This window comes from Electrona antarctica (genome assembly GCF_951216825.1).
Source record: "Electrona antarctica genome assembly, chromosome: 10".
Taxonomy (NCBI): domain Eukaryota; kingdom Metazoa; phylum Chordata; class Actinopteri; order Myctophiformes; family Myctophidae; genus Electrona; species Electrona antarctica.
Window position 1 is genome coordinate 27,108,553 of NC_136791.1, and position 72,089 is coordinate 27,180,641.

Sequence of the window (72,089 nt, forward strand, 5' to 3'; positions counted from 1 at the left end):
ACAGTTACTTTTCAGGAAATGTGAAATAAATGTATTTTTACATACATGCATGTGTCATATTATCATTTTACCAAAACCAAGTTAAAGTAGAGTTACAACTAAGGTTTTTGACCAGTGAATGTGTGTTGTTTGTCATTGATTGAACAGCTGTGAGCTTGGAAATAAGCTATTATTGGTACACAACATAGTTACGATAATAACAAGACAATACAATAATAGATAAGATAATATAACATAGGCTGGTGAAAACTGGATTAATATTAGCTTGACTAATATTACTAACTAATATTAGCCTAGTTTTTACGTTGTACTTTTTACTATGCAGATACAGAACACAAATTAAAATAATGTTATTTAGATTTTAAACCAGTGGTTACCAAACATTTCTTTGTCTCAAGACCCAAAAGAGAAAGTCTCCCTGGGAACCAAGCTTGTGAAAACAATGAACAATGCGTTGCAATGCGACGCCTTGTGAGCTTGTAGATCTGCTATTTTCCACTGAATTTTTACATAAATATATATTTTTATGAACTTTATGAAATTCTGTTGAAAAAAGTGTTTTTTTTTGTTTTAGTTTTGTAAATTCTAAAAAATGGGCTATTAGTAAATGACCCTTAGAAATTGGTCCATGGTCCCAAAATGGGTCCTGAGTCCTGACCCACCGTTAGGGAACTGGTTTAGGCAGAGTTAAATGAACACCCAGGGTTTCACAGTGTGTCTTGCCTTCCTTCCATTCGCCGTGGTACTCCTCTCCACTGGCGTAGGTGAAAGATCCTCTGGTCAGAGTCATTGTCACCCCTCCTGCACAGTGCACACATACACAGGAAAACATTATAGCAGTACTTGTAACGTACTGTAAATGTTAAGGCAGATTTTTTTTTTAATAAAGTAGATTAGAAGATCAGATTACATTACACGTTGGTGTATTTACAACAAATTATATTTGCTGTAGCTGCTGCATCAATAACTATAAAGGGTAGCATCATATCTTTGCCAGGCAATGTGGAACTCCATATTTGAGTTCATATTCATATTCACAGCGTACATCCATATTTGAGTAAGACTATAGCATATACTGCATAGAGATGATGGGTGATGTTAAAAACATGATGGTGACGGACGCCATCATGTTTTTAACACGTCACACTAGACAAGAAAAGCCTACTGCCTACTTTTTACTTTCACCAATTATTTTTCAAAAACAACGTTCAAACATTTTCTAAAATATGAAGAAAATTACAGAAATGCTTCTTAAATTAGAAAAGAAGAAGAATAATCAAGCCTATTTTAATAATGTTTCAAGTGATTAATACATTTTTTTTTGAACGTTTGTGGTCCAAATTTGAGCTGCAAACATTTGGGAACCGCTGCTATAAACGATGAGTTGAAAACAACATTTTATTTGACAATGTTTTAGGCTTTTAAGCGTAACACTTATGTAAGGGACTGCTACCGAGATGTAATTCTAGCCATGCTGCCTATACTTGAATTATTCATCAAGTTCACAACATGATTAAAACAGTAAAATAACTTGTGAATGGCCCTTGCCTTGCTATATTGTTAAATCTGCAATACAGAACAGTATGGGCTGTCAAGGCCAGAAAGTATTTTTTTGCACGACTCCGTTTGATGCCTCCAGGAAGGGAGGGGCTGGAACTTAGAGTACCGGTATATAGAGACGGCACCCGGAGGAAACCCTGAGGCGAAATGGACATAGTGGCCGAATTTGGTATTGCAGCTCGAGTCAGCGCTGGTCCGTTGACTATCATTGCGCAGTTTCATACATGAACGCGTGCAATGATAGTCAATGGCCAGTGCGTTCATGATTTGGCCCAATCCATCCCAGAATGCACTCTGTTCCTACCCGGAAGGAGGAGTGAAATCGCCTCATGCGCTTTTGAGCAACTTAATGCAAGTGTATGGGAGGAGAAATCCGGTGACGTCTCTATTAATATACTCTAAGAGCTGGAAGGAGCGCCGCGGCATAAGTTGTGATTGGGTGAAACCATAGAGTTATAGAGACGTCACCGGATTTCTCCTCCCATCCACTTGCATTGAGTTGCTCACCCAGCACATGAGGCGATTTCACCCCTTCTTCCGGGTTGGAACAGAGTGCATTCTGGGATGGAATTGGGCCATACGTGAACCAGAGTAATATAGTAAGAGAGTGGCGACACTAGCGTTGACTCCCATTGTAACAATGGAATGCGGAATTGCTCATTCTATCTCAATGGGATAGTTCCAGCCATAGGAGCAATGTTTGGAACTATAGCCCATAGGCACCCGCTTTGCGGCGAGATCAAAGTGTGTCGCTACTCTCCTACTCTACACTCGAACGTGCCGGGCCGAAAACAGGAACGAGTACCGTGCGTGCGTGTGTGTGCGAGCAAGTCATGAACGAGCGCCGTGGTTGTTGTGTATTGGCTCGCGGCGTGAGCCAAGCGCGTTCACGTATGGCCCAGTGCCGCTCGAAGCTGCAATACTACTTTCGGGGAAAGGAGTGCTCCGCTGTGTTCATTGTATAGGGGGGGGGGGGGGGTCGCAACTCGGACGGGGCTGAGTCGGCTCAACTCAAGCGAACTTTACAACGCTTGACACGGCAACTCGCTCGCTTTAGCGTGCTCGATGGTGTCTCTCGTGGCTCAAGTTTGCTTGAGCCACTATATAGCTTGCTATATATAGGCCGATTGGCCGAATGTGGGCGAAAGTCCCTCCCTTCGTGGTGCAGAAAACTGTAGCGTTTTTTTGCCACTCGTTCCCGCATAACTTCCGGGTATGTGATGTCACACGCACATGCCTCTTATAGAATACTAGAGCAGTTGTTTTCAACCAGTGGTCCGGGGACCACCAGTGGTCCTTGAGGGGGTTCCAGGTGGTCCCCAGCATACATGATGGTTGGTATAACCAAATGGACTATTTAACTCTTGAGAGCGTGAAATGAAACCAAATGAACCTGTATGGGTCCATTCGATTTCATTTTACACTCTCAAGAGTTAGAAGAATTATTATTATTACATTTGCCTGCATCTCTCCTAATGGTATACCACATCAACACAGCATGCGGAATTGGGGACAGAAAAATCCAACAATAACAAAATATTATACGTTTTGAGTCTGAGAGGCTAAATCTCATCAAATGGTGGTCCATGGCTCAAATGCCGAATAAATAATGGGCCTTGATATGAAAAGGGTTGAAACTGGACTATACTAGAGTAATTGCTCAGTGACAGGGGTCTCCCCATCCCTCCAGTAAACAGAAAATATCCTCCATTCAGGTGGGTTACTGTCTGGTTTCACCCAATCTGGAAAAATAACCCATTTATGAGCTTTAGCCTAATTTCACAGTGGTTTCGTTCCAATATAGTCTGCTCATTTATTTGTTTCAACACTGTCTCTATCCTGGCTGGATGAAATTAATATCCCCTTTCCTATCCTGAACATGTATTTTCTAAAAGAGCTGCAGAGATGCATGGGATGCCTGCCCATTACTGAACAAATACTACATGTATTAAATGATTATTATTAGCAATTTAACACTTATTAACCAAAGAAGATCTCTTATTTACACCAGCTTTCATTTATTAAAATAAGTTCCGGATTGCAGTTGAATACAATTTATAGGCTAGATATGCAGTGCATGGTGGATTTCTCACTATATCCTTTCCATTGAGAAATGTAGACCCATGGCATGGCGTGTCGCGGGTTGGGTGGGTATAGGACAGATATTGGGTTGACGATGACAAGCAGTAGTACCGCCAGAAGCTCATAAGCGCAAATATCTCCCCTGGTGCGGTGGTCGCTCATCATGCGGGAGACCGGGGAGAGGGAGACCGAGGTGACGAGCTTCGAATCCCGGGCAAGGAAAAACAGAGTTTCATCATATGAGGGGTTGTCAAAAAGGGACAGATCATCTACAAGCTGACGACGCGTTGTTAGCTTGCTTGTAGATCTGTTCATGTTTTTGACATGCGAGTGGCGCCTGGCGCGACACCATATACTACGGTGTATAAACCAGGGATCACCTGCCAGACAGCCGTTACAATGTTGCAGGACGCCGCCTCCTGTTACTGTAACAGAATAGAAGCCTAAATTGAGTGCCAAAAACTGCCAAATATAGAAAAGCACACCTACTGAATTAATATGACAGCTTATTCAAAGCAATACAAGCCCAATTAAGGCTAATTACCTGCGCACTACAACCCCCGCCGTCTCTGGAACATGGAATCCACCTATATAGGTGTATGTCTGCACCTTAGGTCTGCACGAGCTGCGGACGTCAAACACGCACCGGTCCGGCTGTGTGTTACTGTGGTTGTTTTCTCCAATAAAGACCCCATAGCCCGGAAGGATTCTAGAGCTGTCATTGGGAGGTAGGTGGTTGCCGAGCAACCGTTAGCGAATGACAACGGAGCAAAAATGGTACGCTGGCCCGGTAGTAGATAGATGACGTTAGTCACGTTAGTGGTTACACACCAAACACCGACCAATTTTTTTTTATTGTATTAATTAGCCTGTCTGTCTATTTATTTATTTTATTTAACTGAGTCATAATCAAATATAATAATGATTAGGCTGTAAATGTCAGAGACTGATTTATTTTGGGCGTTTCAATAGGCTTATAATTTGTCTGTATCTTCCAACAAGACTTTAACTTTCCTTTTGACATGCCTTTTGGACTGCAGCATATAAATTAGAGTAGACAACAAAATCATGCTCTAGACTAGAGCGTCAACAAGAACATGCTCTAGAGAGCACTGTTTCCCAAATAGTGGGTCAGGACCCATTTGTGGGTCATGGGCCAATTTGTTTGGGTCACGACTAGAGTAAAAATTCCATTTCAGACTTGTGGCGGTTCTGGACAACCGTGGGTCCAAACGACTCGACACCAGGCAGGCGGCCACTGCACTCCCTGTGGGGGTGTGGAACGTGTGTGTCGAATTTGAAGTCGGTGGGGCAAATTAACAGTTCTCGAGTTATGTGACCGGACACTGCACTCCCTGGGTGTGGAACGTGTGTGTGGAATTTGAAGTCGGTGCGGCGAACGGTTCTCAAGTTAAGTGGAGACGTACACACGTGCATAGAGTTCTGTGTCAGGCATGCCCAAATATGGAGTGTCTTGATGTCAGAACAGGCCAGCTCCACATGAAGCCTGGGCAGGGGCCCTGTCCAGAGGCCAGGCAGAGGCCTTTTGTGGCAGTTCTGGACACCCGTGGTTCCGACCAACTCGACACCGGGCACTGCACTGTGGAACGCATGTGTCGAATTTGAAGTCGTGGGACGAATGGTTCTCAAGTTACGTGACCATGCAATGCACTCCCTGGGTGTGGAACGCGTGTGTGGAATTTGAAGTCGGTGCGGCGGCCGGGGAACGGTTCTCGAGTTACGTGGATTACAGACGTACACACGAGTTCTGTGTCAGGCATGCCCAAATATGAAGTGTTGTGATGTCAGAACAGGCCAGCTCCACATGGAGCCTGCATGGGCAGGGGCCCTGTCCAGAGGCCGGGCAGAGGCCATTTGTGGCGGTTCTGGTCAACCGCGGGTCCGACCAACTCGACACCGGTCACTGTGGAACGCATGTGTTGAATCATGTGGATCATCCACATGATTTGAGTAGGCCTATGCGTAGATACATCTATAAGTATCTTCACCCTTTAACAATGCATAATATTATTTGTATTAATAGGCCCAATATAAATCTGCAGTGGTTGACTCTGGAATGTAGGCCTAGTGGATAATAAAGTATAAAAAATGGAAATACTCAAATACATCCATCCATCCATCCATCCATCCATTGTACTTCAGTGTTCAGTAGCAGTGATTATCAAACCTTTTCATGTCAAGGACCCCCACATTTTTATCTATTTTGTCAGTGACCCCCACCACAAAAGATTTGTGTTAACATTCAAGATATTCCAGAATTTTCTTTTTCTGGACCTTTGGGGGTCCCCGGACCCCACTTTGAGAACCAATGCAGTAGAGTAGGCCTACTTTAGTATAATGTGCTGTTCCACTGCATTGCGCCACTTATGACAAACCACAAATAACAGATCTACAAGCTGACAATCTGTCATTTTGTAAATATGCTCTTCTTTTGGCATGTGACACCTTACTATATAGCCTATACCTTTTGTGGTACCACTTAACCACTATCTGTGATTGATTGACTGAATACTTTATTAGCAGTTTGCTGAAATAAAAATCAAAGGGAAGTAAAGTACAGTTTGATACAAGGTCTGCTAAATGTGGTATTAAACCCAAGAAAGCCTATGGCTTGTTTCTATTGGGGTACCACAGCACCTCAAAGGCCCTTAAAACTAGGCTCCAGACTTCCCAAAACAAACTGGTCAGGCTCCTACTTGGCCTCACCCCCCGAACCCACCTCACCCCTGCCCACTTTGACAGGCTGGAATGACTTAGGGTCGACGACAGAGTACAGCATCTTGCAATGGGTCTGGTCCACAAGATTCGATACACCACCAAGATACCCATGTGTACCTGTCTAAATACTTCCTTAATGTCAACGAAGTCTACACCCACAACACCAGAGGGAGTGCAACAAACCATGGGCAACCCAGTCGGCACAAACAAGGGACTCAATTATTTTCGCTCCTATGCCACCAAAATGTGGAACGCCCTACCTACAGTCATTAAGACATGCAAAATTGCGAATCCCTTGACTCCTTCAAAACCGCTCTCAAAGGGCACCTACGGACAGCTGCAATTCGAAACTGGCCCCCGTAAAATCTGAATCACCACCCACCCATTTCTCTCATTATGTTTCTTTTCCCTTTTTACCTCCTTTATGGTGAATTCCTGTTCTGTTCTTTGGCTATATAGAAGTGTATATTTGTACGTCTCTAAATGTTTTGATGAATTGAACAAGGTGGAACCTCTTGTAAACAAGTGTAATGCTTTATTGGGTCGTCCACTCACAGTTAACAGTCTTTGTATTGAGTTGTGCTTGAAATGTACTGTAATTCTGCAAACTGTTAATAAATATTTCAATCAATCAATCAATCAATCAATCAATCAATCAATCAACCAGTCAATCAAAGTAATTGTATTTCATATTCAATTAATCGGAAATGTGGAATGCGAACAAAAATACAAGCCGGGGTAACTAGCTGTGTAACTTATTTTTATTTGTAGGCCTACCTGTAGAAAGCCTGAGGTTTTCATTCAATGCTCAGTAGTAGTCAATTCAAATTTCAATTCATAGTCATATCCCGCGTAGAGCCCGTATCCTGTATCCGGCAATTTGCTCATACACATACGTGCGAACACAAGGACCGTTTCCGTATCCGTTCTAGACCGGATCTGCAACCTGTAATGCGAATCGATGCCGGTCTGCGTCGTAGTAGAGTGTTGCCATGTATGCTAATTATAAGCGACTTTGTGCTTCTTTTTCTGTAAAGTTGCTTGTTATGATTACATCTACAACAAGCTCACAATGTGTCGATGTAGTTTAGGGATAAGGGGTTTAGCATGGATGAAAATAGAGCCCATAGCCTCTCAGACACAAAACTAAAGAATATTTTGTTGTCGTTGGATAAGATTTGGTCCACAATTCCATGCTGCATTGATGTTGGTTTAGGAGAGATAACAGACAAACGTTAGTCAAAATAACAATTATTCTACTCTCATTTGTAGGCTATAGACTTCTTGTGAATTAAGTAATGCAGCTGTTTAACAATAATTATAACTTTTGAGAGCATGTGTCCATTTGCTTTAATTAGTTACTAGTTAGTTAGTTAGTTTAGTTTAGTTTAGTTTTATTTGCACGATAAAAAACAGTGAAAAAAAGGTAACATCAATAAAAGAGAAATATGTGCAGGTGAGAAAAGAAACCCATGGAGGGCTTATATGTGGTTCTCAAAGATAATATACAAATAGTAAGTACAAATACACGTAAGTGCCTAAGTGTACATGCATGTCTGTCTGTGTCTAAGTATGCACAATAAAGCTACATTACGTTAGAATCAAGTGGAGAGGGTTGCTTCAAGAGGCTGGCCCTCAATCTATGTTTAAAATTACAGAGAGAAGATGAGGAGTTGGCAAAGCGTATGTGTGAATTCCAGAGTAAAGAACCTAATGGAGAACTGGCTAAGAGTGGTACGGCTGAAGGGAGGATGAATATTGTCAGATTGTCTAGTATTATAATCATGAACTTGAGAGTTGATCTTAAAATATGCTTTGAAAGGTGTAGGAAGCATATTTGGAAGCATTTATAGATGAAAGAACAGGACTGTACTGTCATAGATAGACAATACATTTAGATCTTTAAACAGAGCAGCAGATGGAGCCAAATAGTGAGAAGAGGTAGCTATTCTTACAAATTTCTTTTGAATAATTAATAATGTTTGTAAATTAGATGGATATGTACTTGCCCAGACAATATTGCAATAAATTAGATATGGATAAATCAAACTGGGCCCATCATTCTTCTGACTATACCAAATTATCTTGAAACTTGTTGTTGTTGGTTACTGTATGTAAGTGTTTTTTCCAAGACAATTTTTCATCTAGGATTCCTATAGGAACTTGGTGGATGAAACTTGTCTAAATGGAACCACCAGGTTTACCCCTGGTGGTAAACAGTATTTTTTGTTTTTACTTACAAAAACTATAACATTTGATTTATTTACATTTAGTGATGACTTATTTGCAAGAAACCCTTGAGATAGCATAGCTATGCCAGAATTAGCTTCCTTAATGAGAGATTAATTCAATTCTTGTGAGTTAAAATCAAATTTGTATCATCAGCAAACAGAATTGTATTGGGGTAAAGGATGAGGATACAGCAGCTGAGCAGCCAGGTCATTGATGATTGGTAAACAAGAAATAATAAGGGTCCAAGAATAGACCCCTGATGGACCCCACAAGACAACTTGACTCAAGAGTTTAAAGTAAACTATATAAGAGTCCAACTCCATTTGGTTACCAACTCTCCATCGTTTAGCTGGGGACCACCTAGGAACCCCCTCAAGGACCACTGGTGGTCCCCGCCGGGACCATTGGTCCGTGGGGTCTGGGGACCCCCAGGACAGGGTCCATGAGGCACATCAGTGAGCTGGATGCAATCCTACCTGGAGGGGAGAGAACAGATGGTGGAGGTGAATGGAACACTGTCCCCCCCCCCTCCCAGTGAGCTGGAAGGAAGCATACTAGGGACTTTACTGTTCCTAATATATGTTAACGACATGACTTCAGCTTGTGACTGCAACTTGTTCCTGTTCGCAGATGACTCGGCACTGCTAGTCTCGGTCAGGAACAAACTGCAAGTTGAAAAGGCCCTCAGCTCTGAACTCGGTAGAATTTGCACCTGGCTCGCTGATAACAAGCTATCTTTACACCTGGGAAAAACTAAATCCATTCTCTTTGGCTCTAATAGTAATCTCAGCAAGGCAAATGGCTTCTTGGTTAGAGTGGGTGACAATGTTATCACACGTAAAGATGAAATTACCTACCTAGGTTCCATCCTGGAGGCTAATCTTTCCGGTGATAAAATGGCCACCAACGTAATCAAAAAAGTCAACCAAAGAACAAGATTCCTTTACAGGATCTCCTCACTGGTCAACAAAAACACCTTGAAGACCTTAACAGGAGCCCTCGTACAAGGTTTCTTTGACTATGCATGCACCTCCTGGTACCACAGCACCTCAAAGGCCCTTAAAACTAGGCTCCAGACTTCCCAAAACAAACTGGTCAGGCTCCTACTTGGCCTCACCCCCCGAACCCACCTCACCCCTGCCCACTTTGACAGGCTAGAATGGCTTAGGGTCGACGACAGAGTACAGCATCTTGCAATGGGTCTGGTCCACAAGATTCGATACACCACCAAGATACCCGATGTACCTGTCTAGATACTTCCTTAATGTTAACGAAGTCCACACCCACAACACCAGAGGGAGTGCAACGAACCATGTACAACCCAGATTCGGCACAAACAAGGGACTAAATTATTTTCGCTCCTATGCCACCAAAATGTGGAACGCCCTACCAACAGTCATTAAGACATGCGAATCCCTTGACTCCTTCAAAACCGCTCTCAAAGGGCACCTACGGATGGCTGCAATTCGAAACTGGCCCCCGTAAAATCTGAATCCCCCCCCACCGCCCCCACCCCCCTTTTTCCCCTCACTGTATATGTTTCTTTTCCCTTTTTACCTCCATTATGATGAATTTCTGTTCTGTTCTTTGTCTATGATAGAAGTGTCTATTTGTACGTCTCTAAATGTTTTGATGAATTGAACATGGTGGACCCTGTTGTAAACAAGTGTAATGCTTAATTGGGTCGTCCACTCACAGTTAACAGCCTTTGTATTGAGTTTGTGCTTGAAATGTACTGTAATTCTGCAAACTGTTAATAAATATTTCAATCAATCAATCAATGATAGTTTGGAACCAAATGGGCCCTTATGGGTCTGTAACCCTAAGAGTGTACAAATGGAACCAAATGGACCCTATATGGTCCACTTGGTTCCATTTGTACACTCTCAGAGTTAAATGAACATTGATTTTACAATACAAATTGCGGTTATTGCGGTCTCAGAGATATAAATGCCATTAAATGGGGGTCCATAGCCTATTGCATATCAAACTGGGGTTCCTTGAAATTTAACAGCTAGGTTGAGAATCACTGCTATAGACGTAAAAATCTTCTCTTATGGTGGTCCCTGACATGGGGTCCACGGGCTAATTAGTGTCAATTTGGGGCCGGCCCGGGGGTCCTTGACATGAAAAAGTTTGGGAACCACTGCCCTATAGAGATTAGACTAGAGACCCATCATGGGTGCTTATTTCTCTCACACAATCTGGCAACACTGATGCGCGTTCGCGCCCCCTCTCTCTTCTCTCTCCGTCGTGAACGCGCCCGTCCGTCCGTCCAGAGAGGAGGAGGAGGAGGACTCGTCGGGGTTAGAAAATGGCGAGTCTGTGTAAAAGGCAGCAATGCACGATCGAGAGGCGCGGCTTTCGGCAGGAACTGGACTCATGGAGGCACAAACTCATCCACTGTGTAGGTGAGGAACGCGCAGCGACGCACGACAACCGTGTGTGTTTTTGAAGGGCCGCGGCGTCCCATTTTGTTTTGTAGCAGGCGTTATAAGCCTCTGTTATAACTGCACTGTGGTGTGTGTGTCTCGGTCTCCTCTCCTCCCTTTCTTCCTTCCTTCCTAGTTCCTTCCTTCCTTCCGCGAGACACTTTTTTGTCCGGTGGTGAAAAGTAACTTAAGTACTTTTACTCAAGTACCGTACGGAAGTATTTTTTAATACCCTGGTTACTGGAGTATTTCAACATTTCTGTTCCTTAGAGGCAAATATTATTAGTTTTTACTTCACTACAATCATAGTAAATGTATTTTAGTTTTACTTTTGGACGGTAGCCTACTGTACTTTTACTCGAGTAGATTTTTAATTCCGGACTCTTTACTTGTAACGGCGAATTTCTAAATTGCAGACAGTATTGATACTTTTACTTGAGTAAAAAAAACTGTTTTTGTCAACCGTTTCCTCTCCTCACGAGCGGTCGGTCTGTGCTGTGAGCCAATTGGTTTAAACAAAGTCTTGTAGTTTGCTTGTAGTTTAATTTAATCATCAATGTAACTGTAATTCCTCATGTTTGGCTGATTTGTGTCGTTCCGTGTAATTTAAAGGGCACCGTGCGCGTGTGTGTTTGTTTTAAAGGGAGTGTGTGTGTGTGTGTGTGTCGTCATCATCAAACAGTGCACGTTGTGTTTATCGTCGGCCAAAATGGCAGATCTACAAGCTCACAAACGAAACGCGTCTGGTCTGTTCCGTTAATATATACTCTAAGGTGCCGTGATCTTGTAGATTTGCTATTTTCGTGCACGCGACACCGTCGCCGCGCAACGACAAATTGCGGACCCCCCCCCCCCCACCATCATCACTGTAGTTTTGGCTGGGATGCGCGTTCGCGTGGGATGTACTGTATTTTGGTTGGGGGTTGGGGGCACTGTGTGTGTGTGTGTGTGTGTGTGTGTGTGTGTGTTAGACAGTGATGGAAGGAGTACTCTCATGATTTACTTAAGTAAAAGTATCAATACTGTGTGTGTGTGTATGTATGTATGTATATATGTGTGTGTGTATGTATATATATATATATATATATATATATATATATATATATATATATATATATATATATATATATATATACACATGCAGAAGTCCCGTATTGACAGTACACAAAGTGCAATAGTATTGGCATAAAAAAGTACCAAAAGTAGTCATTATATACAGAAGGTCCCTTTTCATACGTTTGGAAATGTATAGGAAAATCTTTTGAAAATAACCGATCGCAACGCAACGTGAGATTGCCTTGTAGATTGTCTATTTTCAATTGGCCGAAATACAGTATAGGGCTGAAGTGGTTAATGTATGTTTTTGTAATTATCAAAATCTACGAAGTAAGTCGATTGCTAACAAAGGTTTTCAAATAATTGTAGTGGACTAAAATTATAATATGCTCCTCTGAGATGTAGTGGAGTAGAAGGAAAAGTACTGAGAAATTGTTCAAGTGTATTCCTTCGTTTTGGCATAATAGCCTTGCAAGATGTGGATTATACCAGTGGTTCCCAAACCTTTTCATGTCAAGGACCCCCAAATTGACCCCCACATTGACTAATTAGCACCGCAGACCCCCATTTGAAAAGGTATGCCAGGGACCCCCATAAGAGAAGATTTGTACGGCTCTAGCAGTGATTCTCAACCTGTTTAATTTCAAGGACCCCCCAGTTTGACATGCATTAGTCTAGTACGGACCCCCATTTAATGGCATTTCTATCTCTGGGACCCCCAATTTATATTGTAAAATCAATGTTAATTTAACTCTAAGAGTGTACAAATGGAACTGACGGGTCTGTTTGGTTCCATTTGTACACTCAAGAGTTACAGACCCATAAGGGTCCATTTGGTTCCTAACTATCATTTAGCTGGGGACCCCCTGGAACTCCCTCAAGGACCCCTGGTGGTCCCCGGACCCCACTTTGGGAACCCCTGGAGTATAGAGTTATTTTTTTAGGTTTGGGGGCAAAACGACTGGCTTTTGACTCACCCCCCTCTCCTAGAAAATGATTGTTTTAGTTTCATGCTAAACTATAATACTGGAATTATCTTTTATCTTGGTTGGTTCCTCCTCCTAAACCACAACTTCCCGTGTGTGTGTGTGTGTGTGTGTGTGTGTGTGTGTGTGTGTGTGTGTGTGTGTGTGTGTGTGTGTGTGTGTGTGTGTGTGTGTGTGTGTGTGTGTGTGTGTGTGTGTGTGTGTGTGTGTGTGTGTGTGTGTGTGTGTGTGTGTGTGTGTGTGTGTGTGTGTGTGTGTGTGTGTGTGTGTGTGTGTGTGTGTGTGTTAAAAGTACTTTGGCAATATATACAGTACTAGTGCTTCATAACAGAGAGCTTACAAAGCACCAGTAATCTGTAGGAGGCTGAAACATTTCACTAGTTGCCTCTAATAACAAGCAACAATTGGACCTACTTGCTTAGCGCTGTACAGCGCCGGCGGTATTGGAAATGCGTTTGTGTTTTGCCGAGGGAAACATCTCTAGAATGTGTATTATGTGAGGAGACAGATTGGAATCGCTTTATGATTCATGCTGACTTTTTCATTAACTTCGTTAGACCCGGCCTGGTGTCCCTATTTTGGGCATGTTGTGAGCGGAAATTCTTAAAAAATGGCCTAGGGCTAATAATTAGACCGTTGTTGTATGCCAGCCGTGCGTTGTGACGTGTTGGTGAGCATGTAGATCGGCTATTTTCATCATATGATGGTGTCAGCCTTAAGTTAACGGAGACATGTGCATTCGTTAAATGATTTTATTAATAGACCACCACGAATATAGTGAATTAACAAGTCAGACTGATTTCCCAACCACACAATGGCGTGCAGAGGCCATTAAACGTTGAATACAAACCTGCCTAATACTGTTTGCATGTTTTAGTAATTGGCTGCCTCACACTTGCTTTTCTATCAGATTAAGATTCTATATTTAATTGGAGCAAGTTATTATTAAAAAAAATCACACCTGTGTGAAGTGAGTGGTGCAACTCCGTGTGGGGGTCCCCGGAAGTTCCAGACCCACAGGAACGCAGCCAGGGTGCCGGCCCAGTTCCGGCGAGCCGCCCGCATCCAAAATGGTTAAGAAATGACAGTTACCGTGTGGGGGTCCCCAGGGGGTCCCTCTACTGTACTGTACTGCCCCAAATCATCATACATATATATATATATATATATATATATACAGTTAATATGTGTGTGTGTGTTAGGCTGTGCAACAGTGACACTTGGTTGTGAAAACCAACCAAAAGCTATTTTCGTGCTCTGATAGACCCAGCCAGCCAGCCAGGGACAGACCCAGGGACACATATAGCTGTCTATAGGAATGGTTGCACCACTCAATAAAATATTAATATTTCTATTATTATTTCTACGTATGGACTGGTTTTCAGCCTCATGTCCAGTTATCACCAGCCCTCATGTTACTTAATTACACCCGTTATAACACGGGGTAAACATGTTCCAGGTAAGCCTGATTTATACTTGGTGTCTTGGTTGCACACTGGTATTGCATGTCATAAATATCAGATATACAACGCTCACGACGCTGCAGATCACATTCACGTTGTGAGCTTGTAGATCTGCTAGTATTCACTGAACAACACCAGCACTCAACCAAGTGTAACCGAGGCTTTGCATAGGCAAGCTAGACAAGCTAGGCTTTCTGCTGCTGATTAGACTGAAAATAAACAGAGGGAAGATTCTGGTCGGTCACTCACTGCTCCCAACCCAAGGCCCTGCAGCAGTTAGTCAGCCCCTTCTTCTTCATGTATGACCGACAACTGTCCCTTGTTCCCTGGCTCTGCATGACAACAACGGAGCTCAGCCTGCTAGTACAGAATGGCAGATTCTGTCCATGACAACAACAAGCCCATAGTTTTGTTTGGCTTTTTGGTGGAGAGTGCTGCACGCCACCACCACCAACACCACCCCGTTGAAGTTGTAATGGGCATTTTGTCTTTGTGTATTTAATGTGAGCCTGTAAGAGACCACAGGGCAAAAAGGAGGGCAATTGTCCTGTTGGAACAGCGGAAACTATTGTCTGTATGTCTCGCATGCGTGTGTCCATGGAACACCAGCCCCCGTCTGCAAACTGTGCTCTCCAGCTGATGACATGTGTTCTGTTCTCTGTCCTCAATCGGAGAAATTTGGAATTCCAAATAGTTTTGGAACAGGCTAGGCTAACATTTAAAAAGTCTGGAATTTCAGCCATTCATGCAGAGGTTGGTGTGGGTGAGTGTTTGAAGATGTAGTTCTCAAATGACAAATGATTGACAATGGCTAGATTGTCTTGTTTTGTCTTCGTATGGCTATTTGGGCTACATCTCTTAATTTGCAAACATTGCTGAGGCTTGTTCATGTTGACAGACTCTGTATATGCTCTCTCGCACGCACGCACGCACGCACACACACACGACTCCCCCAACAGTTTTGAATTGCATTGTCTTGGCAGGCTTGTATGTGTAGTACGGTATTTGAGCTTGCATGCATGCATGTGTGTGTGTGTATATATACAAGTGTTCACACTCAGACTTACGCCCACATGTTTTTATGTTTGCATTTCACTCATGGTCTCACTGAGTTTTGTTATTGTGAGGTTTGCTCTGTGCAGCATTACACCATTTGAATGTCACTTTGCATCACATCGTGTTAACTATTCATGGAGGCTTTTTTCCCCCTGTTGGATGTTCGCTCAAAGCTGTCACCTCATTGCCTACTGTACAGGCTGATGCATCTATGTTGCTGCTGCGATGAGGAGCCCAATGTATAGTATGGCCAACAAATGTCATTGCAAGCACTCGCGTTGCTTTTGCCCACGGAGGCTTGATTTATAGTAGAATTGGCTGCGCGTCGGTGTCGCGCATTGAAAATATCCGATCTACAATCTCACAATGAGTCACGCTGCCTGTGACACATTGTGAACTTGTTGATAGTCTAATTTAACTATGTATAAATTGGGCTTAAACCTCTTAAACCCCAGGGGGGTCCGGGGGGAAAATCCGCAACATCGGAGTTGGAACCGGAGACCAATGAGGTGGAAAGCCGCTGCCCCCGCCGGTGGGGGCAATGGGGCTCAAGAGGTTTAATGCTCTCTGATAAAATGACCAATCCCGTTTGGTTGGCTTATTGGCATTGTAAGCTCTGCACATTTCAAGTGGCTAAACGATGTGCATCGACTCCCAGAAATGTACAGTGTGTGAGATGGATGACTGGGCTCAGTGGGCTGCAATTTACAATTAACATTTTAAGCAATTTACAGATACTCTTAACTAGAGAGACAAGTGCGAGATCAGGGGCGATAAAGTCACATAATTGGAGTGAAACGAGAATAATTTAGTCGTGCTTCAAAGAAACTGTATGTAGAGTGTAGAATAACCAGGTGAACATCAAACCTAGCATCGGTCTGAACAACAACATGCCATCGGACAAGCAAAAGCACAAATCCAACAAAACATGAACAAGTTGGTAGAAAACCAACATAGATCTGCATAGTATTACTAGCATCTAATCCAAAAAAGTGACAAGTAAAGAAGAAGGGATAGAACTTAAGCATCGTAATGATCTTACTTGTGTCCTGTCTCAAGTAATCAGTGAAACTTTGACTCTCTCTCTCTCTCATTATATCCCCAGCACCCAGAGCTATCCTTTTACATCTGCATAGAGCCCTGCTCAGGCATGTCAATGACCCTCTTTGTATGATATGGATGTATGATCGGCTTCAGTACGTGTGAACACGATCATATGATTTTGAAACGATGATCCCGAGATTCCCGACATCCCGTCAGAAAGGGTGGTGACGGAGAGCGGCTAATAATCGATTCAACGAGTCAATTGATTATTTTTGCTATAGCAATCCCGCATGCACGGTCAATTACATACAATTCTTGGGGGTCCTTGACATGAAATAGTTTGAGCACCACTGACATAGAAACATAGGGTTTTTCAGAAAACTGTCATGACTTAGGAGACATTTGTAGAATCGTCCTCGGGTCTAAATGGGTTAATATTTTTGGTTATATACACTGCTTTGAGCTCGGAGAAGCTCCAGCTCTCAAAGATTGTGGGTCTCTCTCTCTCTCTCTCTCTGAGTTGTACTGTAGTGTCAGTGGGGGATGGGTGGGTCGTGCAGGCGTTGGATACGAGTCAGAGACCCTCGGAGCTAGTAGGGCAGCAGCATGAAACAGGAGGGTTGTCCAATGGGAAGAAGAGCACTGCACTCCCATGATGAAATGTTTGCATTCAATTAACATTTGAAGACATTTTACGTTCTTTATATACAGATTAGAACCCTACTGTGTATACAGACCCCTACGGGTCCATTTGGTTACATGTCACACTCCTATAAGAGTTAAGTGAACAATTTTGCTCTTTGAATTGGTGAATGTAAGTTGGGACATATTCTCGATAAGTGATTAGTAGGAGTAGGGCTAGAAATGTACGCACGCACGCACGCACGCAGTTTTATATAAGTGCTAAAAGTCTATCCAAATGGCATCTTTACTTCAGACCTATGTAGGGTGGATATACCGATTTCCTGTTTTACGTATGTTCATTTTACTTACCGGTATGTGTTATTTAAACTTAATTGCCTGCCAAAAAAAAGCAGATCTACAAGCCCACAACAACATGTTGTGACGCATGTAACACCGGCACACAACACAATATAAATCAGGCTTTAGGAAGGAAACATCTTCTATGAGGGTTTTCCTTGGCAATATCGGTAGAGGGCACAGTGGAGTAACTACATTTTTTTTCCCGGTGAAAACAAAATCCCTTTCTAGCCAAAAAGTGCATTTATGTGTGGTGAGTAAGTAAAACATTATTTTTTATTTTCGCTACAGAGGAGAGGCTGGTCTGCATTTCATGCGAGGCAGGAAGCCAATCAGTTCCATAGCCTAATGCAACGGCAGCAAGAGCAGTAAGGCTATGGAGCAGAGCTAGGAGACACGTAACACATAGCAAGCAGCTTCTGAAATCCAAAACTAGGTCAGACAGCCCGAGTAGGCTCTGATAAAATAGCCTCCTACTAGTCAAATAGACTGGACATGCCATCCCTTGAGCACTTGATCACTGTTGCAACAGGTCATTGATCACGTCACGATTACAAATTTAAGTTGATGATAATTGCCACACAAATAATTGCGATTAACCAATTTTGTTTGTGGCATTGAATGTTAGAACAGGGTACAGGCTTTAGTTCCGACACTATTATTGGTCCGACAGTCATTAGACCGACAACCTATACCTCAAACCCTAACCTAACCATAACCGTAAGCACGGGAGCAGTGCATGTTCGAGCGCTAGTCCAACCGCTGTTCCCGCATGTTGGACTAATGTCGGAATTACCATCGAATCCCGTTGGAACATATGAATTAGGAATACATTAGGTAGAGGGCATATAGCCTATTACATAAAAAAATATATATTTTTATATCTGCTATGAAAACCAGGGGTGCCAGAATGTGGTCAAAACGTGGTCATGTGGTCAAAACTATCAGTCGTACCGACTGATAGTTGCTGTTCCATCACATCTAGATGTGATTGTTGACTATATTTTCTTACCGCCTGCATCCGTGTTTGTTCACCAAATCAAAGCCAGTGAATTCACGATCGGTTGTCGGTGATGTACAGCGGAGGTTAAGGTTTGGAATTAGGGTGTATAAGCTGATCCTAGATCTGCCCCCTGAAAGGGGATTTCTTCTATTAAGTGGTGCTTGGAAGGACATGGGTGTCACTCCAAATCTCTCTCTTCGCCTCCCTGGCCCTGATTGGTTGGAGATGTAGGTCAGAAGAAGGCTAAGACAGATTGGGTAGTGTAGTATTACTTACAATTAGCACACACACGGCTCAATGGTAGGTGCTCAAATAAAACTGGCTTATAGGGAAGGTTGTGGTTAAAACAACTGTTTATTTAGGGATCCTGCCGTGGCACAATATACTTTATTAACAACACACTTGACCCTTTTTACTAGCAATGGCTGATTAACCCATTTAGACCTGAAGCCTATTCTACAAAGGCCTTCGAAATCAGTAGCTCTTACACTTTTCCAAAAATCCAAAATAGCAGATGTACAAGCTCGCAGCGCGGCATTAAGTGATGCGCTGTGAGCTTGTATATCTGCTATGTAATGCAGATCTGCTATTTTTGTCTCCCTAATCTTCCATTGAGACAGTTAGACCCTGAGGATTACAACCATACTATGGAAACTCTGCCTCCTTCTCTTTACTTTGGTCAATTCCTCAGGGAGGTTTTGATGTAGGGCTACATATCTAGCACACACAAGCTGGAGAGCCTAGTCTAGGCCCAGGTATATGGTATACAGATGGAGAGGTGATCACACCTTTCCTGTGGAGATATCATTTAGACATTGCTTACGCTTAAAGGTAAGGTAAATGATGTGTTTTGATTAAATCAATGTTTTTTTTGTTTTATTGTTTGTTAAAAGGTTAAATCACTATTCTGATAGTAATCAATCATTGCTATAGTGTTTGTCGTTCAGTCTCAGGAGTCTCTGTGTCTCTCCAGCTCTTTAACTCATTTACTGCCAGTCTTTAGCCACTGCCAGTGCTTTTTAGCGTTTCAACTAACCGTTCAAGACCCACAGAATATGTTGTTCTATGATGACGTAAACACCAGATATCTCAGACGAGAGTCTCTACTTTCATCAGTGAAAAAATGTGTCACCGACATGCTCCGTTCTTTAGTTATTGGCAGTTGAATATAGCTTGTTTTCACCAAAACTGTCTGGGAACGGAAAGCATAGAAGGTTTGGATCTTTTTCCGGGTGTATTTTTCTACGGAAATCCTAGGATCACTCGCGGGTTGCGGACGAGCTCCCTCTATTGTAAACGCTGAAAACACCAAATGACGTACGTTTGTGACGTCGCCGTATGATAACGGACACATCATGTCATAGTGTCGACACGAGACTTATCAAAACAATTTCATCTTTACTAGTGATGAATTGGCGGGTTATGAAATCCATCACATCAAATGTGTGAAATTGGATTTGGCACACTGTGCCATGATGTGGCTTCTGTGACATTTGCCTTCAACAATAATTCTGTAAACTAGGAACTAGGTGACCGTTGGCATTTTTCAAATCCTATAGCGTACTTTGCAGCTTCAAGTTTCACAACTTGGAATCAATCTGTGGCTTTCATGTCCTACTGGGGATGCTAACCCAGGTCTTCCATGTGGGAGACTAAATGTCACACTTCAGGACAGAATCCCTCACTTGGCTCTGAGAAATCTTGCGCTTATGAGCTTGGTGCAGAACTACTATGTCTGTGTCATACCTGCCCCAGAGAAGGGTCGACATTCTTATGAGCTTGGTGCAGAACTACTATGTCTGTGTCATACCTGCCCCAGAGAAGGGTCGACATTCTTATGAGCTTGGTGCAGAACTACTATGTCTGTGTCATACCTGCCCCAGAGAAGGGAACTACTATGTCTGTGTCATACCTGCCCCAGAGAAGGGTCGACATTTCTCAATGGAAGTGTAGTGCTAGTTCTGTGTATAATAATACATAATCTACCATACAGATTGGATACAATACAGATTGGTTGAAATAATGTTTTAGTCACTAAAGTCAGCTGGAGGATTGATGAGCACATTTGGGCACATTTTGCCAAACAACTTTAGGTGAAACATGATTATAACTTAACATCTCGATCATCTTTATTTCTTTTTAATGTCTAGGCACTGGAAGAAGCCCAGTTATATGTCTAAGTTATCTCTAATATCCTTCATTCAACTGTCCCCAATTATGTTTTCATCTTGCAACTTCCATTACCTCCTAGGTCAACAATCTAGTGGTTAAATAGACCTGTGCGACTGCTATCCTTTCTCATTATCACTATTCCACACCTATTTAGCTCTTTATATTGTATATCTGGAGGCTATGTAGATACCATACATCGAGCTACATCTGTGTAGCACAATCTGAATGGTGGCCTAATTCCTGTTCTACCATGATTAATTGCCCAATGTTCTATCAAGCAGTCAAAATGCTTAACCCACCTTTTCTAGAGGCTGAGAAAACCATTTCCACAGCCATAGTCACATCACTTGAAATAAAGACACATTATAAACCACTTTCAACCTGGCATCCCTATTTTTACCTTTTTTGGGGGGTTTCTTTATGAGAAAAATGGCAAATCAAAATGCTCACAAAGCATTGTGATGTGACACGTTGTGAGCTTGTAGATCTGCTATTTCCGCTACTAGTCGTACAGCAACGTATCCCGGAATTAGAGCTGTGTTGTCTTGGTATTTTCATGTTTTTTTTGTTGCACATCGACCACACCCCAGACCCCCAGCAGCACTATGTTGTATTTTAGATGTGCTTTGTGAAGTTTGCATGGCAACGTCAGCCTCCATCAATATTTCATCTGCAGCACATTTAGGCTACTTGTTCTACTCCAGTGTGCATCAAAGCCTAAATTTATGCATCTGGCACCAAAAAAAGAAAAAAGGGCTGAGTTTTGAAGCAGCTGTATAGATTGTCCTCCAGCAGAAAAGCTTTGGTATTACCTAACTGTTTTTCTTTTTTCTTTTTCATCTTTTTTTATTTATTTTTGTACAGTATGACGCATTATTTAAATGCCCTAAACTCAAATTTCCTGAAGAGTGGTTTGATGTCATGCCGCTGCTCTGTCAAACGAAAGTGGATGACCTAGTTTTTTTTTTTTTTTTTTTTTTTCTTCTTTTTTTTTTCTCCTTCCCCTGCCTCTGAAATATTTTCAGAAATGGGATTGGATGGCTGCGGCTGAAGTCCTGTGCACTAACCCAGAAACAGGCTACACAACGCTCCAGCTACAGGCAAACGCTATATTTCACCACCTCCCTCCCTCCCCTCTCCCCTCTTCTCTGTTTGACTCTCGAGGGGGGGAGGGGGGTGGTTGGGAGTTGGGTGAGAAGCTGAGAGAGAGGGCATTTGAACACATGACAGTAGTACAGTATGTGATTGGGCTCACTGTAAGTTAAGTTTAGGAGGCGGGTAGATGGCGAGGAGGGCTGGAGGTTTTTGGCTCTCTTTTCTTTCTCTCTGCTTCTCCTGCTCCCATCTGTGAAGACGTGAATCTTAAAGTAAGTAGAAAACATTGGACTAAAAAGAGAGATGTTATGCAACTCACACAGTTGGCAGGGCTCGGTGATGCTGATGGTAGTGCTGAAAAAACTTGGGGCTGGTTAGCTAGCTGGGGGGGGGGGGGGGGTGTAATATGTTATCTTCTGTAGATTGAATGTGCTGCTTTCGAACGTGAGATTTTCTGAACCGCCAGCAATTTTATACTTCATCGTACTATATATACTTCATCGTACTATATATACTTCGTCGCACGGCGTTATCGCCCCCAACGGAAATGGTCGATCACCACGCTCGTCGTGAGCTTGTAGATTGACTACTTTCGCTGTTATTCGAAATGTTGTTAATTACTACGTTGCTTCTGAAAATGTCCTGTCGAGCCACTGTTTTGCCTCATCCACATGGCTTGGTTAATGACTCTTCTTTACCCCGTGTCTGTGTTGGAATTGGACTACAGTACAGTCTGAGTGTATGTACTGTACGCTCCTATGGTCTCTGATTTAGGATTTGCTTCAGTAGGCAGATGCTGCCTCTGACCTCCTTAGCGCTTGGTTAAACACGTGTTGTAGTTTTGGATCTGGTATATATATTGACCCTATGGCGGTAGGCAGACTTTAGCATATTGTATTATGCACTGTTCAGTGAAGGCCTGCGAAGGCAATATGCACTATGAACTTGGAACAGCTGGGACTGTACGTAGGCTGCAAAACGAAATCTCATCGGTGCGACTCTTCCTTCGGTCCTAAATACAGAATATATGGATGGCCTTGCGCTGTAAAATGCCATTTTGTCATTTTTATCTGCCATGTACGACTGCAGGAAGCCTGCAGCTTTCTTGACTGTTTTCTCGATTTTTGTTTGGTGTAGTGCGCCGGATTCCCATGAAAGCTAACGGTATAGTTCCCGCTCTGCAACAGGGTGCACGATAATGTTCATATCATCACCTTTCCATCTCTTTCTGTCAGTTTCTTTTATTGTTACAACATGTACCATAAGTGCACCCAACTCCATAGTTGCTTCAGTTGCTTGGCAACCGGAGGATGGATGGAGCCAGAGTGCATGTATTTACCGTTAAAGTAAAAACCTGCCGATAATGTGTTTTAACGGGGTGTGTGCGGGGGGGTGTGCGTGTGTGTGTTGGGGGGGGGGGGGGGGGATAGATTTAGCTGATGGGGTTGTCAAGATGAAATGGAAAGCCAGAGATAAGCCTGGTTGTATTGGAAGTGTATGATCCTACACAGTGTCAGTGATGTGCAGCACACTTGGCCCTAATTGATGTTTCTTTTTTCTTTTTCTTTTTGCACAGGAAATTAATTTGGACCCTTGGGCAGAAATTGGGTTGTCTCAAAGCAGCCATACATTTTTAGAGTATGCTCTGCAGCTGTTACATTACATTACATTACATTACAGTCATTTAGCAGACGCTTTTATCCAAAGCGACTTACAATAAGTGTATTCAACATAGGTAGGGAACAAAAACTACTAATCACCAGAAGTCTTTAGTGCATTTTCTGCAAAAACAAGCAACCAAGAGTATACCTAGCGCTAAGGTAAAAGTGCAATATATCAGCTACCTATTTCCTTAAACAGATGAGACAAAATGAGCTGTTGGTTTCTATACAGTCTGACTTAAAGTATTACGCATTTACGGTTGAAATCTTTCTTTCTTTCTTTCTTTCTTTCTTTCTTTCTTTCTTTCACATATGGCGTATGGCCTGTTGATTGATTGATTTGATTTTCTTCTGTTCTGTAGGTTTTGAGAGCATTCTGGAGGGTCTGTTTGGTCCAGGGCTGGTAGAAGATCTGAAATTATTTAAAGGTAAGTCAATACAAAAATAATAATAATAATAATCCACTAAGAGAACATTACTGCATAAATAAATTCTGCTATATCATTAGCATTAGTACCCAAAAAAAACAGCTAAAGTTGACTGCTTTAGTCAACATTCCAAAAATATAATCTCTTGGCCAGCCTGGCATTCTGATTTTGGAGTTATCGTTATAGGTGAAAATTCTCCAAATCCTCAAAAAATGGCATATCTATACCGTGCATGCTCAAAATCAGACTTGATGCATCTTGAGATTGTAGATCGGTTATTTAATTTGGGAGAATCTTTGAATGGGCCTTGAGTGGTGAATAAAGTGTTTGTGTTATGTGTCCATATTATAACAATGCCACACCATTGTACCATGTGGTGCCCATCTACATTCACTCCCCCCTCTCCTCTGGGCTGTTGAAAAGAACATGCTTTGTGTGTTACATGAAGTTGGTGTTTTGGATGGCACAGGGCCCATTATAAAAAAGTCCACAATTCCTTCAGACTATTATGACGATGCATAATGTTAATGAAAACAATGTATGTATTATTCAGGGTTTTCACGTCATTCCCATGCCACATTATAACTGTAAATGATAAAGCAAGGGTCTTTCATACAAGTTGGTAAAGAAGGCTGTTGGAATTTAAAGTTGATGTTAACACTAATTATGCTAAGGATGTGTATACATATACACGTCCTGTGAATCAAAACCATGGGGTGCTAAGGACATGTATAGGCGTCCTAAGGTCATTTTTTATTGATATCCTTCTGCAGCGTACTCCTTGCTGTTTCGCGCAAGCGCGCTGCCGTTCACTTCCTTGATTACGGCTCCAAAAGAATGGCTCGTAACTCCTAATCTAGGGAGCACTCCGTGGTTTTCACCAAAAGGACAATGTTCTGTCTTCATTTCTGACTTCAGCATGCCTCTCGTTTGGAATATTAACGCTTCTAGAGAGACTTTAGCACGACCAGCGTGAGGTAAGAACGGAAGATAATGCCTCCCGGTTTTTGTAAAATCTGCCATATCTGCTGGCACTCTAGCACCTTTTATTTTGAAGAATTCCCCGGCAAAAATAGTATTAAGTGAACGAAATAAATGTTCAGTTCGGGATACCAATTTTATCCAGTCAGGAGAGAGGACCCTGGCCTGGGCCGTGGCTCAGCGGTCCAGGCACCTTGGCCGGTAGCCCAAGTCTGGAAGTGTGCCGCGGGTTCGACTCCCGATCCCGCCGGCCTTTACTGCATGTCACTCCCCCACTCTCCATTTCCTGTCAGCCTACTGTCTGTCCCTCTGTAAAAAAATATATAAAGTCAAGGCGCAAAAAAAACATTAAAAAAAAGGAGAGAGGACCCCACGAAAATCATTTAGAGGTTTCAGTTCCAATTTGGCTGCTGATTGTCTCCACCAGGCCGAAGGCATGGGGAGAGAGTATGTTTTGCACTCCGTCCGTGTGTGTGTGTGTGTCCTTCCGTCCGTCCATTATCGGCTAATCTCCGGCACCGTTGGCCCGATCCATGCCAAACTTTGCACACACACTCCCTGGATGCCAACGACGAACCTCTGCCCCAAATATTCCCCAACGGCCTGTGATAGCGCCACCATGAGGCCGATTTAGGTAAAACACATTTCTGTAGATAACTCGTAAACATTTTATCCATACATCACACAATTCGGTATACACTATCTCCATAGTCATGTGATCAACACAGATCTGCACAATTTCCCATCTTCCATCCTGTTTGGCTAAGATTCGCTTCCAAAGATCACATGATTGGTCCGTTTCGAACAAAATGCCACAAATCACAAACAGTGTCCAATTTCCATGAAATTATACACGCACATTTCCACTAGGCCGAGGACGACATGCCACTATTCTTTTCCCAAATCAGCCTCACGGTGGCGCTATAACAGGCCAATTCCTGTTTTTACCTATAACTGCATCGAGAACTTATGTATGTGCACTCCCTAGAGGCCATGGAAAACATTTTCCCTGCATCCCTCCACATCTGCCGGTTATAGCGCCACCATGAGGCCGATTTCTGCAAAACCCATTGTTTATGTAGTCGCACAGATTTCATCCAAATCTCACGCAAATCGGTACACATGATCTCTGTAGTCATGTGATCAAGACGAGCCTGTTGGATTTCTCAGATTCTACACTGATTAGCTAAGATCGCCTTCCAAAGTTTTCAGGAGTAGCCCGTTTTGTACAAAATGCTGCACATGTCCTGCTCATCCAGAATTCTATCCTCAGAGATGCTATGAGTGATCTGGCTCTGCATTTCCTCAACAAAATGAAGACAATATTGTTGCAAGAAACAAACAAACAAAAAAACATTTATATTACTCCTAAACATTTTGCCAAACATCACACACACTCCTATCCTCCTGGTGGAGACCTGTGCCCAGAAGGGCACTTTTTCTAGTTTTTATTTCGTTTCGTCACTTTCAATTTCACTTGTTTATCCTGTGTGAGTTCTCTCTCTCTCTCCTGAGTGGAGGAAATCGGATTCGGTATCCTGACCTGAAAATGTCTTGTTTACTAAAGAACATGAGTGACAGGGAGAGTGCCATGATTTTTTCCCCACCCATATTGTTGTATAAGGAGGAAGAGTTTTTTCAAAAAAGTGTACAGTATTTGTTAAAATGTCGTTTTTATGTGGGCACCCCCACCAGTTCATTAAGTATGCCTGGTGGGTGGTGATGGGTGGTGATCCACCTGAACTTAAGCCGCACACACAGCAGAAAAAAAAGAAAGTAAGGAGATACACCCCTTTTGAATGGAGCATGCTTACTCGATTCCTTTCCTCTTACGATTAAAAAAAATGGTGCAAGGGAATTACCATGGCCCACATATATTTATATTTAAAATGAATGTTCATTAATTCATTGATGTTGATGTAGGGAAAAACCCACTATGCTTCCTCACAGTGGAACACGTGCTTTCTGTGTACGCAGCGAGAACCTTATATCGGCCTGAATGTTATGCATCGGTGGGTTCAAAGCACATTTAGAACACTGCAGGTTCCGTGTTTTTACACAGTGCATCTTGTAAGCTGCTAGGCAGCACGCCGTCGAGTTAATGACGGAGACGCCAAGTGACAAAACAACAAAATGTAAAACAATTATCGTATCGTATCTTGAGTGCAAGATTCACAGTAGCTTTTATTATTATGTTTTTTTATTGTTGATGATGGAAGAAAAAGCTATAATTAAATCTGTCCACATTTTATTTAACCCATTCAGGCCTGACGTCGACGTTTTTTTCTTCTAAATCATGACAATTTTCGGAAAGATTTGAGGCACATTTCTTTTTTTTTTTAAAGATATTTTTTTTGCGGCTTACGCCTTTTTATTGGTTTTTGAAGGGACAGACAGTAGGCTGACAGGAAACAGGAGAGAGATGGGGGAAGACATGCAGTAAAGGCCGTGTCGGGCTCGGGAGTCGAACCCGCGGCACACTGCGACTGGATTACCAGTCGGGTGCCCAGACGGTTACGCCACCGCCTGGGCCTTTGAGGCACATTTTAACGATTTTTCAAAAATAGCAGACCTACAAGTTCATAGCGCGCCACTCGGTGGCGCGCTATGAGCTTGTAGATCTGCTATTTTTCAATAGCTAAAGGTTAACGTAACGCTTAAAACACAAAGGGGTTCCCGCCCAGAATGGGTTAATACCTGAGGCTGATTATATCCTACAAATGCCTTCTAAATCAGTTCCCCCACAATGATATTTATTTGGCCGTGGACCCCCCCCCCCCCCATCTGAAAATGTTTTGTGCCAGGGACCCCCAGAAGAGAAGATTTGTGTTAAAATAATAATGTCAAAATTATTCAACATTTTTCAAACGCAAGATTTAAATGTAACTTAAAGGGTAAGACCACTTTTGTAGAGGTAGTTACCTTGCCATGATGTAACTCCAAATGTGGACAAGAAATCAAAAATAATTTCTCCAGTGATTAGAAATTGATAATTCAAAATATGCTCCTCATTGACTTACATTGTACGCTGAAACAGCTCTCAAAGTCACTCTTTTAGTATGTAAACAAACACAAACAAAGTTGTTTCAGACAATATAGAGCAACACCAAAACTCATGTGGTTTTATTTCTTCATAAAAATGGTAACTTCCTGTTGATTTTACTATATGAAGATCTGGATCTGGATCCATGGATCCAGTCCGGGTTTTCTTCTGAATAAAAATGGACAAATCAACAGGAAGTTAACATTTTTATGAAGAAATAAAACCACATGAGTTTTGGTGTTGCTCTATATTGTCTGAAACAACTTTGTTTGTGTTTGTTTACGTACTAAAAGAGTGACTTTGAGAGCTGTTTCAGCGTACAATGTAAGTCAATGAGGAGCATATTTTGAATTATCAATTTCTAATCACTGGAGAAATTATTTTTGATTTCTTGTCCACATTTGGAGTTACATCATGGCAAGGTAACTACACAACCCAAACCTCTACAAAAGTGGTCTTACCCTTTAAGTGTAGCAAATGTACGCACTGTGAGCTTGTAGATCTGCTATTTTTGAGAACCACTGTTCTAAATCCTACTTTTTTTTCTTAACCTATGTTTCTATATAGCTAAAATTTGAAAGGACACGGATGCATTCCTGTTTTTAACGGGTTAAGAGAACTAGTGCAGTCAGTGGACGATCGGGGCGTGGCCGCTGTTCGTAAGTCGTGCCTGTTCGCAGGCGGTTGGTTTTGGAGGAACGCTCATCCTGTCGACTTCATACTCGACCCCGGCACTTCATTTGGCCCTCGGCATCGAGGTTCTCGTCTCGAGCTTTGTGCAAGACATGCATGCATGCATATAATACACCCGTGCATGCATACATGCAGTGATTCCTGAAATGTACAGATGGATATTATTTGCGTACTACTGGAAGGTCGAAGGCTAGGTCTTGCTGAATCATCAGTCCAGATCAAACCTGGAATCGGATGTCCTTTATTTACAATTAAAAAATATATTTTGTATCTATTTTTTAACACACACACACACACACACACACACACACACACACACACACACACACACACACACACACAGATGCTGGTGAAAAGGACTCGGAATGGTACAGTAACTGACATGTCACTTGTTGTGCGTCCGCAGGTTGTGAGCCCGAAGCGGTATCTGATTGGTCCTTCGATGAGAACTGTCTGTTCTGCTGCTTAAGACGTGACAAAGTGAAGGTAAGCTTTTCTTCTCATGCGGGTGCTTAGTATTCATTCCAACCAGTAAAAAAAGAAAAGTGTGAGCCTACAGTGTTGTGAATGTATAATATATGTGCCCTGGGCTATGTGCAGCCAGGGTTTCCCAGCACAACCCCTTTTTGATAAGCAATAATGTTTATATTGAGAACTAGGCCTCGTCGATGGAAACTGGACAAACATCTTCATTGTTGTATGCATTTTTAACCCATTTAGACCTGACGTAGAAATAAAAAAAAAAGTCTTCTAAATCCTGACAGTTTTCTTAAATACCTCATGTTTCTATATCAGTGGTGCTCAATATTTCATGTCAAGGACCCCAAAAAATGATATGTAATTGGCAGCCGACCCCCATCTGAAAATATGTTGTTCCAGTGGAAGCAAAGATTTTAATATATCCTGTTAATATCCTGTTTGATTCTGATGACCTTTTTATTTTTTTGTCAGGAGCACTTAGTTAGCTTAAGCAACCAGGGCCTTGAAGATACACAGAAACCTCTCCTGGTTAAAGACCAGACCAAAATTAACAGACTAGAGAAGCAGGCGGAGGAATTCCTAAATGCAGTCCTCTACAGAAAGGGTGAGTTTCTATATCAGTGATCACAGATGATGACGTTGGAAGTGGAAGTGGATGTAAAGCCTAATATATTCTCTGTAGAATGACAACCTCCTTGTTTAAAAGAACAGATCCTCAAGCTAACAGCACGCCACACAGCGCGAAGATCTGCTCTTTTACGCAAGCAACACCATCGTGCAATGGAAGATAAATTTAAGCTTAAGGTGAAATGTATCTTTGATTGTTTTTCCCTTGTGCCTTTACCTCTGTCAGATGTCCCAAGCTTCTCGGACCCTCACATTCCAATAGTGGCTCGAGAGATCATGCAGAGAATGATCCGCCAGTTCGCCGCCGAATATACCTCAAAAACCAGCCCCACTCAGGACAGCCCCTCGGACCCGGAGCCCTCCACTGACCAAAGCCTGGCGCGCCCGCCCTCGTTCACGGGGGCGCCGCCGTCTGCCAGCCCCCCTGCCGCCCTCGCCACCTCCGCCGCACACAGCCAGAACCCGGTCCTCAGCAAGCTCCTCATGGCCGACCAGGACTCCCCTCTCGACCTCACCGTCAAGAAGCCCCCGGCCGAGCCCAGTGAACAAGGTACAGCGTCGATGCGCACCCAACGACACCACAGATGCCCAACCGCAAGATCAGAGTAAACGGTTTACTCTGATCTTGCGGTTTGCATCTGTTGTTTACCGTAAACCTCGTGAAACGTAATCGACAAACGACAAAGTAAATGGGGTCACGACTGGAGTGCAAAGAAAACAAAGGACCTTTTTCACTGCATCCATATTGACATGCGTAAGGGTGATGTTGCGTCCTGTACAGGTGTTACCAATGATGCTAATTATGGCTCTGCTTAGTGTAGCGGAGCCCCAGTGAGCCAACGTGCACAATAGCAGCACCCTGACTCCTTTTGATCTGAAAGGAACACGTCTTTATTTTATATCATTGGTAACACCTGTGTCTACCCTAGTACTTCATGCCAATATTGGCTGCAGTGGATGAGGGAAAAAAAGTCTTATTTAGTGCTACAATACAAAGTCACTAGGATACCAGGTAAACATCGAGCCTTGCGCCTGTCTAAACAAACTGCTCTCTAAATAACATCATTCCGCAGCTTGGGAGCCAGGGGAGAGAAGAGGCTAGGATGTGTGATCCATAGATATATACTAGGGATGTCCCGATACACTTTTGTCGTTGCCGATCCGATCCCGATACCACAATTTCTGTGTTAGCCGATACCGAATACCGATACCAGTGTTGTGATCTCGTGTTGTGTTTATAGCAGTTTGGGCAATTCGAAAGCAAACTCCACATGCCCCAACATTTTATTTACCTGTCAACTCCTTACCCCTGTGTCGGATCGGTGGTTAGACTGGCATATTCTCCGATACCGATATCGCAAATAAGGGCCGATACAGTATCGGGACATCTCTAATATATACACTATGATACCACTGATTGGCCTCTGTACTGTACATTGGAGCCATGCGTCCACCTGCTTGCCATAATGGCAGGGGCAAGCCATAGCTTATAATGCGTGTATGCCCTACGTATGTCTATTGAAGCAGGATGCCACTCCACAACTAAAATCGTGTTGAATTTTCAACAAGTTTGTCAAGTGGTTTGGTTTGTCATAAATGTCAGTATGTTACGATGCTGGCTACTTTGTTAAAATAACAAATGTGGATTTTCATACTTAACACCATATCTGTCATACATGTTAACAGTAATGATTATAAAACAGAAATACATTGGTGTATGGTATTATTTATGTACGACTCGGGCATATTTATGAGTTATGGCAAGTTGCCCTGCCAATATGGTGTCGACGTTGGCATGGGATCCAGTGACCCGTGCGACATCTAATTATATTATGTCTATATGCCAAGGGAAGGGGTTCTCAACGTTTTTGGCCGGGGACCCCCGAAAATGTACATATGGAACCAAATGGACCCTAAACGGGTCCATTTGGTTCCATTTGTACACTCTCAGAGTTAAATTAACTTTGATTTTACAATATAAATTGGGGGTCCCAGAGATAGAAATGTCATTAAATGGGGGTCCGTAGACTAATGCATGTCAAACTGTGTTTTGCTAGAGCTGTAAAAATCTTGTCTTATGCGGGTCCCTTGCATATCTTTTCTAATGGGGGGTCCACGGTCTAATTAGTGTCAATTTGGAGGTCCTTGACATGAAAAAGTTTGGGAACCACTGCTTTACGCCACTCTTTCCAGATGGAGTCCTGGACCTGTCCCTCAAGAAGAGCCGTCACAGCAGCCGTCTGTCTGGCCACGCCCCCTACCAGTCTGCACCAGCGTCTACAATCAAAGGGTAAGATGGCCTTCTGTCCCCATGGTCCATGTCTGTCCCCACAGCAGTGCTTCTCAACCTGGGGGTCCGCAGGGGTCCCCCCCCCCCACATGATCATTTATTTATTTGAGGACTCTATTTTAAGACCTTTTTAATACCTCAAAAGGAAAAAAGACCATTAACTGCATTAAAAGTAATCAGCAAACTATACCATTAAAACTGGTCAGACATTGGCCAAATTGTCAAATATAAGAAAGGGGCAATAAATGGTGAAAAGACCGAGGCGTTGTGAGCTTGTAGATCTGCTAATTATGGGGGGGTCGAGGCCTGAAAAGGTTGAGAAGTGCACTGACTCTTTTGCTTTAGCCTAAACTGATTTGTGATAATCATTGTCCATTTCAATTTCATGAAATCAAATACGAGATTAAGCTTTACCTCAATAAGTCACCTTAATGACTTATTGAATTTCTGACGCACGAGCGCACACACACACACACACACACACACGAGCGCGCAAAAAACATCTAATTAGGAATTGATTGACTCCGAGAGTCTGTCAATAGTAGAAGCATTTTGTGTTACCACGGTTACTATAATATTATAATGCATGTGATGTTCTAGCAGGGCTAACAATTGACTAGCAATAGCTTGATAATGTCCTTGCTACAACTTTTCACTTGTTGCATCGACAGAACTTCTAACAAAATGGAGTTTCTGCACATCAACCTTAGTTTAATAACGCCATGTTTTGACTGCATCTCCTCTGAAGATATTAATTCTGTAAAAGCAACACTTTTTTTTAAAAATAACATTGAACCAGATCAACAGAGGCCACACTCTTATACTCTTAATAATCTCTATACAAATAACTCGACTATATTCTGTTCTTCATTTAAAAAAACATGCAAACCAATGTCTTTTATCGAATCATAAAAGACATCGGTTGAAGTCTTTATTTCATAACCCACAATTCTGTTCCGTTTTCCTCTGAGGCGAATCCTCTCTTGACATCATTATGCTTTGGCCTGGGTGTTGTTGGTGCATTTGAAACTGAACATGCCTGTAATTCAGTTCTGATTTGGATTAATTAAGCACCAGTTGCTTTGCTCCCTCTGTCTTGGCTACAGTGTGATTAGACGCAATCGTAAATGATGATCATCACTTTTTTTTAGCAGAATAGAGCGGCCTGTGGTTTAGATCTCACTCCGTATGTGAACCAGATATTTGCATGACGGTATCTAGTTCTCATACGGTCTTTATCCTTGAAGGGCTGAGCATGTGGATGAAAACCAGCCGTGCGAAACGATCAGGAATTATTTAAATGACGAAAAACAGACCTCAGAAATAACTTCTTGTCAACACTTGTGTTCAATAAACACCAACAGCGCCTTTTTCTGATTTGTCCGACATTATTTGTTCATTATAATTCTGTCATGATCTTATCACCAATCACGAGTTTGATTGCTTTAATTTTTCACATCGTGTTATCGTTATTTCCTGCCATGGCCGAATGTCTTGATTTGCGTTGGTAATTCTCTTAACCCATTAAAACCAGGAAAGCATTTTTTTTGTCATTTTAGATTTTACTGTCGGCTATTCAAAAATAACAGATGCACAAGCTCACATCTGCGAGCTTGTACATCCGCTATTTTTGGACATCGTTGAGAAACATCTTGAAAGTGTGAGAACATATTGATTTTTAGAAGGCATTTGTAGAATGGGCATCAGGTCTTAAAGGGTTAACGGAGGGTCTTTCTTTTCACTTTGAGGACTGAGTGTTCTAAACATCCCCATCATCTCCTCTGGCTAACTCTTTTATTGCTGCGCTTGTTCAGTGGTAACGTCACTCACAAAGGACCCAGCAGGGCTGTCCTTGCACTAGTCATCTGGTAACACATAGTCACTGTGCCCCGCTCCGCTGCCATACCACAGAGTGCCTTCACTGTCAATGCTAAAATCTCTTGAACCTCCACCGGAAAACACATCACTCTTTCTGATAACTCCTTAATTTTTTTTCCTTTGACCCTTTTGTTTCTTGTTTCCTTCCCCCTTTTGTTCGCCCTTGACCTTTTTTTCCCCTTTTGTTTTCTTCTTATGTTGACTGGAACATTTGTGAGCCCGAATCGTCAAAGCAAACTAATAAACAGATTCCCAAACGTTGAGCCTTTTTTGTTCTTAAAAAAAGTCGCACACAACTGCACCCCCCACCCCACCCGGCCCCCAACATTTATTGAAAAGATGGTGATGTTACCCAAAGCAAGGTCATCAAATAAAGGAGTGGCCAACGTCCTCCCCTCCCCCAACCCATCGTCCTTTAGAAAACACAGCACTGTGCAAGCTCTGCTTACACCCAATTTCCTTCCATCCAATCAGGCGATCGTTGAGAGCGGACGGACAAGTCGGGCTGTTTATGAGGAGCCTACAGGATGGGAGGAGGTGGGAGAATAGCGGCCACTCCGACCATTCTAAGACTTCCCAGGCTCTTGCTTACTCTCTGCACATCAAGGAGGAGGCTGGTCTGTCCCCGGAGAGCGACCCAGAGTCACCTCCGAGCCAGAACCACCGCTCCAGTCCCACTGACCTCTTCAGAAACGGATCTGCGTTCTCCGGTGCTCATTTCGGGGCCTTGCTCAAGCTCAGAGCCAACAGCGAGGCTAGTGAGCATCTTAAAGACCTGCCTCGGTTGCTGGAAGCAGCCGGGCTTTTCTCCAAGTCTCTGTCCTGTGTTAAAGGAACTCTCAGCGAGGCCCACCGAGACCCGGGCCTCTCCCACTCACCTTTTGACCTCAAGATTCCCCAGGTGCGAGGCTTGTCCGCCGGGTTAGACCTGCCCTCGGAGTATTCTGCTTCAGTCTGCGAGGATGGTCTGGGAAAGAAGCTTCGTTCTATACTGCCCAAGTACAGCCGAAAAGGGAGCAACGGAGTTTTCGACTTCCCCGGGGCTGAGAAGGAATACTGGGCTTACGACACAGACCGGCAAGCGTTGAGCGGCAACTATCCCAGCCTCGAGTCTGAGTCCGATCTGGGTTCCAAGCAGCAGCCAAGGAAGAAGAGAGGGCGTTATCGGCAGTATAACATGGATCTGCTTGATGAAGCGATCACTATGGTCATGGGTGCGAAAATGAGCGTGTCTAAGGCCCAGTCCATCTATGGGATTCCACACAGCACCCTGGAGTACAAGGTTAAAGAGCGCCTGGGGACTCTGAAACATCCCCCCAAAAAGAAACGGCTGCTAAGCCACGCGGAGGAACAGGCCGTTTCAAAGTCCCCCGAGAGCATCGAGGGAGTCCCATACTCGCAGCACACGGTCTCTGAGACATTGGAGTGTGCGTCAATGGAGAACGGGGGAGAGTCGCTCACCACAAGCACCTCCCCTGATGAGTAAAACCCACATAACCATACTAATGATTTATTTTGAACAAGATAACTTTCATGTTGCATTTGACAGACGGTAACAGAGGCAATGTTGTCTTTCCATCACAGAACTAGTGTGTGATTATTTTTATTTAAAAAAAAAAAGAAAACTTATTTATTAACGTATTTAATTCGATCTGTCCCCCTCTCTTTGTCCTTAAACACTACAAGTGACTCACTACACTCCAAAAAAACAACCCATATGGGATTTTAACGCACTCCATGAAAGAAAATGCTGTTTTCTATAGACTGAATAAATCTATCCCTGTCTCTAAAAAGGTCACCCTAACAATATTGGTAATACATAGAATCAAGTCTTGGCGAGTGGCGCCCCTTACTGTCCTCTGCCGGTATTGTTTTCTTTAATAGCACTTGTGCAAAAGTAAAACATCTTTGCTGCAGATGTGCATGATGTTGAGAGCCTGTAAATAATAAGTTTAGATGTTTTGTTGTAAAGAAAAGGATGTCTTATACTTTTGTGATCTTGCATACAAACACTGGTTGACGGACTTGCTTTCCGTCACTGTTTTGCAAATGCCCTCCAGAGATTGAAATTGGCCCACCCAATCCCCCAGAAAATATACTGTAGATGCCAGGGCAATACCGTGTGTTCCAGCACCGTAAGATCTCAAATACCTTTTTATTTTTATAGTCCGTTTGTTGGAATGACATGTCCTCTTGTCCAGAATTTCACCTCCCTCTTTGGTCCAAATCCTAAGCTAAGAGCTAACCTTCAAAAAGCACACCCGGATCATTTCCCACCCTAGAAATGTGATGTAATCTTTCTGCACAGTATGAATAGTGATAACTTGTAACTTAATAGCCTTCATCACACCTCAGGATACATTTATTTCTTGGCGTGCGGTATTTGTCAGTGAAAGAATTGTTTCTATCAGGAAAAAAAATTCTGTTGATTTCTATATAAACACAAACATACCTCAACCTTAGATATACTGTATTTGCATATCTCGGTGCCTCATGTTATGGATATTCTCAGTCATCTTAAAAACAGGAAATATTCCATCCCCAAAATCCTCTTTTTTTTTTTTAACTTTTCTTCTTTTGGAGAAAATAAAGAAATGTATTTTATTTACTGACAAATACGCACGCCCTTCTATCAGGTGTCTTCACAGCCTACCTTGACCGGTTATCAGTAGCATGTCAACAGAACACCAGTTCAAGCCTTTGGATCTTTTTTTTTTTTTTTTTTAGGGCTTCTCATTTACAGACTTCATGTTTTATATCGGGTACAATTTATTGCCTCTGAAATATCTTGTCTCTTCAACCCATTTAAGACCTCAGTCCGATTCTAAATAATGCCTTCTAAATCCTAACGGTTTTCTGGAAAACTTAAGTTGCTGTCGGTTTGTCGAGTGAAAACCTTGTATGTCCAAAACGGTTCCCTTTTTTAAAAAGATCTTTTTAAAAACATTTTCAAATGGTGAAAATAGCTGATCTACAACTGTGAGCTTGTACATCTGCTGTTTTCACTACTTTTGTACAACACTTTTGTTTGAAGTGCAGAAGTGGGGCATTAATTTACAGGTTGGAAAAATAATCTTAAATTGAAACGAAAAGATACGAAGAGGTTTCTGCCCGACAGCAACGATTATACCCTATTGGCCTGAATCTAAGACTAAATTTTTTTCCCAATGGAAATACAATATATATAAATACGCCGTATTGTCCCGGATATAAGATGACTCTGATTATAAGACGACCCCCATTTTTCAAGACTCATTTTTGGAAAAAGAACATTAAATATCAAATAGTCTAGTTCCCGATTATAATACACCCTTTTTTTAGGATATTTCCATTGGAAAAAAAATGTCTTATATTCAGGCCAATAGGGTATAGCTAAAATCTAAAATGACGCGGATGCTTTCCCGGATTGAAGGGGATAAGAAGGTTAAAAATGTTGCTTTTACTTTTCGTGTTTTGAACAACAGAGTCATATCGTAGCATATAATCACAGCAAAAGCATAATTCAGACGGGCAACATTGTTTTGCCAGACGGCACACTACTACGACGAAGGCGACGCAGTGGGCCAGTAATGCAGTAATGTAAAGATGCTTTCACCAGAGGGCAGTGCTGCACTGGACTGCATTGACCCATTACAGGCCATCAACACCAAGAAGGATAACTACATAGATATTGATGTAATGCTGTGAGCATCCTTTTCTGATTTCGGCTGCTCGTCAAATCACTCTGAAAGCCGGCCACTGTCGTCTCCATTATTGTAGTGGTGTGAACTTTGCCACGCACTTGATTTTGAGGGATTCTTTTTTTTTTAACGATAAGTTCATTATAACGGCCATTGTGGTCATCGTTGTCGTTGTATGTGGACAGCCATTTTCAAGGCAACACCATTCTCAGTCGACACATTTTACACCAGCATTCTTTAGACAAGATAATACCTTATTTGACACAATAAATGAGTAAATAGTGTTCATCTAACTCAAGGGGATGTACAAATGGAATGACGTGGGCCCCTAATAAGGTTCCATTTGGTTTAATTTGCACACTTTGAGTATTTTACTACGTACACTCCGGATACAGGATTGGGTTTTTTTTTCTCTCAAAAATAGCTTCTGAATGGCAACTTTAATAATATAAATACTGTGCTTATCCAAAGGACTGAATCATATCCAGGTGTCACACTGGAATCAGGAATTTTAGTGCATATGGCTCTTATTATACGTCTGTGTATGCCACGTACACTATCAACAGCTATACCTCAGGACTTGCATAATATTGTAATTGGATTGTACACATAATTTATGATGATCCTTTTTTATCAGGTTGTTCAAAAGCTCTTAACAGATCTTCATATATTTGATTCTTTATTTGTGTTTTTCTTTTGCTTAATTTAATTTTTTACAATTCTAAGATGAAAATGTTGTGCTATGAAGTGAAAAATGTTTTTGAATACAAAATGATACTTCAGGTATAAGTAGGTACCTCAGATATATATATTTGCAGACTGTGTAAAATAGTGCAGTCAATGATTGTCAAGTGAAATCTGATCTAAAAGTCAACGCTAAACTTTTGAAACCACTTTTATGTACAAACCTTGTGCTATTTTGCAGGGCATAATTAATTTTTTACACTAACAGTGTAGAATCTGCATGTAGACATGGGGAAAGAATATTCACACTTATAGAGTATAAAGTGTATAACGTTTGAATTGACATTGCTAAAACTGTAATGGCTAAAAACATTTTTACTAGCAGTAGGTTTGATGGACCTAGATTTCAAATGCATGGCTAATTCACTAACCTAATCAATGTAATGGTGTCTTTGTTTAGGTTGCAAAAATAATTACGTAACAGTACATGCACCAGTTCAAACTAACTTGCCTCATAAGAAAAAAACAAAAACAAAAAAACAATAATAGGTTGATCTCGCCATGACAATCATTAACCCATTTTGACCTGAGACGAGATATTTGCGTTAAAAACGTTCGCTCTGAAAGAATATATATTCAAAGATTTGCACCACATTTTCACGATTTCTCAAAAATGGCAACTCTACGAGCTTGTATATCTGCTATTTTTCAATGGCTAATGTATAACCTAATGCTTTAAACACCAAAAGGGGTTCCCGCCCAGAATGGGTTAAGAATTAATCAAAGGCTAGGCTATTGATACCCAACAAAATATTAACTATGTTCTAAGTTTGGGAAATATAAATATGCCTGTTAAGCACGTGAGGTTTTGTTTTGTGGTGTCTGTTATTTGCCATCATGTGATCAGATACACTTGATATAATAATTTTGCAGTTAGCTTATAAACAAATTTTAATGTCCTCTTCAAGGTTTACTGTAGCAAATCGAACGGTTTACTACCTCATGATATGGAAAACTGTTAGTTTTCACGTAACATTTCTATGTAGCAGTTTATCATGTACACCACACACACACACACACACACTTGTAAAACCAGATTGATACACCTCTAACGGTAGCGCGCACAGCAGAAATGGGTGATCTGACTACAACAGTAGTTCTCAAACTTGTTCGTGCCGCAAGGATTTGTGTAAAAGAAAAAAAATCGTTTTCAAAAACCTTCAAGATATTCTGCTATTTTTGAATAGCCAACGTATAAAATATGGATAAAGGGGTTAAAATGATCCTGTATTTACACATTTTGCAGGGGATCCCCCTGGAACCCCCTCAACAAGGGTCCCCCGGACCACACTTTGAGAACTACTGATCTACAAGTTCTCAACGCATCACGTCTATGACGCGCAGTGAGCTTTTAGATTGCCTGTTTTCTGCGTGCGGTGCAGTCATACGACGGAGCATAAATTTGGCATTAGAGAGAAAGCTCTTTTTGGATGAATTTTCACACCACAAGGAGAGTAGATTGAGGCTAGAGATAATGTGCATAGTTACTCTGACATGAGACGGTGAAATGAATCAGAATTCAAGCACGGGTCTAACCCATTATGTAAATATGTCAAAGTATCCTAAAGTTTCATGCCCCCATTCTTGACTTGAATATTTTAAAGGTCAGGTGTTCATTTTGTATCGTCTTGGTGGTTGGCACAGTTAATAATAGTCTGTTTGTTTTTTTGGAGAAACATTTCCGTTCTCATAAATGGGAGTAAGATGTAATTTTGCTTCCTGAATGCAATATCTCTTTGGACACGAGTCATTTCACTCAGGCAGTGTTTATTATTGAAGCTTTTTCTCTCGTAAGTAAAAATGAATGTAAATAGCTTTAACAGAACAAAACGACAAAAAACAAAAAAAGCGCTTATTCACATTGAAGAACTTAATGAAAATATAGATATATATTGCTGATAACGTATATGATTTACCTCGGGTGTGACGGAGGTGAAGGAATGCGATTTTAAATTGTCCTTCACTTTGTTATTACAAGGGGAATTTGTTAATAATGTTTTAAATATTATGCTTAGCCCATTATAACATACCAGTCCAGAGCTTGGTGAATTGATGAGGTTGCACAAATGCAAATAGTTTCACTCTTGAGATGCGTAAAGCGCGTACTTATGCGGGGAAATTACATAATTTCTTTCTTTTCTTTTTTTGTTAATTAACTTGGATCATTTTTGCAAATGTACAAAGGAATGAAACTGTGTGTATTTTTGCATGATTGCCAGAGTATGGACTGAAGAAATTGTCACTGGGCCACTTGATGTGTACAGTAAGGTGAAATTAGTCTTTGATGGGGGATGTTGTAATAAAACTACTGGGGTGTATGCAATGTATGTCATGTAGAAACGTGTAGTAGACCAAGGGTTCCCAAACTTTTCAGGCCGAGACCCCCCCCCCCCCCCCCCCCCCCTGCAGATAAATATTGTGAAACTAGCCGAGTTTGTAGATCGGCTATTTTCCTAATGTCATTACATAATGTTCGACAGTTTGGTATTAAAAAAGGTAATTAAATTAATACATTGTAACCTCAGAAATATGCAGATACCCTGTACCTGTATACACTTAACGGTGTATGTTGGTTTGTTTACTGTTGAGTGAGAAAACAATGTTGCACATTATTAAGCAAATCATCTGGGCTGACCCCACCCTCCAAAGAAATCTGGGGACCCCCTGGGGGTCCAGACCCCCCCAGTTTGGGAACCACTGAAGTAGACTAACTGTGAGAGTCGATGTCATGGATCCATTCAGAACCACCGTGTGTCAATTGTGTCATTAACCACTCTCAACCCGGCGTCCCTGTTTTGATCCATGTGTGACTAAAATGTTCAAATAATATATGTGGCAAAATAGTGAAAAATAAGCAGATCCACAAGCCCCAAACGAGTCTCGACTTAGCTTGCATATCGGCTATTTTTTCCGTTTCTGAAATGGGTCTCGAGTGGTTAATGATGTATATCTAACTACAATTCACTCAATGTCTGAACATACAACGGTTTCCTAACTAGGGTTGGGGAACTTGGGATCATTTAGGATTTCAACGATTCGACTGGATTCCCGACCCTATTCCCCACGTGAACTAGATCTGTTTCTCCTCCCCAGTGTACTGTGAGGTTACCGTCGACAGCTCTGTGCTGTCGTGTATCTGTCATGATTGTTCTCATCGAATTCTTGTGGTGGTCGTGTTTTGATTTGGTCTCTTTTTTTTAATGTGTATATATCTGTTATCACTTTACTATTTGAAGGGGCGGGGGGGAATTAATGGCATCTCCTATGAGATCCTACACAAAACGCTATGTGAAATGGAGAGCAAAAACCCTCAGGGATCTAACTTGTACCACCTCATTGTAATATTCCTACTTAGACTGAGCTTGCAGGGATGTATGTGTCCCGTTACCGAAAAGCAAACATGTCTCAGGTTCTGGAGGAGTTGTCGTCACAAATACATTTTTTTGTATCTTAAATGGATATCATTGCAATTTATTTAGTATCTCCAAAAAATCTGTGTGAGATATTTTACTGCTGCACACGTCCTCTTTGGTTGCGTCGAGCGGCCAAAGATATTACAAATTCACACTTATTGTTTTTATGCAGTAATTCAATGTAACTTCAGTTCAGGTAAGATGTTTGCCAGGCACGGTTTTCAGTCTGCAGTCCCCTCTCCGGCTCACAGTCCCTCAAGCAATATAGAGATGTGTCACATTGTATTGGCCTAAAAGAAAATGACATTTGACCGATCGTTGCTGTCGGGTGAAAACCTATCTCGATTCTCTTTTTTTTGCCCTTTTCGTAAATACTTGATCATAATACAAAAGTAGCAGATCGCAAGCTCCAAATGCGTCACAAAGTGACACGTTTCAAGCTTGTGGATCTGCTACTTTTGATGCATTTTTTGCATTTGAATCAAGAAAAGTAACAGTTTTGGACATATGAGGTTTCCTCCCGACAAGAGACGACATGCATATTCAGACATTCTTAACCACTTATGTGACACAGTGTGACACTTAAAGGTATATTCAGTGATTTCACTTAATTCAATTCTTTTTTTGATTTTGTTGTGATAATCCTCCCTACTATAGAGTGTGCTGACCATATAAGGAGTTCCTCCCTGTCCCCAGTACTCCTGGGGTAAAAAAAAAAGTAGGTTTCGTTTTTGGCTAGGTGGCCCAGCCGTCATCCAATCAGGATAGAGAGGGGCCTTCCGCCAATCATGATCGAGCGGGGGCGAGCCTTGGTGTGTGTGCTGTTGGCCTGTCGTGTGTCCCCCCCACTGTAGTCTGTGCATGTGCACATCTTGTTACCGGGGCGGACTGGGTTTTTTTTCCAAATGGGGCAGCTTAGTTTGAAATAGGCCCGTTTCACGCCTCCATCTCAAAAATAGTTTCAGGTACTTCCAGAAGCAAAGAGTTAAAAATGTTCACTTAATAAAGAGAAAAATTGACACCTTGTGAGCTTGCAGCATGTGTGCAATTTTTTGAATAGCCAAAGTTTAAAATTAGGTTAAAATGTCCCCAGCAAAACTTAATTTTGCTGGGGACCCCCTGGTACACCCCCAAGCACCCCACTTTGAGAACCAAGGCCTGACACAACAATTTGTTAATTTGGCTGCCATGCGAAAAGAGCCTGTTGACATTTTAAAAGGTAAAGCGGTCATCTCTAAAGAACCAAGATATGTTTGACATGTTCATGCAACAGTTATCTATTTTCAAAGAAAGATTTTTGGCATACTGGTGGGTAGTACCCAAAGTAATTGTACTTCATCTTCGTACAATACCAGGCCTACCTCACAAATGCAAAATAAATATGACCCCCTAATAGAGACAACACATGGAATAGATAGGGAAAAACAGGGACACAAACAAAACCTCGTAATTATTGGCATTAATAATTTGTCAAACATTTTGTCTAACTTGCCATGTTATTCCATCCTATAATTTATTTTATTTTTTGTGTTTTTGACTAAATTTGTTTAATTTCTTTGTGGTAGAGCACTTAAATGATCACTACATGTTATCCGTTGCACTAGATGTTTGATAACGGTTTGAATTTGACATCGTGTTGACAAGTTTGCTCCTGATGCGTTTCCTCACAGTGATTTAACATGATCTTGCTTTGTGTTACCATGGGAACTGGGGCATCGTTGCTTAATGTCTCTGTGCATGTGTAAAGGTTACTCGATGTACTCCATAAGGGGGGGAAAAAGCATTACGAAAAGACGAAGAAAAAAAAATATATATTAGCTGTAACAATGTCTTTGGTCAAATTCACTGGATAAAAGAATCAATTTTCAAAATCACTTATTCTTCTAATAAATTTATTGTGAAAATACAGATCATGTAGTGTGTGTGTGTGTGTGTGTGTGTGGTTTACTTTTAATAGATTAGATTATACTTCACAAATCATTTGCTTGAAGGCTCTTGTCTTGTTTGATTATATCGTCGACTCGTCGCTGCCCGGCAGAAACCTTGTATCTACATATTAATTGTATTTTTCATAAATGGATGTCATTAGCCACGATGCCGTCTTGACGGTGTCCGACAAAAGTGGAGATCTGCTATATAATCCAATTTGAGGAAAGACGTTTGACGTTGTGGTTGTGACTATGACATGGCCAAACTAGGGGCATCAGTATGACAATGGTTATGTTATTATAATCAAATTTGGGGAAGGACATTTGATGTTGTGGGTGTGACTATGACAAGGCCTGCTGTGTCGCTGAATTTTCTGGAGTTTTATAAAGTGAGTTGCGAGGCCCCTGCTTTTGTCTACGTTGTCTGTTTTAACAGTTTGGCTCAGCACCAAGATCGGCGGATGTGCGTTACATTATCTTATTTCTCCCTACAGTGACCACAAGTAATTCATCTGTATAAATTTGAAACGCAATTACCCTTACATGTCTGTCTGTTGCAACCGCTGACTCACTCATTTGACTGTTTCTTTTTTTCAGTGAGCCTCCAGAGGTGCATGGTGCAAAGGCAAAGGAGCTGCAGTCGACCTCCACACTGGAGCAGTTTGTGGCCAAACTCTGCCCTCACCATCAGAGACAGATCGTAGATGCCCTGGGCTTCCTTCAGACCGAGGTGAAGGCGTCGGGATATTCCAGCACATCGCAAGCCTCTAACCCTACCTCCTGTAGCCAGGGAGCCATGTGCTCCACTGCGCTGCCCAACCTGGAATCCCCTGAGCAGCCATGTTCTCAGTCCAGGCTTCCTATTACATCCACTCCCAAAGGCATGCTGGATGTCCGGGACATGTCTCGTATCACTGGCAGTCCTGCAACGGTAAAGAGTGTTATAGACACTGCTATTTCACTGAAAACGTCCATTATTTCTGGCCCTGCTTTAGATCTGCGCACACCTGGATCAGGTAGCACCGCGGATTTGAACATCCCCGGCTTGAATGCAGTAGATGCAGAGAGCAGCCGTCACAGTGACCACGCCCCATCTCTTAAGGTTATAATTAAGTCTGATGGTAAAGCTGACGGTAAGAAGCTGTGCGTGCTCCCGCCCTCACTGTTAACTCACTCTGGCACTTTGGGAGAGAAACAGGGTAACTCGGACTTGACAAACAGAGCAGAGGCTCATGGTGCTAGGCTCAGCTCTGCTGTGAAAAGGCACAGTCAGTCGGGACAATTGCAGCAAGCCAGACAGAGAGGCTCCATTGGGCCCACCAAAGACTCGCAGGCTAAAGTCTCAGTTCACAAGGCTTTCAGCAGCATTCCAATCAACTCCCCAAGGACCGCTAGAAAGACCATGCGGAGTTCCACTGACCATCGTCCCAGGGAGTCTGTTCGTAAGGTCATAACAGACCCAGATCTAGGCCACTATGACATTGTTTATATTGACAAACCAATCACAGAGTGCTTGAGGGAACAGCGGCGTCCCTTCACCCCACGCAGAAATGCCAGGAAAAGCACCAGGGGGCCCATGTACGTAGAGGAAATGTGGGAGCTGAAAACGGTCCGTACCTTAGCCAACCGGAACGACAAGAGCAACTGTCCGAACCCGATGCCAGAGCTCGTCGCCTCGGTCACCCCAAAACAGATACTCGCCAAACCCGATGGTGTACCCCCTGTAGATATGCCTTTTGCAGGAGGCTGTGGAGAGACTGTTGGTCAACAAATGCCCCCAGAACAGCCAGAAGAGAGGGAGACACCTGGAATGGGGGATGTGGTGGAGGCAGCAGATGGTGAACTGGATGTTTTAGTTGAGACCAGTCAGACAGATCAAAGTCAAGTAGCCAAGGAGACGTCCACTCCCCCATCTCCCTTAAGCTCTCCAACGGAGAATAGTGAAACGCATGTAGATGCAGATGTAAACGCAATGCAAGAAGCGGGCGCAGATTCAAAGCAGATTCAGAGCAGGTCCGACGAAAGCCCTGCTTCAGAAACTGCCGCTATGGCACCGCTTGAGGAGGACAAGGAGAGCAATGAGCCTGACAAGGTTTTGAATAAAATTACTGAGGCAGTAGCAATAGAGACCATGACAGACCAGTCAGAGAATGAACGGGTAAATGAAACAGGGCCCCCGTTGGTTTCAGATGAAGTCCCGAGCAGCGAGTCTGCAGAGCAGCAGGAGTGTGAAACCTCGGCCCCAGCCGAGGGTGATGGAGCAGTGGAAGAAGAGGGGGACAAAAATGAAGACTGCAAGGAGAGCAGCAAAGATGAGGAACAGCCACCGGAGCCTCAACCAGAGGTGCAGAAAGTCACTGACAATATGGATGGAGAACAGAATCATAGCCCCGTAGCTCCTGCAGAAGAGGAGGAGGCAGTGGAAGTCGAGGTGCAAGAAAATAACACGGTGCAGCCACAGGAGAATGGCACAGTTCAACCACAGGAAAGTGACCCAGCTCAACCACAAGAGAATATCACAGTTCAACCACAGGAAAGTGACCCAGCTCAACCACAGGAAAGTGACCCAGCTCAACCACAGGAAAATGACCCAGCTCAACCACAGGAAAATGACCCAGCTCAACCACAGGAAAATGACCCAGCTCAACCACAGGAAAATGACCCAATTCAACCACAGGACAATGTCACAGCGCAACCAGTTAAGATTGAGGTGGTGCCTGAGACTGAAGAGAATGATGATGACGAGGACTATGATGTGTCCTCAAAGACACTTGATGCACTTCTGAATGAATTGCCACCCTGGCGTCGAAAACGCGGCATGGTCATTACTCTGCCAAAGCGACTAAGAGAGACTAAGCGTGAGATTGTGGGTTATGTTAACGGTCGACCCATATCGGCCTCTGACAGAAGTCTGCGTCGAAGATCGGCCAGTTGCACCCCTTCACCTCTAAAATCTCGAAGACGAGTTCCCAAAAACACACCAGTCGATGCTCCTGTTCAAAATAGTCCCATGCCAACAGATCTCCCCGAGAGAGATGCATCTGTAAAATCTGAGAATATACCCGTGCTTGTGGATGAACTTTCCCCTGAAACCACACGGAGCACAACACGTGCCTCAGGGTCCCTCATTAAATCAGAGCCAAGAGCCAAACTAATCCAAAAACGTGCAGCTCAGAGTACAGACAACACTGATTCTCTTCCCCAAACCCCTGAGTCCAGACGCCCACTCAGATCAGCCAGACTGAAGCAAGCTGAAACTGCTAAGTCGCCGCAAGCTGAAACTGCTAAGTCACCGCAAGCTGAAACTGCTAAGTCACCTGCTAAGTCACCGCAAGCTGAAACACCGCAAGCTGAAACTGCTAAGTCACCGCAAGCTGAAACTGCTAAATCACCGCAAGCTGAACCTGCTAAGTCGCCACAGTCTGTAAATAGCTCTTCTGCTTCGGCAAGACCCACTGGGCCACATTCACTTCCATCAGGAGAGGACGTACCCTCCGTCCCCGTTTCTTCTTGTCCTCTTCCCGTTTCTTCCACCCCACCCGTACTTCCTTCCTCTGCTGTCTCTGAATCATCAGATGGATCTGCGGTCCCAGAGAATACTGTCGAGCCGGTTGTTGTAAATCCCAAGTCACCGGAAATGAACCTCGGTGACAAGCAAAAATCAACGGTGGAAAGACGTTTGCCAACCAAACAGAAACATAGACCGTCAAAGGCTGAAAAGGTCAATGAGGATGAGAGTCCGGTATCTGGCCCAATGAAAAGTCAAAGTTCTGAAGAGAATGAAACGGCAGAACCAAGTACACCGCTAAGAAGCAAACGGCTTCTCCGCAAGGACACGGAAGGTGGCGAAGGTGTTCAGAGGAAGGCAGCACCATCCTCCCTAGATGAGAAAACGGTGGGTGGGGAATCCACCAACTCTTCCTCTCCAGACAAACTTGTGAAAATGCCATTGAGGAGTGAGAGCAGTAAGGCTGGTGTGTCCAGTGAGAACCCACTCCAGTCAACTCCTGTTGAGAACAGGAAGTTGCCGTTGAGGTCACAGAGACTGGCAACGCCTTCTACAAGTGATCCTAATATAGCAGAGAAACGGAGGGATGTTGCGTCACCTATCAGAATCAAGCCAGAAAAGATAACAAAGATGGCAGTAAGTTCTTCCCCGTTTTGTGAAACCTCTGTGTTGTCACCAAGCACTGTAACCTCTGTGATCATGCCCAGAGTCGAGACCCTAAAGCAAACTACTGCTAACAAGTTCTTGGGAGCCCTGAATGGAGAAGAAAACCAACATTTACTCACAAATCTGAACATGAAGTTTGATAAAATGCAGAAAGGCTGGATCCAAATGGACAAAGAGGGCCAGCCAGTGAAAAAACACAGAAACATGTCAGACAGACAGGCAGCCATATGGAAGAGTAAGCGCAGGACACGGAAACCAAAGTCTCAGGACCAGCAGAAGCACTCTCCGGTGCAGATGCTTTTCATGAAAAATTTCAGCCTCACCAGTATTTGCCGCTGGTTCCTTGAGTCAACAGAAACAAAGTCCCTTGTCATCGTCAAGAAGGTGAACACGCGTCTTCCGTCCGAAACCCAGCTCTGCTTCCACAGCTCTTCTGGCATGTCGGGGACATCTCAAGGAGTATATCCAAGTCTGCAGGCAGAGCGCCTTAAGAAACACCTGAAGAAGTTTGCCATTGCCTCCCCTGTGAAGAGCAACCCCAAGAGTCAGAAGCTCATTGCTAAAGCACTGGAGCAGGAGGCAAATGTAGTCAGAGAGAGGAGAGAGGTTTTCTCTGGCACTCGTTTGACTAAGCCATTATATTCTAAAGTCGAAGCTCAGAAGCAGAGTGAAGCCCAGAAGACTTCAGGTAAATCCAAGAACCCAGCTAGCGCACGGATCCTCAGAAAGTACTCCAACATCCGGTTGCATGTTAAGCAAACCTCTGTCAGGCTTAAAGAGGCCCCGACAAAAAGAGCCACAAGTATGAAAGCCTCCAAGTCTGGCTCAAAAACAAACCTCAAATCAACTGTCAAGGGAGAGAAGTCACGTCTTCCCGTTAATAAACAAATTAAAGAGTCAAAGATAAGGAAAGGGAAGATGTCCACTGGTAGAAAGGCTACAGCAAAGTCTCCTATTCAAGAAAGGATAGTGAGATCTCCAGGCAGTAATAGAGCATCAAGGGATCTTACCAGGAAAGATAAAGATTTTCCACTGAGATCTTCTCCAAGACCAGGTATGCCTAAAAGATTGAAAAGCAAGCCTGAGTCCATCAAAAAGCAGTTGGAAACGGAGAAAACGGGGGCGGAAAATCCCACTCCAACTAAAGCAAGTGGTACAAGAACCCAAACAAAGGAATCACTACAAAGTCCAATCACAGAGGGTCGAGTCAGTGAAAGTAAAGGTGCAGAGGTCGCTGTAGAAACCTCACAGAAACACACGGATGTTAAGCCCCCAATCTCACCCGACCAGGTGCTGACCAGGTCACAGAGAAAGATGGAGGCAACCGTCCCTCTGACGGAAAGCCCCAGTTCTGCTTCCAAAAAGGTGTGGACGCCGGTCGCAATAATGCAAGGTGGCAGTCCTAGATCTGCAGCCAAGAAGGTTCAGGAGCCCACACCAACAGGAAGTGGGACTCCAAAATCTGTCACAAGAAAAGGTCAGGCGTTGTCGACGCCGCCACGGAGTGGGACTCCAAAATCGCCAACAAAAAGAGCTCAGGAGCCTTTACAGTCTCCAGCTAAGCGCACCAGGATGTCTCGTTCAAAATAAGACTTACTTATTGACGGGAGACCACAGAACAGAGGATGATGATGTTTTTCCTCTGTGATGAATATACTCACAAAGGACTACAAGTAATTATTTTGTGTACTCTTGTTCAACTGTTTAAACTTTTCTCATTATTAATATTATTTTGTTTGTTTGTAGGAAAATGTGTTGAAAAAGAAAGTGCTGACACTCGGAATTGATTCACGCTTTCGTCTAGCTTGTGCCGCGAAATGCATTGGGTTTGCTGTATGTGTTCAGGGGCTACATGCAAGCTCCATGCGACGACGAGCAGAGTTATTGTCCCCCCTTTTTTTTTGCTTTGTTTTTCACCACTCTGTAGCATGGCTGGAGATAACATTGATGCCATGTGAAAACCAGTTTTGCAGAATTGTGTGCATGAACGTTTGACGCTAGTCTACGACAACAGGTTGGCAGCAAATCCATTCACCTTCCGCATATTATTTTTGGCCGGCGGCATGTTGCGCATTTAGTGAACACTGGAGAACGGAACTACTCGACATGCATGAACCCAGAAGCATGGGAGAGCGGTTTTAACTGAATACTTTTTGCGTATAGAATCTTTTGGGCCATTGGTGTCTCCAGCCTGTCTTGCAATCAGAGCTTTTTGGGTGTGTAACAGCTGTGACAAGGTGCCTTATTTATGAAGTTTAAGTCAGAATGTGTTGCTATTATGTGAAGCCTCGGTTCCCTTGCCGTTGGCACAGGTTCCAGTTAACACGGATGTGCGTCCTTCCATGTTTGGCAAATGGTTTTCCGTTCCATACCTGCATATTTAATATAATGGTATGCCTCCTTGCTTAATGTGTAAAAGCTTTTGTGTCCAATACGTTGACTGAGGCATTGTCAATTTATTCTGAAGATTTCTATATTCTGCTCTTAGCCTCTTTTGTTTGTTATATACTCATTTTTTTCCCCCCATGAAGTCCATTTAGTTGCGTTACATGATGAAGCCGACGGTAATCTCAGTAAATCTCTCTCTCACTCTATCTCTCCATCTCTCTGCATCACAACAAAAAAAGGTTTTAGATCTTTGTTTTATTTTCTATTTTTGTTTGAGGTCGAATTTGACAGCGATTCATGTTGTACACATCCATCGCCATAGTCTGGCCATTAGCGTCATTGTCACCTGCTTATTATTACACCTTCTTAAAAAACAATGACCTGCTTACTGCATGTGTTTATAGTCTTGTTAATGTGAACTGTTGCTAAACTATTTCCTGCCACTCTTGGAGTAGAGATGTTACGTATATGTAAAGCTGAATCCTACTGTTGAAAACAAAAAAAAGGTTAACCACTTTAGACCTGGCATCCCTATTTTGGACACATTATAGGCATTCATCTTTCAAAAATAGCTGATCTACAACCTCGCATTCAGCTTGTACGGCCATCATTTATTTTGTTTTTCTTTTTTAATTGAATACATTTTCATGATTTAGAAGCCATTTTTAAAAATCCTGAAAAATGTATTTTAAAAAAGGGGCTTAACCAGCATCCAGAAAAATCTCAACGTGTTGCACTGCGTCGCGTTGTAAGCTTGTCGATCTGCTATTTTCAGTTAAAGCTTTCCCCAAAATGAAAGAAAACGGAAAAGACGTTTGTTAGTATAGTCCCCTGAGGGACTCCGCTCAACCATATAGGCTTTAAGTGGTTAAGTCATTCAAGACTATGCATGTACGTTACAGGGCGTATCATTAACCTGTACTGAGAAGAAAAACGTGATGTTGACATGGTTTAAGGCAGCAAATCCCTCGTCTATTGTGACCTTCCATATGTCATTCATGATGCATTACTGGTTGATGCATTAGTACCTCTTCTACATAAGATCATTTATCTTTTGCCCCACTTAACGATGTCACTACCACGTGTATATATTCCTTATTGGGGCAATTTTCTTCTTTTTTTTTGCGTGAGTGTTTTCTTGTCACTTCTCAAACAAGATTATTCTCATACAAGATTGTATTTGTTTTATTTACTGCCAGGCATTATGTTTTCAAATTTCCTCTACATCTGCAATAGTAGCATCCAACATGAAACATTTACCATTTTAGCACAGTGTTATTGTCTCTCTCTCGCCCTCTCTCTCTCTCTCTCTCTCTCTAGGAATTAATCATTTGTAAATGCAAAACATTTAAATCCTGTTTTTATTGTTATTTAAGAACCCCATGTTCATTAGACCTAAATTAAACAACCCACCAGATATCTGACTTGAACATGTTTTATTCTTTACAGTTGCTATTTATAGATTTTGATTTTTGTATATCAGAAAGAAATAACAATTCTTTATTTGTGTTAATCCCAAGAATGATACATCTTTTACGTTAAGAACTTTGTATTTTTGCTGGAGTTGATATAAAGATGTTTGAATTTTACGTTTGGTTTCTTGGGTTGTGTTTCTCGGTTTTATCCCTTACTCAAACAGACTTAACAAACTTAATTTAGTCATGAAGTTAGTCATGAAGTGTAAGAAGCTACTACATATATTAACCCTTTTTAAAAAGTACTTAATTAAATGGTGCATTTATATAGCGCTTTTATCCAAGGCGCTTTACATACCGGGGGAAAGGGGTTTTAGTTTCCCCCCGGCCCGTGACTCCAGGGGGCCCGGGCCCGGGGCTGTCGGATGATCGATCGACGACCAGACAGCGTGGGGTCATCCCTATGTTCCCCAGGTTCTATATTCCCCACTCACCCGGCCCCCCAAAAAAGGTTCTATGTTCCCCGCTCAACCAAAAAGAGGTTCTATGTTCCCCACATAACTAAGAAAACTCAACCATGGAGGCTGTGGACAGTTCAGAAGTTAATATGTTATTATGAAAAAAAATTATCAGCCCCGACTATCGGCCCGACTAATTAGCATAGATTTTAGGCCCGACCCGGCCCTAAAACGTCGGGTCGGGCTTGCTTGGGTTTGTGCAGAATTTGAGAACTACAGAGAGTAAAAGTGAAACGCCAGTCAACACCATCTTCATAATAGATAAATACACAAACGGAACAGTACTATTATTTTTATTATTATAAACCAATTCAATATATAATTTTTTTTTTCATGGAGCCCGGCCCGGCCCTACTGATTAGCAAACATTTTAGGCCCGGCCCGGGCCTAAAACGTCGGGTCGGGCCTGGTCGGGTTCGGGCAGAGTTTGAGAACTCTACCATGAATATAGCCGAGAACACAATGTGAGTCTATTTTGAAAATTGACAGAAAGAAAACAGGCAAAACCAACCTTTTGCAAGTTGTATTCTGATTAAATACTTTGGGGCATGTAAAAGAGGGTGACATTTATTTATATAAATATCGTCCATGTAAATGCAGTTAATGGCAAACACTATCCGCAAAACATACACTCTCCACATGCCTTCGGCCTGGTGGAGACAATAATGGACTCTGTGTAGAAAACCACTGCTCTAGTCTATACCACCAAGATGGCCACCAGGGTTTGTTGACGAAATTGTCAGTATATTTTAGTTTTAGTCATAGCTTAGTTTTTATTTAGTTTACATTTAGTTTGTCAGTGGAAAAAGGTAGTCGATGAACATTTTTCGTCTTAGTTTTAGTCGACAAACCAACAGTGCCCCGTACTTTTTTATTTTATTTTTTAATATTAAAGACAAGAGTTAAGTTTGGCTCAAACTCAGAATGCTATACTGTTGTTGCTGCCTCTGTGCCCATGTCCCAACTCACAAGCGCCATCTAGTGGTAATGAGATGACCTACTTTTTTTCTACCAAGTTGATGGAATATCTGTCACATGTGGATAACGAATACATTCAAGCAGTGGTGTAAAGTAACGAAGTACATTTACTCAAGTACTGTACTTAAGTAAAATTTTGAGGTGTATATGCCTACTATACTCTAGGTGCCGATACTTTTGTACTTTTACTTGAGTACATTTTAATACATTTGAGTACTTTTTTCCACCACTGCATTCAAGTACTTTACTACTCAGTTTTAGGTTTTAGAGATATTACCATATAATATTACCTCATTGTCTGTCCTGATTGAAGGTCTAACGACCGAAACATCAAAAAAGCAACATTTTTTCAAGTTCTTTTGAATTTGAGAGAGATTTACCACAAAAATAAAGAATGTATCGTTTTATAACGGATTTATTTTATATAAAAGTGCAGAAAGTCATAAATACATGATAAATAGATAATGGATAGATAACTAAATAGCTTCAGCGGCTTCAAGTAAATCTTGAGGATCAATAAATTGTAGGATAAAGTTTGTTCAAATAAAATATTAGATCCTGTTGGCAATAGTTTGGTGGGATCAACTGAAACGTCACTACAGTCCTCTTTTTCTGTACATATCAAATAAATGCACAGTAAATAAATACACAAATGGCAATTGCACAAAAATCTAAATAATTTACACAGAATCCCAAATGATGTGATTGTGAGCTTGTAGACCAGCTATTTTCAATATGCGTCACTGTCATTTAGGGAATTGACTGTCTAGTCCCTTTTCTCACCAAGACTCGTCGTCACCGAGCTCTCTAAGAACCTCGTGAACAGAGAGTTCAGGCAGAGGTGCATGCTGCATCATCGGCCCTGAGCTGGCCGTCTCCACGGTGCCCTCTGCAGCATACCCTTGCCAGGTGTCAAACACCTGGGGGTAATGGTCCTCCTGTGGGGGGCTGTTCTCCTGGCCGCTGCCCCAGTAGCCGGAATCGGGGGTGTCAGGGGGGGAGCTCCCGGACGTGGTGGAACCTGTACCGGACACCGACATGTAATGCTGCTGCTCTGCAGATCCAGGGTACAGGAAGGATGCTCCTGAGTTTCTCACCTCAGGCGGAGAGGGGCACCAAAAAGAATGCGCCGGGGACGTCTGACTCCCCGGCTGAGCACAGGCATTCGTCATGGGTGGGCTGGAGCCGCTTCCACGGTAGCGATCCTGCTCGGCCTGATACATGACGCCGTAGTGCCCATGGTGCACAGGGGTGGAGTACGATTGAGGGTGCCGCCAGAAGTAATCTTTCAACGCCTCCTCCTTTACCTGGCCATGGTAGCCTGGTTGAGGTCCCTGGGGTGGCAAAGGGGCAGTGTCGGACTCAGGGCCGCTGGGGATCATGGTGAGGGGCGGAGAGAATTCCTGATTGGTTGGACTTTCAAGCTCAGACTTCCATAAGGCTTTTTTGGCTCCTCTGCACTTCAGGGTGCGAGCTCTTCTGTTTTGAAACCACACCTAATGGAAAAAGAAAGGAAGACGGTTAGGTTTGCTAAACTAAATAGATAAAGAGAACATTCTGCTCTTGTGTGTCAGTTAATGATTTTCTGTTCCAACAGAAATTGGAACAGAGCAAGAGCTCCCAGGGGCTTATCTAGTTTGTTGTAAGATGCCGATAGATATTGTACAGTCTATCTGTCAATCCAAACAACATCCTGATAAAAAATGCTTGCATTGTCTTAAAGATAAAGAGATAAAGTAAGGAGGACTGAGATTGTGTTGCCAATAGTTCTATGCAAGCCGGATACATTAAAAAAACAGAGCCAGTCTTAAGAAAACAAGCCCTATCACTAAACTCCATACTAACCGTAACTTCACCCGTGAGCGTGTATGTGTATGTGTGCATGCAAAAAGCGGTGAAAGAGGTGACATACCTGGATGCGTGACTCGGGTAGGCCGGTGGTCTGGGACAGGCTCTCTCTCAGACTGATGCCCGGGTAGGGGTCCGTCTGGAACGTGATGCGGAGGAGCTCCATGTGGTCCTTGGTGAAGCTGGTCCTCTTGCTGCGGCTGGTGTTTTAGCGAGAGGAGGAGGAGGCACCACTGGCAGCAGAGGCCACCTGTCTAGGATCATCTGTCAGGAGAGGAGAGGAGAGATTATTATCATGAACCCCATAATAATATAAAATAATGGATCTTTATGGGTTTAGCGCCAATGTTCTGGGCATGTCGTAACTCATAATAGAATAAACAAAAATAGGTGAAAATAGCATATCTACAAGCTCAATACATGTTTCAGTGGACAATAAAAAAAACTAAGAGAATAAGGCACACAAATTCAATACATTCCTTCCACCGTTGAGACACTATAACGTCACATTGCATAATACAACGCACAATTATCTGGTAGTCCAAGCAGTTTAAAGAACCCCTATCTAAATCCACTGCCAGGTGGTGCAAATAGGCAAATCTCACTCACAAGCTACGGTATATTTCATGACAACTTGAAATCATCTGTTTCTTACCAGTGCTGGAGTGCATGTTTGTGGTCAAATGCTGTTCCAAATTCCAAATGTATAGTTGCAGTGGAGTTCAGTGTTCCTTCCAGGTTGAGGGTCTCTCAGTGTCTGTCTCCAGTTTGTTGGAGGGCACCTTTTATTGATCCCTTGAGATGTCAGTCTTCAGTATTAGCCACACCCACACCCCAAACGTAAGAAGGTGTGAAGTGTCATCATGTGACAGTGACAGATTTTTGAAGTGGTGTGGGACGGGTGTGTATGACATCATGTGCCCCCACTCAAGACCCTTTTTTTAGAGGAAAATGGGGAACATAGAACCTTTATAGCTAAATGGAGAACCTTTTTTAGTTGAGTGGGTTTGGGTAAGCGCCTAAGCGGGGAACATTTTTTGCGGGAGTAAGTGGGAACATAGAACCTGGGGAACATGGGTATGCTCCCGACAGTGTTACACAGTCATTCATGACAGATACGTATTCAAAGCATTATCTCTCGGGGCGCTACAAATATCTACACATCCTGCAAGTTCACTTAAGGCGAGACATGGTAGGTGAAATCATGATTTTTCCTTTTTTTTTTTTTTTTCTATTTTGCTTCCTAAACATGTTTTCTTCCAAACTAAAGCAAAATAAACATTCAAAACACAGATTTAGATGTTTATTTTAGCCAATGACAGCTCGTTTTGCTGGGTGAAAATCCACCCTCTCAATTTTCATGATTGGTTGTTGGTACAAAGGAAGTGACCATATTTGGATCAAACCACAGTCAGCTCGAGGTCCAGACCTTTCCAATGATATATGGCATTATATGTTGTTGCCAAGATATGGATGAGATATTTTGTCTCAAAATAGTGGCTTCAAATAAAACGTTTTGGAATTTTACAATACAATTCTTTAAAGGCCGTTTACTTCAGTATTAGCCACACCCACACCCCAAAAGTAAGAAGGTGTGAAGTGTCATCATGTGACAGTGACAGATTTTTGAAGTGGTGTGGGACGGGTGTGTATGACATATCATGTGCCCCCACTCAAGATCCTTTTTTTAGAGGAAAATGGGGAACATGGAACCTTTATAGCTAAATGGAGAACCTTTTTTATAGTTGAGTGGGTTTGGGTAAGCGCCTAAGCGGGGAACATTTTTTGCGGGAGTAAGTGGGAACATAGAACCTGGGGAACATGGGTACGCTCCCGACAGCGTTACACAGTCATTCATGACAGATACGCATTCTAAGCATTATCTCTCGGGGCGCTACAAATATCTACACATCCTGCAAGTTCACTTAAGGCGAGACATGGTAGGTGAAATCATGATTTTTCCTTTTTTTTTTGCTATTTTGCTTCCTAAACATGTTTTCTTCCAAACTAAAGCAAAATAAACATTCAAAACACAGATTTATTTTAGCCAATGACAGCTCGTTTTGCTGGGTGAAAATCCACCCTCTCAATTTTCATGATTGGTTGTTGGTACAAAGGAAGTGACCATATTTGGATCAAACCACAGTCAGCTCGAGGTCCAGACCTTTCCAATGATATATGGCATTATATGTTGTTGCCAAGATTTGGATGAGATATTTTGTCTCAAAATAGTGGCTTCAAATAAAACGTTTTGGAATTTTACAATACAATTCTTTAAAGGCCGTTTACTTCAGTATTAGCCACACCCACACCCCAAAAGTAAGAAGGTGTGAAGTGTCATCATGTGACAGTGACAGATTTTTGAAGTGGTGTGGGACGGGTGTGTATGACATCATGTGCCCCCACTCAAGACCCTTTTTTTAGAGGAAAATGGGGAACATGGAACCTTTATAGCTAAATGGAGAACCTTTTTTATAGTTGAGTGGGTTTGGGTAAGCGCCTAAGCGGGGAACATTTTTTGCGGGAGTAAGTGGGAACATAGAACCTGGGGAACATGGGTACGCTCCCGACAGCGTTACACAGTCATTCATGACAGATACGCATTCAAAGCATTATCTCTATTACTTGATCGCGCTACAGCGTCACAAAAGTATCAAAAGATCGAAGCAGACGTGCTACTTGTGCTGTATTTGCATTTGAATTCTGAAAAGTAAGCGTTTTGGACATGAGGTTTCCACCTGATGCAGTAATGTGCTGATGTAGCTGCTATTTAACCACTTTAAACCTGCCATCCCTATTGTGGACATGTCATCGAGTGAACAATACATACATACATACATACATACATACATACATACATACATACATACATACATACATACATACATACATACATACATACTTTTCATTTCATTTTATTTCATAATATAGTGTAACACAATACAGTACAAATCATAATAGATAACTATTAATATCTTTCATAATTCATTTGTCTTTCATACAGTATCTGATACACCTATGACGAAAAGGAGCAGGAAGAAGAATAAATTCTTATAAATACCTGCCCCCTTTTCAAGTTTATGCCTGTTGACACTATTTTCTGATTTGTGGAGTGATAATTAGAGATATCTAAAATCCCGTCTGTAATTTTCTTTGTCTCTAATATGAAACAAAAATGAAACAATAATTTTGAACCTGGCTTTATCCGATCTTCAGATTTATCGTCCCGAAATGTATGCAAATTAGCGCATATTATAGCGCATATTATAAGGTATGCCATCTGGTGGCTAATGAACCAAGCACATTCTCAGAAGTTGAAGCCGTTTTAGAGGACCCACTTTTAGGCCAGTGCAAACCTTACCCATAACCAAATAAATACATACATACATACATACAGGGCCGGTCCTGAGCAATCTGGAGCCCCAGACAGGATTTTTCGCCCCCAAAAAAAGAAATAATATTTTTTGGGGAGGCACTGGGGGGGACACTGGGCACTGGGGAGGCACTAGGGAGGCACTAGGGGGACACTGGGCAGACAGAGTTGGAGGGTATTATTCAGGCAGGGGTATTCAGCGTTTTTCAGGCCAAGGAGAACCCCAGTTAGCTGAGCAGATGAAGCAGGGACCCCTTAGCGGAGAGAGAGATGAAGCAGGGACCTCTTAGCGGAGAGAGATGAAGCAGGGACCCCTTAGCTGAGAGAGATGAATAAGCAGGGACCCCTTAGCTGAGAGAGATGAGGCAGGTACCCCTTAGCTGAGAGAGATGAAGCAGGGACCCCTTAGCTGAGAGAGAGAAGCTGAGACTTCCACTACACTACTATTGTAAATTACAACTATCTTGCAGATGAAACTTTCGCACCGGTTTCATTATAGATTTCACAGACATTTAACCACTTAAAAACTCAATGTGGTAAACCTGACCTCTGGCTCTGCACTTGGTTTGCTCCTTTTTTCCAAAACAATTCACCGAAAACAGCCGATCTACAACATCTGTGTTTACGGTACAAACACAGTGTGTAAAATACATTATTTATAACATTTAGCACATTACTCTGCAAATAGAGTAGGCCTATAATCTCATATTTGTGTGGGATGTAGGCTACATTGTACAATATGATGAATCAAAGCTTCATCATGTCATGATAAACCAATAAACCAGCTGCTATGCTCATGCACCTTATTATCTCTCATGTACATCAAGTTTGGATGGATATGTAGACATATTGTCTCTTTTGCTATCTGGCATCTATTGCATTACCAACCCTTGACAGCCCATTCATCCAAACAGAAAAGTATGTCTAATCTGATTGTAGCCTATTAATTATAAATGACATGAAACTCACCAACATTGCAGCTGCTGAACAAACTAAAACATAGCCTTTTTTCTGTGTATTCATTATTATTATTATTATTATTAAATATGTCAACAAGCACTCAGGGCTTTTATGTAACCCTTTTAGATCATTGGTTCTAGATCATTGATTTTATATTATTGATTTTATATTATTGATTTTAGATTATTGATTTTAGATCATTGATATTAGATTATTATAACTGTACGTCTGTACCTCTGTCGTTTCTTTCACAAACTGTTAATAAAGTATTCCATCCGTCAGTCCAGTTACACACCTCCTCCACCAGGGAGCGAAAGGCAGAACCTTTGCATTCACGCGTTAGCACCATAGATATATCTATGGTTAGCACTATCAGCGAATATAAGGAATAACGGCCGGGTCTAAACCATACTCTATGGTCTAAACAACTGAAGCCATCTCGGTCTCGGGACTCCAGCGGTGTTTCCTCCTTCATTCAGCCCAGCTTCGAGTTCCATTTTGTCGGCGTTGAAGCCAAGGAAACAGTGGTAGTTTGGAAGAGAGTCTCTTTGGTGTAAATGTCTCCTAAAGGAGGTAAAACGAGTCAAATGGAGGACATTTTACACACTATATCGTATAGCCTATAAGTTATGTATATTTAATACACATTCTATATTACAGTAGGAACAGAAACATTTACACGTTAAATACGTTTATATTACATTAAGTCGATTATTCGGTGCCACTGAAATCATTTGAAATGTGACGACCCAAAATCATCTCTTGGCACTCCAGCGGTGTTTCCTCACTCATTCAGCCCAGCTTCGAGTTCAATTTGTCGGCGTTGAAGCCAAGGAAACAGCGGTAAAACGAGTCAAATGGAGTCTGTACAGCTGAAGATACACGAACACATGACGTCAGTGGTGGGAGAGGACATATTGTGTGTTTTGGACAAACAGCAGCGTGGTACTGATGTTTGTTGTGTGAAAAAGCTTGATGATGTCAGAGTGTTTGTGTTGGAGCGCCACCGTGTGGCCGCGAGGTGGATGTGCAGCCTGGATGTGCAGCCTCTTCCAGAGAGAGCTTACCATGTTTCTTGATAAATGCATTTTATATATGTGATGTATTCCCATACTTTTGTTCCTGCCTAATGTAAATCGCTCTGGATTAAGAGCGTCTGCTAAATGCCTAAATTGTAAATTGTAGAAATGGAGACACTAGAAACTGCTGGAGAAACAAAACAAACTGCTGGACATTGATTTTGATATGGACATCGATCTACACACTGCAGGTATGTGTTAGACACAACACTAAAGTACACACTGCATGTACACACACACACACACACACACACACACACACACACACACACACACACACACACACACACACACACACACACAGACACACACACAGACAGGCAGGTGTCTGGGAAAAATGCGAGGCTCTGTGCGAACATTAATTAATTAATTCATGTTTATTTTGGCCTTCAATTTGCAAGTAACTAATTGAAATTAACACCCCGAAATGTAGCCTAAAGCCTTTAGTAAAGGCTCATACATAGTCTGTATTTTCGGTGGTGAGGTGACCACCGAACTACAACATGACGTCACAAGCTGCGGTGAAGAGCAAACCACCGCCCCAGCCCTTCTCTCTGTTTTTACGTTATTTCAGCTCCGGTGGTCACCTCACCACAGAAAATCCAGACTATGAATGAGCCTTCACTCTGCACACACTGACTGACCAGCTAAAGTTTATGCCTACTTTAAACCATAATATGACAAACCTTGGATTAATTATTCTGAAAATGAGCAGCAAGCACAAGGTAAGTGATTCACACATTCAGGCAGGCATTGGGTGTTATTGGAAATGGATGCACTGCGAACGACAGCAGTGTGTGTAGTTGCTGCTGACCACTGCGCTAAACATATGACAGGCGTGTGGTACGTGCGCCGTGCGCGTGTGCGTGCGAGAGAGAGAATTGATATATAATATAATGCACTCGTCTCGGATGTTACTCACAACTTCACAAGCAGCAGCTTTCCTTGCAGCAAATTGCAATAATGTCTTGATAATCCCATCTAGTTTTAACGCAGGGCCCCGCGGCTGATTGGGGCGCGGTTGGATCGATGATTTTTGCAATGAATTTATCAAATGAAACTCTCAGCGAGGCTTTTTTTCTCTACGACTCGACTTTGTGTCTTTCAACATTCCCACCACCACACCGCCCTACGCACAGTCGCACACCATCCACTGGACCACCACGTAATGCGCTTGATAGATGACGCAGACACGCAATGTCAGTGAGACTAATGTGAAATATGAAACTAGATTTTAGGACGCAGACACGCATTGTCAGCGAGTAGGCCTACTACTAAATGTGAAATATATCAACATGTAAGCAAAACTATAGATATTAGGTCTGAGATGGAAAGTGATTGTTAACATTTATAAGCCTATTAACACACACACACACACACACACACACACACACACACACACACACACACACACACACACACACACACACACACACACACACACACACACACAGTTTAACAATTTATTTATTTCCACACACTGGGAAAGCATACAGGGACACAAATACTTAAGTCGAAAATCCAAAAATTTGTAAAAATACACAGGGTGTACTGTAGCATTAGTATTTAGTAGGCTGTGTTAACCAGCGCTATAATGAAGAGCTGCGCAGTGCAAGCCAGGTAATTAACAACACCAGCCAGCTGCAAATGCTTCGGTCTTGATTGTGTGTGTGTGTGTGTGTGTCACTCTCAACCTAAAATGAAACTGAAAGGAATGCAGGCCTAATGCATTTTGGCTATGTGCAAATTGATGCCACTCCTCCATCCCCTTCGGTCTTGTGCCCTCCGCTCCAGTTGTTGCCATGACAGCCCTTGCGCCTTCATCTTCACCGTGCTACTCCACCCTTTGCCACAAACGGTACAAATAAAGGGCTTTTCCCCTGTATGAGTCCTCATATGTTGTTTTAGCTGACCACTATGAACACAGCCTTTGCCACAAACTGTACAAGTAAAGGGTTTTTCCCCTGTATGAGACAACATGTGCGATTTTAGATCACGGTTTCGACTACAGCCTTTGCCACAAACTCTACATGTGTAGAGCCTTTCCCCAGTATGAGATGTCATGTGTGATTTTAGATCACCCTTTCGACTAAACCCCTTTTCACAAACTGTACAAGTAAAGGGCCTTTCCCCTGTATGAATCATTGTGTGCGAATCATTGTGTGTGTCTTCAGATGTATCCTTTGATTAAACTTTTTGCCACAATCTGTGCAACTGAAACTTTTCTTTCCTGTGTTACTTTTCATGGAGTGACTTTGTTTTGGTGATTTGAGGTCATGGAACAGTGTGTTGCTCTTTTCTCCCATAGTTTGTGTCTTGTGTGATTCCAGAGTGTTTAAACGATCCCTGGTCTCATGCCAATCATCACAGTCGTCAGTGTCAGACTCAGAACCGTGTGGTGGTATGAGATCACCACTTCCACAGTCCTCTACATAAGCCTGTGTTTTCATGTGTTGAGATGAGGTGTTGGCTAAAGGCTCTTTCTCTATGTTTTCATCATCTTCACATTTTACTGATAGTAATGTAACTTTTGACCCACCGTCCTCTGATCTTTGAGGTAGCTCATCATCATGTTCCTCTTTCACCTGTGGAGGTTCCTGGATTCCTGGTTCCTCCTGGACCATCTGTTAGTAATGTCAATATTAAAACATCCGCACCCTCTGGTGTTTGGATTAGCTGTTCCTGTTCTTCTTTAATGTGTGGAGCCTCTGGCTGCTCCGGAACCAGACTGGAGTTCATCTCCTCCTGTTCCTCTTTAATGTGTGGAGCCTCTGGCTGCTCCGGGACCAGATTGGAGGTCCTCTCCTCCTGTTTAATGTGTGGAGCCTCTGGCTGCTCCGGAACCAGACTGGAGGTCATCTCCTCCTGTTCGTCTTTAATGTGTGGAGCCTCTGGCTGCTCCGGGACCAGACTTGAGGTCATCTCCTCCTGTTTAATGTGTGGAGCCTCTGGCTGCTCCGGAACCAGACTGGAGGTCATCTCCTGCTGTTCATCTTTAATGTGTGGAGCCTCTGGCTGCTCCGGGCCAGACTGGAGGTCATCTCCTCCTGTTCCTGTTTAATGTGTGGAGACTCTGGCTGCTCCGGAACCAGACTGGTGGAGGCCCTCTCCTGCTGGTCAGGCGAAACCACATCTTTACACACAGGGAGGTGCGGAATATCTGGACAAAAGATACAATTAGACCAAAAATAAATTGTAAATTAATTTGACCATGCAATGTTTTGTAGTTGGATACTTCTAATTTTTTGTATTGGCATAAATGTGTACTTTCAACAACAATATACTCATTCCCGGAGCAACTGCTCTGAAATAAACAAAACTTTCACTGTTAGAAGCGGAGTATTCAAATGTTTTTACTTTTTTCACAAGTGAACTAACATAATTAACCAGAACTAATCTTCACATAGAACTCCTCCATAGGTAGTACAATCACAATAGGCTCTCAGTACTAAATACACTTAAACCACATGTGTTATTGACTCTGAAACTCATGTTCTTGATTACAATATGAATGAAATCCACAAACCGGCTTTGTGTAATTTGATATATGGTTTTACAATCGTATCCAGGAGTCTGTGCTTGTGGTAAATTTCCTCCTTCAAATGGAAAGCTTCGTCCTCGTACACTGTCGGAATGCTTCCAACAGTCCAGAATATCTCTTCAGCGGCTGCAGACAGTCGCTCATTGACCAAGGACTTCAGTGTTTGCAGTAATGCCATTTCTCAAAACAAGCTCCCTGTGTTCTTGTGACAAACAGACCAAAAAAATCAGCTCCCTCTTCAAGTCAAGGACAGATATATAATGATCCTAAACCTGCCTATACTTCATCTAGTCCAGAAGAGAGTTCAGCCTTCTACAGCGAAACAGAGCACTGCAAAATTCTCACAGGGTGATTGATGGAATTGATGGAATCAGAGTGGCGCTTAACGCTTCAAGTCCCTGAGGCTGCACTCACACATGGAAAACGTGTGTGTGTGTGTGTGTGTGTGTGTGTGTGTGTGTGTGTGTGTGTGTGTGTGTGTGTGTGTGTGTGTGTGTGTGTGTGTGTGTGTGTGTGTGTGTGTGTGTGTGTGTGTGAGAATTTGATTATGTTTGACATTCTCCCGGGCAAATTGTGAGACTAATTCAATGTTTGTTTTAATGTCTTACACAAACATGTGTAAGCAAATCTGCTATTTCCGTCATTTGTGGACGAGCAAGTTGACATGTTGCGTCATGATGATGTACAATGATAAGAGCGCCCCTCACTTCACACAGGTGTGATCTTTTATTACAGATTGTGCCTTAACTGTTGAACCGCTGTTCTTTAAACCAATTGGTTTTTGAGGGGCATATATTTTATTTTAAATTATATTTTGCTATAGTGTAGATTTTTGTCCTAAGGTCCTAACATTAAATGCCATTGACAATGTATGGAGAATTGAGGGGAACAGAGTGGCATTCCGACACACTGCTATTCCGACTATGTGGCTATGGCGTGCGGCGTGCGGTTAAGGTTGGGTTAGGGTTAGAGACAGGGTTAGTATTTGTTGTAAACTAAATACGGGACCCTCGTCTGGGTTGACAGACAGGTAGTGTGTGCAGGCTGGGTGGTGTGTGACAATCCTGTTGAAGTATTCTTTGGTACGGAAACTGCGGCGGCGGCCGGCGGGTACCCGGGAGAACAAATTAACGAGACACGAGACAGTATCACGCTATGGTTCACAAAGTTTATTACACAAACAGGAAACATATATAGTGCTGGATCATAATGACGTAACAATAAGATATGAGACAGAAGAACGTGCCTACTGCAGCAAGGCTGACCTTGCTGTCGCCTAGATGTCTCTCGTAGCCTATCTATAAAGCATGCTACAGTACCGGCAGTACACAATACATATCACGTACACTGTATCTCAAGTTCAAGTACATAGACTAAGATGTACTGTGCATGGGCTAATATCACAACAGTGCCCTCTTTGATTTTGAAAAAAACAACTGATACTGTGTTGATACAGTGCGGAAATACGTCGCAATCACAATCTCGGAACCGAAAAAAAACTAGCCAATATCACCTTATCACTTCGTCTGTGATATCAATCTTTGCTAGGAAAATTGTACCCGAGTCCCCCTCCTCATCAACCATCCATTGGGCGAACACACGCATGCGATGTGATTGCGACGCGGGAAAAAAAGAGGAGAGAGAGAGAGAGAGAGAGAGAGAAATCAAGAAATCCAACGCTACATATTAAAAAGAAAACACATTAAAACATCTAACATTATAATATAATCATAAATATACAAAAATCATTAATTAATAAAAGGTGAGGGGAGGGAGAGGGAAAGGAGGGGAGGGGTAGGGAAAAAGGATTGGGGATGAGAAGAAAAGGGAAGGATACAAAAAATAAAAAAACACAATAAAATCATCCTGACTATATGTAACCTAAGTTAGATCACTGATCATCTTAAAACCTAACTCATTTCTAAACTACTGAATAATCAATCTTGAATCAAGTAATGTTCTGTCTAATTTCTACACTCATAGAATAAAATTTAAGACACAAAATCTGTAAATCAGTCTAATCTAAGACTATTCTATTCTTGATTATTGTTGCTCACTGATCTCTGAGCATTACCTTTCCACTAAATGTTCTTATTCACTGTCTCCAATCAACGCAAAGCAGTTAACTCCTTGCGCACACTATCGTCTTTGGTGATGCTTGCATTTATAAATGACATTAGCCTCTCTACTTTCTCACATACTTCACCTAATCCAGAACTTGCCTACTCCAGTCCACAATTTAATGCCTGTGTGGAATTGTGCTGCCTCCCTTAGATCTGAAGGCCCTCTTTGAACGACTGTGAAATCATGTATGCTACAGTGTGTGGAATAACAGTATTTGGCAGCAAATAAAAACAAATAAGAACTCTGCTTCACTGAAAACAAAAAAAATAAAAAATAAAAAAATCCATGTTTGGACCCCCCCTTCACCGACAGTGTCCAGGGCGTAGATCCCAGGCAATAACAGTTTTCAAAAACAGGCTGTGCCTCGCATCTCCATATCAGCAACTGTGCACAATGATAGTTTTCAAAAACACGCTGTGCCTCGCATCTCCATATCAGCAACTGTGCGCAATTGTCCCGTATCGAATCCATGTCAGCGTAGGTGACCTCGCATGAATCTCCATCGCAAATTGTCTTTGCCTTCTTGATTGTGCCTTCTTTGATACTGTTTAGGCACTTGTGATTAGCATGCCTCCCATTGAACTGGACATGCATCTCCAGTGCGGCTGAACACGGTATAGTGTCTAGTCTTGCGCGCATCCTTGATGACAGTAGTATCCACAGGGCTCGACCGCTAATCCAAATCGAAACGGCAGTGTCTAATCTCGCACGCCTTCTTGATGATAGTATCCACAAGGCTCGACCGGTAATCCAAATCATTGACTCATATTGTCTGTGATTGATATCCTTTTCGTCACGAGCATAATGTGACTTTGTGCATATCTCCATCATGAGTTCAGGAAAAGGATGATCTCCAACGTACCGAAGATTGACCTTTGGACTTGGTCAAGTGGTCATGGATAACATCCTGCACCGACATTTGACCATTTGGCTTGATCAAAGTGGTACATAGTCAATTTGTCCATGTGTCCTTGCATCTCGAAACCTGTGTCACTTCTTGGCGTCCTAGCCCCCCTCTGGGCCTGCGGCAGCGATGTGATGATCTCCAAGCGTCCGATGTAGCCCCTCTGGGCCTGTGGCAGCGATGTGATGATCTCCAAGCGTCCGATGTAGCCCCTCTGGGCCTGTGGCAGCGATGTGATGATCTCCAAGTGTCCGATGTAGCCCCTCTGGGCCTGTGGCAGCGATGTGATGATCTCCAAGCGTCCGATGTAGCCCCTCTGGGCCTGTGGCAACCGAGCATGTTGGTTTGGCCCTGTCCTCTGATGTCTGGTTTGGGGCGGTGGCTGTTCGACGCCCGAGGCGCATCTCCCTGTTGGTGATGTGATGGTTGTCGGCCGAACGCTTAGGTCCTTTGGACTTCCCTATAGCAGGGTGCAGTCCAGGGCCTGGACCCTTCTCCACTTTAGGTCGGCCTTAGGATGAATAGCACTCCCTTGCACTGTCTGCTAGAGGGCAGCACGGGTCCACCCGGACCCGAATACCCGAGATCCGAACCGAGAACCGAGCCGGGTCGGGTGCAAAATATTGACATGCCGTCGGGGAACGGGTCGGTTCCATTTCAAAGCTGCAGGCCTCGTTTCGGGCATCTGCAATGCAGAATACCCGAAATGCCCGTGCAGGACCCGATTTTTATTATATATTAAACCTTTCAACTTTAAAAATAGGTTTTGAAAATAGACATTATGGTATGCGTGCGTTCAACTGCGTTGTAATGATTATGTTCTAAAATACACGCCTCGAGGATTTGGAAATGGAACGCGTCCACTGGTGGTGGGTGTGTCACAGTGTGTGCGCAGCGCGCGCACTGTCACACACAACACGAACAGTAGCTATCATCACCATGGCGGCCCCCTTCTTGAGCGAGGTGAAACGCAAACTACAATCAAACGATTACAGCACGCAATCTCCTAAAGGGAAGTCGGATGTCTGGGACAGTTTTGTTATCATTGTCGACGCGGACGGTAAAAATGTTGGTGCTGCTAAATGCACAAAGTGTGACTCACTGCTTACCTACGACATGCAGAAGACGGGGACATCTTCAGTGAAAAAACACATGACTGGGAAGGCGTGTAAGAAAAAAGAGAGTGCCGGCGAGGGTCAACAACCACAACAACAAAGTGCCATCACGTCTTTTGTTGCTATTCGGAAAGCAATTCCATCCAAAAGAAAAGCTGTCATTCTTGATGACTGCATTAAAGTGTGCGCCAAGGATTTGCGCTGCAAACTGTACTTAACCATGCGACGCATTGCGAGCTTGTAGATCGGCTATTTTCAGCGCTCCTTTGTAGAGGCGGGGGTGATGCTGACGTTCAGTCACAGTGTTCACTTCAGTCTCATAATCACAGTCACGGTGAAAATAAGCATAATATAGGATTGGACACACCACGGGTGTAACGGGTCTTTCGGAACGGGTAGGTTTATTTCGGATCGGATCCTGTTTTTAACGGGTCCGTTTTGGACCGGATCCAAAACTTTCGGGGCCGGGTCCGGGCCGGGTGCGGCCAATTAGAATGTTTTCGGATCCGGATCGGTTCTGTTCTGATATCACCGGGTCCGTTTCGGACCGGGTCCAATTTTATGGACCCGTGCTGCCCTCTACTGTCTGCTATCTGTGTTTTGGGACAAAACTGAACAGCAGGTTTCCCCCCCAAAAAATACACTGGCATATTGTGTGTGTGGGACCTCATGTCCCGTCTTTGATCCACCCGTTTACAGGTAACATAAAATATTGTTTCAACCTTAATCAATATTTCATCTAAACATTCTGCATACAAAGATAATAATAATAATAATACAATTCAAAAAATGTGTGTGTATTCATTCAGCATGTGTGTCTTATACGTACCCATCCATTTGTTCATGGCCTTGGCGAGTTGCACTGTGTAGGGATTTGTTATCTCTAAAGAACACTGTTCTAATAACAAGATAAGTGTCCCTCTTCCAAAATGTATTTTCTTTCATACAAGCAGTGCACCGGCACAAATGGTTAAAACTGGGTTAATTGTGTTAGTACTTTCAGACCATGCTTCACTCTTCCACATGCAAATACAATTAGTATTTGCCCTCTTCATAACATCCTCCCATCCCGGTGGGGAAATAGTTAAATTAATAATACATTTCAGGCCCACACTAAAAAAAAGGGCACATTTCACCAAACTTATCCTGTGCGGGCGGGACAAAAAAAATTTACATAGTTATTCAGCAGATCATGATTACAGACTCGTTTCTCCCCTGATTGTACTTCTGTGGGGGAAAAATGTATTAGGGTTAAATCATCCACTCAAAACAAAACCAGTGAGACACTCTATTCGTGTCACATGTGGTGGAAAACCTCTAACTTTTCTTGTGACAGATTCACTCACACTTAGTCCATACCTTAGACTCTTGACCATGTTGTCTGTAACATGGTGTTTATACCTTGACGCGACCTTACGATACATAATTTGGCCTTCCCTGTCCTGAATAACACTACATTAATTATGCTACTTTTGCACTGACTATCTTACTAAACAAAAACAAAAAAACTGCACGTAATGTGCACGCAAATGTAACCATGATATTGTTGCTATCACAAAAAAAATTCTATTACCATTCTGTCGTCGCTTACAAAACCATTGTCCCCGAAGACCAAAACATAATCGTATCTTGACTGATTGATTATCTTGTGAGCATAGATGCTCTTTTCCAGGTGTACTACTGAAATGGGACAAGAAAACGTCATATCTGCCGGAGAGACATGGGTGTGTGTGCTGATATTACTAAAATGCTTAAGCATATTCTCTCTTACTGTACAAACCTATTGTCCTAGAACACCACGACCCTAATCGTCTCTTGTCTGATTATTGATTCGCTGTGAGCATAGATGCTCTTTACCGGGTGTCCTGTTGTACTAGCAAATTGTAACACAATGCCTGTTTTTACCTGGACATCAAAAGTTGCACTCATTATTTTAACTCACCATCATCCTGAATATATCTTTACTTTTATTTATTTATTTTTCTAAACGTGATGGACTCTATGAGACTAATATTGAACACAATTAATTCTCCAAAGCTTTTGACTCTCACTTCTCTTCGTGATAATTAGAGATTATAAACAGCATTATATTTAGTGCTACAGAATTTTGATCGCGCACAGCTGCACTACACATTTACATTATAATAGCTTCTCGCCCTCAGGGTTCTTACTGTTGCTTTTGCCTAACAAAATAGATGTACTTTTTTGCGTTGGAGTGTCCCAGGGTCTTCCAAATTGTCGAAAATCATCATAAATTGCACCAAACTCTCTGTCCCTGCATATTTTACAAAAAACTGAATTGGCAATGCTGACCGGGCTAACAATGAATTACTCTCTATTATAACTTCCTAAATAAAGTATATAATCACTTAAATCTATTGACTTCCCTGGCCAATACAGCGGATCTACACTGGTACACGCACACCGCACACATGCACGCCCTGTATGAACCGTGCACGACACACTCAGCTGTTGGTTTCTAAGTCAAAGGACACTTCACAGATCAGTTATCTTACTAGACAAAACAATTCCCTGCTGTCCTTTCCTTTCTGTGTGCTTGCATGTGTGCAAGTGTCCCTCTCCTGCACGTGTGTGTGTGCTGTGTGCACGTGAATGTGTCTGTCTTTTCTCTACTGTACTGCCATGTGCCAAATGTACCATTAAAAACGGGTAGATGAAAATTTGACCCTCACATTCTCACGTGGCCTTCAGTGACAAAAATTGAAAATAGTGTCCACATTGCGCCATGCGCATGTTGATTTCCAGGCTGACTGGCTGAGTGTTGACGATTTAGCCTTTTTTATGTGAAAAAAAAATGTGAGGAAGAAATATTCCTATACACTGGGTACTTATTTTTGAATTTGGCAGTTTCACTAATATTCTAATTTGAACTTAATGTTCGCTAGTGTGTGTAGTCGTGTGAGAAATCTACACTGAGGTGCCTCATAGCTGCACAATTTGTTTACATTCCCAAACTAAATGCTGATAAAAAGCTAGCATGTAAAGTATGATGATATAAACCTGGCCTTACAGGCTGACAGACCTCAAATTCCCTTATGGGTTAATATTGATAAAGTGCATAACTTTATATGATCAGGCCTGTCTGAATTCAATTCATCACGCCTCCCCTGAATTTGCCCGTGGACACTTTTGGTATTAGATTGTTGGTGCAATTATGAGAGCTTTAGTATTTGACTGGACTCCACAAATTACAGCATTTTCTCTCTAAATAATGATAATTATTAATAATAGATAATTTTTGATTCCTGTATAGACGTCTTACATTTACTTTTGATACATACTTAAGTCTTGTCTGAAGTTTTGCTGCAACCCTCTTGTTACCTACATAAGGTAAACTACCTATGTTTGAAGTATCTTTCCTTTCCGCCTAGGTATCACTGATTTTTTTACATTTATTTCTACATCATTACTGTTGTATTATATTCCGGCCATTTGAGAGCTTGTAGATCGGCTCGCTTCTTTACTTTTACTCAGGTAGCCTACATTTTGAACAGTGAACCAGGCACTTTTCACAGGGAGTCCTTCTACTTTTGTACTTTTAGTACATTTTACTGCAAATATATTTAGTGCTCTTACTTGAGTACTACATTTTGAATTATCGACCAGGGCAGGGTACTTTTACTCAAGTACATTTGATTTACTGACACTATATAGCGCTTGATACTTTTACTCGAGTAACACATGAGATTACTATATTCTAGCCACTTAATTATCCAGCTCCATTTGTAGCGGGCTGGGGTGTTATGTAAACACCATAGTTACGCTTTGGCTGGACAAATTTGCTTAGAACCCTATGTTTTGGCCCTTTGAGAGCTTGTAGATCGGCTATTTTTGGCACGCTCATGTAAGTAATGAAACAAAAACTACACATGATCAGTTGATTTGTACTTCTCTTATCCGATCC

The 72,089-nt window shown here is 42.5% G+C and overlaps 4 protein-coding genes across 5 annotated transcripts in view; 2 read left to right on the top strand and 2 right to left on the bottom strand.

The window, feature by feature from the left end:
* Window positions 1-4,293, bottom strand: part of morn4 (MORN repeat containing 4) — an 11,469-nt gene extending 7,176 nt beyond the window's left edge. Inside the window, exons 1-2 of the mRNA XM_079511543.1 lie at window positions 4,187-4,293; window positions 724-801 (exon numbers count right to left, since the gene is read on the bottom strand). Of these exons, the coding sequence (XP_079367669.1) occupies window positions 724-790 (67 nt within the window). The 5' untranslated portion in view covers window positions 791-801; window positions 4,187-4,293. The remainder of the gene's footprint in view (window positions 1-723; window positions 802-4,186) is intronic.
* A 6,597-nt stretch (window positions 4,294-10,890) lies between these two features.
* LOC306930527 (uncharacterized protein) lies at window positions 10,891-51,898 on the top strand. 2 transcript variants are annotated; one of them, XM_079511540.1, is made up of 7 exons: window positions 10,891-11,024; window positions 23,925-23,990; window positions 29,114-29,193; window positions 29,659-29,791; window positions 30,041-30,364; window positions 32,008-32,104; window positions 44,345-51,898. In XM_079511540.1, exons 1-7 carry the CDS (start codon window positions 10,928-10,930, stop codon window positions 49,509-49,511), a joined length of 5,964 nt encoding a protein of 1,987 aa, XP_079367666.1. In that variant the 5' UTR covers window positions 10,891-10,927; the 3' UTR covers window positions 49,512-51,898. The 2 variants fall into 2 exon arrangements, with proteins under 2 accessions (XP_079367666.1, XP_079367667.1); XM_079511541.1 differs by having other exon boundaries at window positions 10,941-11,020.
* On the top strand, window positions 34,488-35,540 carry LOC306930528 (ligand-dependent corepressor-like). Its single transcript, XM_079511542.1, has one exon. The coding sequence runs from the start codon at window positions 34,494-34,496 to the stop codon at window positions 35,466-35,468; it is 975 nt and encodes a 324-aa protein (XP_079367668.1). The 5' UTR covers window positions 34,488-34,493; the 3' UTR covers window positions 35,469-35,540.
* Window positions 51,899-53,999: 2,101 nt separating the features above from the next.
* On the bottom strand, window positions 54,000-55,824 carry LOC306930792 (uncharacterized protein; the record flags this gene model as incomplete). The annotated part of the gene is made up of 3 exons (XM_079511890.1): window positions 55,724-55,824; window positions 55,133-55,332; window positions 54,000-54,716 (listed from the first exon to the last, which is right to left on the bottom strand). The coding sequence occupies exons 2-3, from the start codon at window positions 55,232-55,234 to the stop codon at window positions 54,000-54,002; spliced, it is 819 nt and encodes a 272-aa protein (XP_079368016.1). The 5' UTR covers window positions 55,235-55,332; window positions 55,724-55,824.
* Between the last annotated feature and the right edge of the window lie 16,265 nt (window positions 55,825-72,089).

Excerpts from the sequence above, each read along its gene's own strand:
- LOC306930528 (XM_079511542.1), top strand. The coding sequence starts at position 34,494 with ATGAGGAGCCTACAGGATGGGAGGAGGTGGGAGAATAGCGGCCACTCC.
- LOC306930527 (XM_079511540.1), top strand. The coding sequence starts at position 10,928 with ATGGCGAGTCTGTGTAAAAGGCAGCAATGCACGATCGAGAGGCGCGGC. Across the intron at positions 11,025-23,924 it reads CAAACTCATCCACTGTGTAG|GTTTTGAGAGCATTCTGGAG; the intron begins GTGAGGAACGCG and ends TCTGTTCTGTAG. Across the intron at positions 23,991-29,113 it reads AGATCTGAAATTATTTAAAG|GTTGTGAGCCCGAAGCGGTA; the intron begins GTAAGTCAATAC and ends GTGCGTCCGCAG.